Source organism: Schistocerca cancellata, chromosome 1 (genome assembly GCF_023864275.1).
Source record: "Schistocerca cancellata isolate TAMUIC-IGC-003103 chromosome 1, iqSchCanc2.1, whole genome shotgun sequence".
Taxonomy (NCBI): Eukaryota; Metazoa; Arthropoda; class Insecta; order Orthoptera; family Acrididae; genus Schistocerca; species Schistocerca cancellata.
This window is the reverse complement of record NC_064626.1, coordinates 1202983649-1203055737: the sequence shown is the minus strand read 5'-3', so window position 1 is coordinate 1203055737 and position 72089 is coordinate 1202983649.

The window sequence follows — 72089 nt, the reverse complement described above, 5'->3', positions numbered from 1 at the left end:
AATATGTCAGTGGTACTAACCTAGCAATATGGAGCCATAAAATGTAACTTTCAAAACTCAGCCATTCCAGCCGTCCTAGCACTGACAGAAATGTGAAGGCAAAGGGATCTGACAATAGTTCAGAAACAGTGGTGGAGACACGTTCGCTTGAACCTCTGGGTAATGAGGAAAATAGCCGTACGGTCTAGGGCGCCTTGCCACGGTTCGCGCGGCTCCCCCCCGTCGGAGGTTCGAGTCCTCCCTTGGGCATGGGTGTGTGTGTGTCGTCCTTAGCTAGGTTACTTTAAGTTAGATTAAGTAGTGTGTAAGCCTAGGGACGTATGACCTCAGCAGTTTGATCCCATAGGAACTAACCACAATGTAAATGAAAATAACCGCATTGCCGCCAGTAATGATGGTATCTGTGGTGTCACCGCCAGACACCACACTTGCTAGGTGGTAGCTTTAAATCGGCCGCTGTCCATTAGTACATGTCGGACCCGCGTGTCGCCACTGTCAGTAATTGCAGACCGAGCGCCACCACACGGCAGGTCTAGAGAGACGTACTAGCACTCGCCCAGTTGTACGACGACGTTGCTAGCGACTACACTGACGAAACCTTTCTCTCATTTGCCGAGAGATGGTTAGAATAGCCTTCAGCTAAGTCCATGGCTACGAACTAGCAAGGCGCCATTAACCATATCTAGAGAGAGTCTCACTTGTATCATCAACAATGCTGTATACAAATGGTGGATTAAAGTTAAGTATTAAAGAAGCTACGTACTTTTCTTTATAGCATTCATTACGTATCCTGCTTCAGACCTCACGCCAGCCGGCGTGTGTAACGCGTGCATTTCGGCTACTTCCGAGTGGCGTGGCTGTCTTGCTACGCCACAACAGTATCCACAGCTTGAATATCCCGACCTCATAAGCCTCAGTCTTAGGGCGTGGTCATCCCATTTATCTCCCAGATTCTGACGGAATGACAGTCTGACCAGTCACAGGATTACTTTACTGGCGAATCGTGACGTGCTGCCTGCTGCCAAGAGGAGCCGTCGCCACTTAGCCTGCAGCCAGCTGACTGTAGCGGACTTAGCCACTGCGAGCTGACACTGCTATTTGGTCACCTGAGTGACAGAAGCCTTCCTGGTGACATGCCACACCTAGTGACTGCCTGTGGGGCACGACACATGAGTATTGCCTCCCTGGCAATACATAGTGCCACATTCTCAGCCGTATGCCGTTTTACTGGATTGGATCCTGTGCGTCCCCTTTCACGACACTCGCCATTCATGTTCTGCTGTTGGCAACTGCATCAGTGCAGATCTGTCTTCTAGAGCACTGGGGCAGCTCACACGAGTTACTGGTAAGACACAGAATGCTCGCGCCTACAGGCCTGTTCAGGCTACCTCACGACTTCACGGTTGGGTCCTGAACCGCGTTAAGGGCCACAGGCAACGGAGCACTGCAACCACATTCCTCCGAGCATTCGATTGTGCATCTGCATCCCTTCTGCTGCGCCAGAGAACACAGTCCATACTGTAAAATAAGTCTCTCTTGTCTCTATGACCGAGTCAGCATGGAACTCCTTGTCTTTACTGCAGGTGTTTCTACCGAAAACGCCTTAGGAGCCAATTTTACTCAACGAATTTGAGTTGTCTCCTAGTCTTTAAAATATATAATGTCTTTGCTTTAGTTTCTGGTGTTGGAAAAGTTATTTCAACTTCTTCCAGAGCATTTATATCTTCATCAAAATGCTTGTAAACATCTACGACCGCCTCTACTTTTGCAGATCACTATTCCTGCTCTGAGATTTTAAAGTTATAGGTACCGTAATAAATTAACCTCTCTCAAAATCAGAGATACAATTGTACCCTGTACTATTAATTGTGTATATTACCGCCCAGTTAATTTCGTTCCCTTCTTTTTTTTAATAACTAAGGCTCTAAACGCCTCGTGCTCTTCACCCTTTTTCATCATGGAAGCACACCAATTACCTTTCTGGCTGTAATTCTAGTCATTATCATATCCTTCTTTGCTTGAAGCATCACTGTGTGTCCCAGTTTCAAGCGTAATATACCTGATCTTTCCATTTCTCCTTAGGACGCCCAATTCCTTTTCCGTTGAAGTGTATATTTCTATGTTATTTTAGGTATTCGTTTTTCTGAGATCCTTTGAATGTGTACATGCCTGTTTTTATGTACTTCTCTATTTTCCGAAATGTGCTTGTGACACGCAGTTATTTCCTTATATCACTATTCCTTCTCCCTTCTAATTTTGGTATAATAGTAACAACAGTGGATCTAAATTATATTTTATTTCTCAGAAAAGATACCATGCATCATATCAATACCACTGGGAAGCAATTAGTTCGGCCACATGTCCAATACACGCCTTCCTCACGCTATTATATACACATTTATATTCTTTATAAATCGAATTTTGCTATCTACGTTTCTTGTCGCGAAGTCAGATTACTGCGTTTGTGTAATGCAAAACATTCTGTTGCATTATACAATATATTACCATGGTGTGACGTCACCAAGCTTTCCCGCTCCTCAGTGAAAATTCTGCACCTGACCAAGGAAACATCACAATAAAAGCAAACGATAGTATTTTGGCCAACTAGGAGGTCTGATGTTAATGAATACCGATATGGTAATGACAACATATATATCTTCGTTATATCCCTGTTGTGGTCACTGCGAAGTATCCCGACCACAAGAAATCAGTTCTCAGCAGACTGAATTTCAGTAATTTTCTTTCAGAACAATCATTAATTTCAAGGGACACGCTATAGTATATTTTTTGTAAGATTTCCCATCTTCAAGTTGAAGCCGTAAAGAATGCGTATGAACGATGGATATTTTCAGAATAGTTTGAGCTTCGGCAGATGTGATTTGAAGAGTGAGCAACAACATAATACAAGATAGGCCAGTTAAGTATTTTCATATATTGTTCACTGGGCCCTTTTGCATTTCCCTGCTGTTTTTGCCCCATTGTCATAAAACTGTCCTCGGCAATATTTTATGCTTAACCCATTTTCTTCTATTTTTCGCTGTATCTGTTGACTAAGACACTCTCCTTTTCGTCCCTCTGAAGTATTCAACAAAATGTTCCACAGTCTCTGAGTCATTTAACTTGACACAGTAAACTACTTTATTAATCTCCTCATTGTGCCTGCTATTTGGAGTGCAGTCAAATATCAATGAAGAGTGTATTACATCAGAAATATCTTTAATTATAGCTTGTCGTATTTTGTTGGCAAGTGCGTCAAAGAATTCATATTTCATATAATTGCAAAAATAGCTTGTGCGCCCTTTCTTGTGGCGTTCAGTATCCTGACAGAAGGGGGCACTATACTGAGATATGAAATCAATGGTTTCTTAGATATCTGCCACTCTCTAGATCGCCGAATTCACCAAATTCTTTTGTTCCTTTAAGAGGACTCCCTTGTTCTGCTAGGAAGGTAAGAACATCAGTAATACAGTGGAACACTGCTTTTTCATCTGGCCTTGTAGCTCTCTGTCAATGACCCCATTTCCGAGAGAAGGCTATAAAGCTACCCACGAGTAAAAATGAGAAGGCAATTTTTTCCAGTTCTAGTTAGTCATCCCTTCGTCTTTAGCTAAGAATGATTATGACTCAAAATCTAAACCAAGTGACAAAATAATCTGCAGGGTATACTACATAAAGCATTTGTGCTCTCACTATAGCCTAGCTACGATCTTTTGACTTTCGTCCCAATTTTTAGCACCTTCTGAACTAATTTTTACTTAAATTGCTGATTTCTCTGTATTTTTTACAAATAACATGCCCATGTCCGTTTTCTCCTTTCATTTTTGTAACACAATATTTTTCAATGTCCGAAAATCTCTTTCGCAATGTATCAGGATTGTTAAATCAAATTTAAACTCGTAAATGTCACCCTTTTTTATGAAAACTAACTGATATTCCAGAAGCTTGTGCCTCATTGCCTTCTCAGTCGACTGATAATGGTGGTTAACTTCAATTTCACCTGAAACCAAAATATACAAAATCAGTACTAAATTTGTGAGATTTATTGCCCTGGAGTATTTTGCTTACGTTTTTTCTCTTTTAGGGTAGTATTACAGTAATGGTGATGGGTTAATACTTGTCAACGATGACACATATATCGGATACAAAATAAAGCAATCAGTACATGGTAGGTTATTGTAACTTACGTGTACAAACATAGCGGTAGTACAAAATCTACACGATCGCACGGGATAATGCGACAAAAAAGAATGTACCATTGCTCGCTTCGATCTTAGATAGATAAATTTTAAGTTTATTTTCATATTTTTACCAAACTTAATCTTCAGTTTGAAAGCTGTAGCCATTTTTTAGGACATTCATTATTCAAATCCACTCTTATGTGCTCTGTATTTAGATTTGAATAGACACATTTACGTATGTATCTTAAAACGTAAACTATTTGATACTTTGTGTTGTTCAAATGTTTCACTTATAGAAAAAGAATGCAGAAACGCGACAAAAACTGACTTTAGCATGGAAAAATAAAAATAAAACAAAGACTCGTGGCCTAATATTTTGACTACGTTTTGTCTGTCGCTTTTTTTTAAATTGTTGAAAAGAAACTAATGTCAAACGATAAAACCACATAAAACGCAAATATATTAATTCTTCTTCACTTACATTGACGATAGCAATGTTACCAGCGAATCTTATCATTGATACCCTTTCACTTTGAATTTTAATTCTACTCCAGAAACTTTCTTTTATTTCCAGCTCTGCTTTTTCGATGTATAGATTGAACAGTAGGGGAGAGAGACTACATCCTTATTAAGCCCAGCACATCTTCCTCGATCTTCCACTCTTGTTATTCCCTCTTAGCTCTTGTACATGTTGTATATTTCCCGTCTCTCCCTGTAGGTTACCCTAATTTTCCTAATAACTTCGTACAAGTTGCAACATTTGACATTATCGATCACTTTTGCCAGGTCGACAAATGAACGTGTATTGAAATTTCTTTAGTCTTGCTTCCAATTACCCTTTATAAAGGGTGAAATACTCTTTACATTTCTTACAAATGTGAATTCCCCACAAATGTAACGGAAATTTTCTGCAGTACTTCGACAGCAGCGCATTTCCTAGAAAAATTCAAAATACAGACTATCAATACAGATACTCTCAACGTACCAGTACACATACTCTTTAACTCATACTGTATACAGACATACGTATTCCTGCAAAGTAACTCACTTATCTATTTCATAATTCTTGTATTCCAAGAAAATCAAAACCAAATATTTCAAACGCAGTAAAACTTGAGCTTCCAGACTGTGGATAGAGGTTGGCTTTGATGAAATCCGTGTTCAGGTTGTACGCAATGAAGACAGAGTGTCAAAAGCAGACTACTAAGACGCATCCCATAAATTCAAAAGTTAGTATTGCCAAATACACTCCTAGAAATGGAAAAAAGAACACATTGACACCGGTGTGTCAGACCCACCATACTTGCTCCGGACACTGCGAGAGGGCTGTACAAGCAATGATCACACGCACGGCACAGCGGACACACCAGGAACCGCGGTGTTGGCCGTCGAATGGCGCTAGCTGCGCAGCATTTGTGCACCGCCGCCGTCAGTGTCAGCCAGTTTGCCGTGGCATACGGAGCTCCATCGCAGTCTTTAACACTGGTAGCATGCCGCGACAGCGTGGACGTGAACCGTATGTGCAGTTGACGGACTTTGAGCGAGGGCGTATAGTGGGCATGCGGGAGGCCGGGTGGACGTACCGCCGAATTGCTCAACACGTGGGGCGTGAGGTCTCCACAGTACATCGATGTTGTCGCCAGTGGTCGGCGGAAGGTGCACGTGCCCGTCGACCTGGGACCGGACCGCAGCGACGCACGGATGCACGTGAAGACCGTAGGATCCTACGCAGTGCCGTAGGGGACCGCACCGCCACTTCCCAGCAAATTAGGGACACCGTTGCTCCTGGGGTATCGGCGAGGACCATTCGCAACCGTCTCCATGAAGCTGGGCTACGGTCCCGCACACCGTTAGGCCGTCTTCCGCTCACGCCCCAACATCGTGCAGCCCGCCTCCAGTGGTGTCGCGACAGGCGTGAATGGAGGGACGAATGGAGACGTGTCGTCTTCAGCGATGAGAGTCGCTTCTGCCTTGGTGCCATTGATGGTCGTATGCGTGTTTTGCGCCGTGCAGGTGAGCGCCACAATCAGGACTGCATACGACCGAGGCACACAGGGCCAACACCCGGCATCATGGTGTGGGGAGCGATCTCCTACACTGGCCGTACACCACTGGTGATCGTCGAGGGGACAGTGAATAGTGCACGGTACATCCAAACCGTCATCGAACCCATCGTTCTACCATTCCTAGACCGGCAAGGGAACTTGCTGTTCCAACAGGACAATGCACGTCCGCATGTATCCCGTGCCACCCAACGTGCTCTAGAAGGTGTAAGTCAACTACCCTGGCCAGCAAGATCTCCGGATCTGTCCCCCATTGAGCATGTTTGGGACTGGATGAAGCGTCGTCTCACGCGGTCTGCACGTCCAGCACGAACGCTGGTCCAACTGAGGCGCCAGGTGGAAATGGCATGGCAAGCCGTTCCACAGGACTACATCCAGCATCTCTACGATCGTCTCCATGGGAGAATAGCAGCCTGCATTGCTGCGAAAGGTGGATATACACTGTACTAGTGCCGACATTGTGCATGCTCTGTTGCCTGTGTCTATGTGCCTGTGGTTCTGTCAGTGTGATCATGTGATGTATCTGACCCCAGGAATGTGTCAATAAAGTTTCCCCTTCCTGGGACAATGAATTCACGGTGTTCTTATTTCAATTTCCAGGAGTGTATTATTCCAAAAACTTTTCACTAATTAACACAAATGATAGTTTTCCTATTACATAGGTTTTATAACAACTTGAAACTATTCCTGATAGGGAAATTTTGATTCCAGACGTAAATTTCTGCTTACAAATCCATTTAGATTTACGCACTTTGATCCCAGAATCTAAACACTTGTAGAACTGTAACATTAATAACAAATAAATTTCTAGGTAGCACGGAATTTCAACATTAACCACATTAGACCGTTATAAACGTTAAGCGATACAGTGTAAAACGAGCTGGTTTCCTGGGCGGTAAATATTGGAAAGCATCATATTTAATACGTCCGTAACAGTTCTAAAAGTTAATTAAAGAAACGATTAAAGTTATTAGACATCCTCAGGTGCGTGCCGTCATAACGCTACTCGTGCACGGACGCCGAAATTACGAGGCTGAAATGAAATCCTGCGTATGAATCGCTGCAGAGGTTGGGCGCTGACCCTGTCTCTTGCGTCCGAACTACGGCGAACGCCGCAGGGGCCGATCGTAATGGAATTGGAATAAATATGCCCTGCCGCCCGTAACACATAGCAAATGTCGAATAAAATTGTAAAAAAGGAAACCCTATTTCTGCGTTTGCCATTTCAGTCAAGCGTGTGCATCGCATCGGCTTCCTGATTTAACTTAAATTATGCATAAACTTTTAATTACGGAGAGAGACGGAGAGACAACATACGTACTTCGTGGCTGGTTCGACCTTTTTTACGCTTGTTTTATGCATACCTTGGAACGCTGGCGCACTTCTGAAAGGCGGCCCGGTGCAGTTGAATTTACACGCGTATGCTTTGCTCTGCCCACGCGAGCAGGGGGGAAAACCGATGGCGGTGAGTGCCATTCAGAAATTAATTGCCTCCTATGCTATGCGATGCAATGCAATGGAACAGACGCTCCCATCAACTTGAAGGTACGGCACTGAATATAATTCTCACTTATCAGTCGGGGAACATGGCGTACCATTATTTGCTCAGTATTTGAATCGAATACTCAATTTCTGAACATTGTAAAGCAAGTATAACATAACGATATTAAGAGAGGCTACCAAAATATTAACAGTTTTTTCCGTGAAACATTGTTTGCAACCACTAAGTGACCGCAGTTCATGTTACAGTCAAAATATCCTCAGTTTCTGAACATTTTGAAGCACGTATAACATAACGATTTTAACAGAGGTTAACAAAGCATTAACTTTTTTTCGTGAAGTATTATTTAGAATCATCAGGAGATCGTAGTTCATGTTGCAGACAGAACTTCCGGTATTCTTCCTCCTTAACTGATTTTATTTTGTAACCTTGTTTGCCCGTATTTGTTAAAGTACAAGCAATTTTGTATTTCAAATAATCTGTACTCATATTCACCATAGTTTAGTTTTAACTTCTTTTGTTTTTATTCCTTCGGCGACAGCTTGGCGTAATGTGAAACGTGTCAACAGGTCTTAGAATAAGTTACATTTCCTCAGTGAAAACAAAGCTACATGCTAGCCATTTGCATTACATTTTCATTGTTTCAGTGCTAATTTACAACATATTGCATAAAATATTCTGCGTTTAATTTGTGATGCAAGGAATGCTGAGTGAGGAATGTGGCTGAGGACTGTGAGAGCCTAGGTCCTTAACAAACTTTAAATACAATTATTAACAGCAGAACTCAACAGATCATAGCAGATGAATAAGACGAAACACAAGTAAACAGCCAGCGCTCAATTCACAGGTTGCAAATCTTAATACCTGGTGGAACACAAGGAGCAGTAAATTCCTTGCCTTTACAAAACCATATACTAACGTTCCATGAATAATTACGCAAACTATAAACGAAGGAAATGAAATAATCAACTATTAGCCAAAGACACAATACGCAAAATAAGTACTCCATCAAAAGAGGATAAACCGAAAGCCGAAAGTGATACTAAAACGATCAGTTAACAAGGGAACAGTGAATATATACTTCTATACAAGTCGTTGTTTAAAGTTGTAACCAAAATTCTTGAAAAGTTATTGACCGGCTTACTTCGTATGTTCACACGACACTCTAATAAAAGTTCGAAGGACAACATAGGCAAAGCACATACGCATAACACTGTTATAAAAGAAATCTCGAAAAGTTCTTGACCGGTTTTCTTCAAACTTTGACACGATACTCTAATAAAAATGTGCCTCCCCCTTCAGTGGATCATGGACCTTTGCCATTGGTTGGGACGCTTGCGTGCCTAAGCTTTGCAGACAGCCGCACCGTAGGAGGAACTACAACGGAGGGTTGTACATACACTATACGATCAAAAGTATCCGGACACCTGGACTCGCATTCAGTACGTCGACGGTTCAATATCGGGCCCGGCCATCCTGATTTAGGTTTTCCGTGATTTCCCTAAATCGCTCCAGGCAAATGCCGGGTTAGTTCCTTTAAAAGGGCACGGCCGACTTCTTTTCCCGTCCTTCCCTAATCCGCTGACACCGATGACCTCGCTGTTTGGTCTCTTCCCCCAAACAACCCAACCCCAACCTGGCTAAAAATGACTTAGAAGTTTGTGGCGCACTCCATCCGTAATGCTGGAATTCAGTATGGTGTTGGCCCACCCTTAGCCTTGATGACAGCTTCCACTCTCGCAGGCATACATTCAGTCACATGCTGGAAGGTTTCCACGAAAATGGCAGCCAATTCTTCACGGAGTGCTGCACTGAAGACAGGTATCGATGTCGGTCGGTGAGGCCTGACACGAATTCGGCATTCCTAAACATCGCAAAGGTGTTCTATAGGATTCAGGTCAGGTCTCTGTGCAGGCCAGTCCATTACAGGGATATTATTCACGTGTAACCACACGGCCACAGATCGTGCATTATGAACAGGTGCTCGATCGTCTTGAAAGATGAAATCACTATCTCGGAATTGCTCTTCAACAGTGGGAAGCAAGAAGGTGCTTAAAACATCAATGTAGGCCTGTGTTGTGATAGTGCGAAGCGAAACAACAAGGGGTGCAAGACTCCTCCATGAAAAACACGACCACACCATAACACCATCGCCTCCGACTTTTACTGTTGGAACTACACACGCTGCCATCGCATCGCCATATTATGTACCCTCATTCGTCACTCCACACAACGTTTTTCCACTGTTCAATAGTCCAGTGCTTAAGCTCGTTACACCAAGCGAGACGTCGGTTGGCATTTACCGGCATGATGTGTGGCTTATGAGCAAGCCGGCCGTGGTTGCCAAGCGGTTAAAGGCGCTACAGTCTGGAACCGCGTGGCCGCTACGGCCGCAGGTTCGAATCCTGCCTCGGGCATGGATGTGTGTGATGTCCTTAGGTTAGTTAGGTTTAAGTAGTTCTAAGTTCTAGGGGACTGATGACCTTAGAAGTTAAGTCCCATAGTGCTCAGAGCCATTTGAACCATTTTTTGCTGATGAGCAACCGCTCAACCATGAAATCCAAGTTTTCTCACCTGCCGCCTAACTGTCATACTACTTATAGTGGATCCTGATGCAGTTTGGAATTCCTGTGTGATGGTCTGGATAGATGTCTACCTATTGCACATTATGGGCCCTCTTCAATTGTCGGCGATCTCTGTCAGTCAACAGACGAGATCGGCGTGTCCGCTTTTGTGCTGTACGTGTCCGTTCACTATTCCACTTCACTATCACATCGGAAACAGTGGACCTAGGGATATTTAGGAGTGTGGAAATCTCGCGTACAGACGCATGTCACAAGTGACACCGAATCGCCTGACCACGTTCGAAGTCCGTGAGTTCCGCGGAGCGCCCCATTCTGCTCCCTCACTATGTCTAATGACTACTGAGTTCGCTGATACGGAGTACCTGGTAGTAGGTGGCAGCACAATTGCACATAATATGAGAAACGTATGTTTTCTAGGCGTCCGGATACTTTAGACCACTTAGTGTGTGTTGAAAGGCCAGATACAAGTGTTTTTGTGTATCCATTCTTGTGTCACATGATCAGTGGGATATCGGTTTTTCACTTACTTAATGAACTGAAACACCTGCAGCCGTCTTTTGATTTTATCTTACAGTATGGCAACCAGTTGGCAACTGCCCAGATAATGGTTGTAGACGCAACATCACTATCACCGTATCGCACGGAAGGCAGTTCATAGGAGGCGAGATACTGGCAGAAGTAAAGCTGTGAGTACCGAGCGTGAGTCGTGCTTCGGTAGCTTAGATGGTAGAGCACTTGCCCGCGAAAGGCAAAGGTCCCGAGTTCGAGTCTCGGTCGGGCACGCAGGTTTAATCTGCCAGGAAGTTTCAGTTCATAGACGTTGGCCACTGACGGGATCGCATGTACCGTCGGGGTTCGGCGCCTCAGCATCGTCTAAGGCACGAAGATGGGTGCTGAGTCACCGAAACTGGTTGCCATATAATGAAACATCAAAACGACGGGTGCAGGGGTTTCATTTATTACGTATTATACATGTACTGTTTCTGAAGAGGGGTAGCAACATTTTCAGTAGTTGCAGGGACAACAGTCTGGATGATCGACTGATCTGGAGTTATAATATCAACGAAAACGGCATTGCTGTGCTGGCACTGCGAACGGCTGTAAGTAAGGAGAAACTACAGCTGTAATTTTTCAGAGGACATGCAACTCTAGTATATGGTTAAATGATGATGGCATTCTCTTGGGTAAAATATTCCGGAGATAAAGTAGTCCCTCATTCGAATCTCCGGACAGGGACTAGTCAAGAGGATGTCGTCATCAGGAGAAACAAAGCTGGTGTTCTACGGACCGGAGCGTGGAATATTAGATCACTTAACCGGGCAGGTACGATAGAATATTTAAAAATGGAAATTAATAGGTTTAAGTTAGATATAGTGGGAATTAGTGAATTTTGGTCGCAGAAGGAATAGAACTTCTCATCAGGTGATTCCAGGGTTATAAATACAGAATCAGATAGCCTAATATAAGAGTAGGACCTAGGTTTAATAATAAATTAGAAAATAGGAATGTCCGTAAGCTACTATTATCAATACAAAATCAAACAGATTTAATATAGTAGTTGATTTAATAATGAAAAAGAAAACAGGAATGTGACTAAGCTACTACGAAAATTATAGCGAATACATTATTGCAGACAAGGTAGAAACGAAGCCGACACCACCACAGTAGTGCAAGTTGATATGCCAACGACCTCCGCAGATGACGAAGAGTTAGAAGAAAGGTATGATAAGATAACAGAAACTATTGAGAGAAGACAAAAATTTAGTAGCGATGGGGGACCAGAATTCGACAGTAGCAAAAGAAAGAGAAGGAAAGATGATACGTGAATAGGGATTGGGGAAAAGAAACCAAAGAGGAAGGCACTTGGTAGAATTTTGCACAGAACGCAATTCAATCATTGCCCATATGCACTTGGCGTAAGAACCACAAAAGAAGATATTACACATGGAAGAGACATGGAGACACCAGAAGAATTCAGACTGATATTATAATGGTAAGACATAGATTTCGGAACCAGAATTTAAATTATGAGACATTTTCGTGAGTAGATGTTACTCAGTTAAGAACTGTAAATTAAAACTGAAGAAATTGGAAATAGATAAAGAGTTAAGGGGATAGGAACTGTATATGTTGAAAGAACCAGAGGTTGTTGAGAATTTCAGAGGGTTCATTAGGAAACGGTTGTTTAGAACAGATGAAAGGACTACAGTAGAAGACGAACGCGTAGCTTTGAGAAGTGAAATGGGGAGGACAGCAGAGCACCATTTAAATAAAAAGACAAGGCCTAGAAGAAATCCTTGAATGTAATAAGAGATACTGAATTTAAGTAATAAAAGGAGAAAACATGAAAATGTACTACATGAAATGAAATACAAAAATCTAAGGGCAAAATCTGTAACCAGGGATCGCCAGAAGACAGTTATAAGAATTTAGGATATATCACAAAGGAAAAAAAAATACCACGCACAGGAAAATTAAAGAGGCCTTTGGAGAAAAGAGAGGCATGAATGTCAAGAGCTCAGATGGAAAACCAGTCCTAAGCAATGAAGGAAAATCTGAAAGGTGGAAGGAGTATATAGAGATACCATACTCACATGATACTCATGATCTCACAGACGAAGGTGGGATATGATACTGCAAGAAGAATTTCACAGGGTACAGAGAGATCTATGACGAAACAAGGCCCCAGGAGTAGATAGCATTCACTCAGAACTAAAGATTGTCCTGGAAGAGCCAGCCATGACAAAACTCTTCCGCATGGTGTACAAAATGCAGGAGATAGGCGAAATACCCTCAGACTCCAAGAGGAATTAATAATTTCAATTCCAAAGAAGAAAGCAGTTACTGAAAGGTGCGAATATTACCTATCATTTTAATAAATCATAATTGCAATATTATGCGAGACAATACTGACCCTATTACCTATCTTAAACCCACGTTTATGTCATTTATAGACTCAGAGGAGGCTTTTAACAGTGTTGACTGGAATACTCTATTTGAAATTCTGAAGGTTGCAAGGGTAAAATAAGGGGAGCGAAAGGCTATTTACAATTTGTATAGAAGCCAGACGGCAGTTGCAAGACTCGAGGGGCATGAAAGGGGTGCAGTGGTTGAGAGGGGACTGAGACTGAATTGTAGATTATCCCCTGTGTTCTTCAGCCTACACATTGAGTAAGTAATAAAGGAAACCAAAGAAAAATTTAGAGTAGGAATTAAAAGCCAGGGAGAAGAAATAAAAAGTTTAAGTATATTCTTGGAATATTCCATCGGCTCAGAAGGGAAATAGACATATTAATAACTTGATTACAACGTATTAATGTCCCACAATAATATTTATTACTTCATTATGAACCGGATTTTGGCTTCTGAGGCCATCGTTCGATAACGTAACGTTGAACAGATAGTCCACACAACTTCAGCGAGAATTCATAGCTGTACAAAGATATGTGACTTTTATGACTATATTGATAGAAAGCACAAGCATTATGTAATGCCTAAAGAGACATTGAACAAATCAGTCTTACATTACAGTATATTCAAATATTAGCAGTACTTTAGTGTATAGAACAGAAATGTTCAACAAGTGAGAAACGGCACAGGCTGCTATGCCATATGGACAGACTGACGAATGTGATGAACAGTCAGAATAAAGAAGGGAGGGGAAGAGAGACGTCTATGGAACGTGGGTGTGGAACAGTTACAACAAGCTTGTTAGCTAAAGGTTAGTGAATAATAACTGGCTGCTACCTTAATAAGGGTGAGTAATGGAGCTGTGTTTGGTCATTAAGGTCCAAATGGCTCTGAGCACTATGGGACATAACATCTGAGTTCATCAGTCCCCTAGACTTAGAGCTATTTAAACCTAAGGACGTCACACACAGCCATGTCCGAGGCAGGATGCGAACCTGCGACTGTAGCAGTCACGCGGCTCCGGACTGAAGCGCCTAAAACCGCTTGGCCACCGCGGCTGGTGGTCATTAAGGACCGGGTAAGAATCCTTTGATCAGTATTTAATAATGGCCATAAATTCAAGTAATGATAGTTGTCTCCCTGTTTTTACCGTTATGTGAAATGTGATATAAGTTTAACATTAACAAAAGCAAAACAAGGGTAATGGTTATAATTGTTCAAATGGCTCTGAGCACTATGGGACTTAACATAAGAGGTCATCAGTCCCCTAGAATTTAGAACTACTTAAACAGAACTATCCTAAGGACGCCACACTCATCCATGCCCGAGGCAGGATTCGAACCTGCGACCGAAGCGGTCGCGCGGTTCCAGACTGCAGTGCCTAGAACCGCTCGGCCACCCAGCCGCAAACACTTGCACGAGGACCTGAACGATACCCAACAGTAACTTAGCACGCACGAAAACAAAACGGGAGTCCATGCGCACACACACACACACACACACACACACACACACAGCTGACTCATGAACGATTGGCGAGCCAAAACGCGTCGTCCGACGTTCCATCAAGACCGTGGCCCGGCTCGAGTGATGCGTGGCGGCAATGGTCGGGCGAGCCATGTCGACGCAGACCTCACTGCTCCAACCCGACTGCACTAGTGCCGCATTGCAACTCCCCGTCTGGCAATTCCGGACTGCGCTCCAGACGCGTTCCAACTGACTGTGAGCCCGAACTCGCGATCCGAAATGGCTTACGACAGACAACGACCCGAAAGTAATAGCAGTCCAGCAGACATACTACAAGACGGGATATATCGATATGCGCTGCTAACGCTGTTCACAGTCAGGCAAAGTAGCAACTCAGTGACAGTAGTAATTTAAATTAACGTAGTGAGGTGGAGGTACGTTAAAAACAGGGTGAAAAATACATAATGGCGGGAACATGAGTCACACACGGCTCACCTGTCAGGCATTTCTAACATCTGAATACACATACATTCGAAATTGTCATTTCGCTACCATATTACACTGTAGTGCGAAGTAGGTAATCAGATGCTACCGACATGTCCATGAACGGGAGTACGACGCTCAAATATCGTAATTCTGTCCATTTTATATAGGACACAAGCAGCAACTTTTGGGCAGTGAAGAGGTACAGTAGCAGCGAACGGTCAGAAGGCTTTGAGGGAGGGGGGGGGGGGGGGTTGCGGACATCCGGCGACGGGGAATTGCGGACAGAGTTACGACCTGTGGAAAACATTGCAGTCGTTGTGTCGTACCACCGTAGTTAAAACACAGCGTGAATGGCAAAACGGCGCAGAGACAACTATTGTGTACCAAGGGCCATAGATGACAGCGTTGAATGACGGCTGCGGAGATGTATGCAGCCGTGCAACTGTTGAACACCTAACACCCCAGATGAGCAAAGGGGCTACGTAGTGTCTCCTCAACGACCATTCAGCGAACGTTGGAGTGAGTGGGCCTCCGCAGCAGGTGCCTCTTTTGAGCAGCCATGCTGAGTAACGTTCATCGGCGGCGAAGGCTGGAATTTGCACGCCAATACCAGAACTGAACGTCCACCGAGTGTCGACCGGTGGCCCTTTCAGATGAAACATGGCAAAGATGGCCGAGTACGGCAAGAACCGTCTGAAAGCAAACACCCTGTATTCATCGTCTGAAGGGTCCACACCGGAGAGGGGAGCGTTATGGTCTGGAGAATGTTTTCGTGACATACCGTGGCTGACCGCGTCATTGTGGAAGACACAGTGCATTTGAATGTATCCAACAGATGATTGTTGATGTTGAACGTAAATTCTACTCTGCAGTGGAGCGTTGCCACAGAATCGTAGACGGCTGCACGGCACAAACATTTTTGGCACAGTGAACCGAACATCAAAGTAGGGCACTGTGATTTATATAATAGTGCAGGACCCGGATTCTATAGGAAATTTCTTTGGCAGAACATGCGGAACACAGAGGATGTCGTGACAAGTATATTTTACAGTGCACTGAGAAACATGGATTTCTTGTTCCTGTAGTTTCGATCTAAAGGATCGCCAACTGACATAAATATGTTACCGTAATAAACGAGAAATGATTATCCTGCCTCTAGGTTAAAATACGTAAGTTCGAATGTTTTACAAACTGATGATGGTCTTATTGGCCGAAACTCTTAGCATAATAAAAAAAGGCCCTCAGTGGCTACCGGTGAGTTTAAAATTTGAGTTTCATAAAAATACACTTGTGTGCAAAATGTAAGACTAAAGTCTTTCGCATGATGTGTCATAGCAAGGTAAAGTTGTTGTTCGATGGGACTTGGGGCATATGTAGAAAGAATTGATACGGCGTAGTAATGCTACAGCGCAGAACAGTTCACTAGGAAAGATAAATGAAAGAAACACGTAATGAAACAAACAGAAATGAAACTTTTGTTCGAAGACAGTAATTACACTAAAGTCACCGCTATTTCTGATGGTCCCCTGTACGTTGCAAAGAAGGCTGGATATGGCTGAGAGTAGGAAGTGTATCACCACGGTCAGCAGTGCGTGACCTGCAGAAAGGTTGGTAAAAAGGTCTTGCGGTAGGGCGTTCCATTCGTACACCAGCGTAGTTGACAACTCCTCGATGGCTACTGGTGCGTCTGGGCGTCCTGAAACACATCTACCGCTTGACAGGATTTACGTCGGGGAATAAGCAGACCACTCTGTTCACCGAATATCGTCTTGTTCAAAGAGCGCCTTCACTTGGATTCCATGTCGTGGCGAATTCCCATCCATAAAAATGAATTCAGGGCCGAATACAACCTCGACACGTATGGAGAAGAAGTAATGTGTCACAACAGCGTTGATCATTGGGTGTACCGCTTGAAAAGATTTTGACGTCCGTAGGTCCATTTATAACCTGCCTCCCGCACCACAACACCTGTAGCCCCAAAACGATCATGCCCGACATTATTCCTGTGGGCATTACGTGTCCCCCACCTCTCGCCATATGAAAATATGTCCAGAAGCAGTACTCATACTGAATCTGCTCTCATCCGAGGAGAGCACACGATCCCGTTTCTGCTTGGTGCAGTCCCAGCACAGCATACTTGTCGCTGGATGAAGAGACCACCTTTATGCAGTTGTTATGCCACTTTTGAGAGTGTGATTGCCACTTGTGCTTGGTGCAGTCCCAGCACAACATACTTGTCGTTGGGTGAAGAAACCACCTTCATTCAGTTGTTATGCCACTCTTGAGCGTGAGATTATGTGCATTGCAGTCCTTTTATATGTGGTTGCAATTGCATACGCTGTTTCACGTCGATCACTTCTTGCCTGTTGCACAATGTAGCGGTCATCTGCTGCTGTAGTTGACCACGGTCGACCACTTTCTCTCCTTCGGTCAGCAGTTCTTGTGGTTCGGGCAGTTCTCTATTCAGCTGAAACAGTAGCATGACCAGTACCAAACTCCTGGGCTACACTCGTCACACATCGTCCAGTTTCCCGATGATTCTTCCCTGTGTGAAGTCATCCAGATGTTATCCCGGGCTATCCGGGCTACACTGTAATAAAAAAAAACACCACAGCGCACATTAAGTGCTCCCTGATTGACATAGAAACTTTTTCCGTTCCCATAATGGCCTCGCGTAGCGGGACCAGCCACATTTAGTGCTATAGTCACGCTGACGTCAAGAACGTACAGCTTTCTGTACATGACTGGGAGACCTATCTGGCAGGATGCTCCCGCACTTTGATTGGTTTCCACCGAGTAGTTGATACACTGATTTCCACCGAGTAGTTAATAGATTTTTTGCAGAAGAGTGCACGCTTCAGCTGTGGAGCGTGGCATATCAAAAACATTCCTCCATATCAAAGACTTACACGTGGAACATCGTGCAGTACTTGTGCTGGGAACGTTCGTGACCACTCGTGGTGATTGAAATCTGGACTCCGGCGTGGCGGGCGCTTCACTCTGGAAAGCGCGCGAAATATCGCTCCCGCAGCGCGGAATGACACACTCCGGCGATCACGGCTGCGTGCCCGCTAATGCAATTTCACTTTGAATGGGCGGCCTGGCCCGCCGGCTGGCCGCGACCGGAATATGAATTTTGTGACAAAATTTGGAGTGGCGCTCCCGCCCAGGCGGTGCACCGGTCGGCGCTAACACTATTGCACAACGTTATTACTCCGTGATGCGCTCCGGATAGTCCATCATAGAAATATTATTCGATTACTGTCGCCCGTCTCATTGACTGGAATTTCTCAATAATGCTCAGAAACAGGAGGTGAAAGAGCTCTACATCTACATCTACATCTACATCTACATCTATACTCCACAAGCCACCCAACGGTGTGTGGCGGAGGGCACTTTACGCGCCACTGTCATTACCTCTCCTTCCTGTTCCAGTCGTGTATGGTTCGCGGGAAGAACGACTGCCGGAGAGCCTCCGTAAGCTCTCGAATCTCTCTAATTTTACATTCGTGACCTCCTCGGAACGTATAAGTATTGGGAAGCAATATATTCGATACCTCATCCAGAAACGCACCCTTTCGAAACCTGGACAGCAAGCTACACCGCGATGCAGAGCGCCTCTCTTGCAGAGTCTGCCGCTTGAGTTTGCTAAACATCTCCGTATCGCTGTCACGCTTACCAAATAACCCTGTGACGAAACGCGCCGCTCGTCTTTGGATCTTCTCTATCTCCTCCGTCAACCCGACCTGGTACGGATCCCACACTGATGAACAATACTCAAGTATAGGTCGAACGAGTGTTTTGTAAGCCACCTCCTTTGTTGATGGACTACATTTTCTAAGGACTCTCCCAATGGATCTCAACCTGGTACCAGCCTTACCAACAATTAATTTTATATGATCATTCCACTCCAAATCGTTCCGCACGCACACTCCCAGAACTTTTACAGAAGTAACTGCTACCAGTGTTTGTTCCGCTATCATATAATCATACAATAAAGGAACCTTCTTTCTATGTATTCGCAATAGATTACATTTGTCTATGTTAAGGGTCAGTTGCCACTCCCTGCACCAAGTGCCTATTCGCTGCAGATCTTCCTGCATTTCGCTGCAATTTTCTAACGCTGCAACTTCTCTGTATACTACAGCATCATCCGCGAAAAGCCGCATGGAACTTCCGACGCTATCTACTAGGTCATTTATGTACATTGTGAAAAGCCATGGTCCCATAACACTCTCCTGTGGCACGCCAGAGGTTACTTTAACGTCTGTAGACGTCTCTCCATTGATAACAACATGCTGTGTTCTGTTTGCTAAAAACTCTTCAATCCAGCCACACAGCTGGTGTGATATTCCGTAGGCTCTTACTCAGTTTATCAGGCGACAGTGCGGAACTGTATCGAACGCCTTCCGGCAGTCAAGGACAATGGCATCTACCTGGGAGCCTGTATCTAGTATTTTCTGGGTCTCATGAACAAATAAAGCGAGTTGGGTCTCACACGATCGCTGTTTGATCTATAGGTGACATTTAAGAATGACTTGTGAATTCTCAAAACTATATATGTCCTACCCACATGATGTAATGATGATTCTTTGTAGATATTAATTGAATAAAAAAATCGTTTCAGTTGAAATAAATGAGCAATTACTGGCTATTGAAACATATATTTTCATTCTATTAACATGTACCACAGTTGAGGATGTTCGCCTGATCAAATCACTTGTTTTCACATAACTTATATGAGGTTTTCACATTTTCTGATCTCTCTGCTACTCGCCCTCCACCATAACACGGATAAAAGATCCTGCTGCGTCTGAGCAATAAATGAAATAACTGCTGCACATAATACTTTTTCCACAAATTTGTGAAAATACTCATATCAGAGACTGCTCCACAACTCCAACGGAGCTTGGGTTTCGTGTTGCTGATCCATCCCAGAGGCGCGCCTTCGTGTAGGAGGGAGGTGGCGAGGAACTGCACAGCCGAGATTGGCTCATAGCTCACACGGGCCGGGCATTCAATCACTACACGACTCCGTTTTAATGAAAAAGAGATTAAGATTCTAAGCGAGCAGAATGTGGAATGAGCACGGCCCAGCTCATCCTTCAGGGTAGCGCGCCAGCTGTGAACGTGGCGAAAGATAAACCAGCCGGTGGAGTTCCCGTACGTCATAACACTAACGTACCGCGGCGGCTGCTGTGTTCCATAGTAGGAAGGTCGCTCAGTATTCAAGGCACAACGTAAGAAGGCAGAAGCCGCCTCTAGGAGAGATAGCCACAACTGTTTTATTATTACTTCGAAAAAATAATGTTACCTAATAGTGTTTCGGCCACAGATACACACCAGCTGTTGCGCAAGGCCTTGAAACTCACTCGACAAAGTATTGTAACTCACAAGAACCTAAATAAAATGGCTCGATCTTTCTAAAACATTTTCCTGGCTCAATTTTTCTCTTGTGACAAACATCTTCATCTGACAACACCCTTTTGTACTAGGTACTCAATAATTTGTGGGATGTATTCCAGTCCCCGCCAACCCCAACGATTACTACCCCCTAAAGCTTGTTCCAGTACAAAGAAAATTTTTCCCTGAGTTCTTATACAGGCCCTACGTCCTGTCCCTTCTGTCTTGTCAGTGGTTCCTTTCTTCACCAATTCTGTATAGGACCACCTCATTCCTTATCAGTCAATCTAATTTTCAACATTCTTCTGTAGTTCCACAGCTCAAAAGCCTCATTTCCCTTCTATTCCTGTTTACACTAGCGTACAGTTTCAGAAATTTTCTTCCTCAAATTGAAGCCTATTTTTGACACTAGTAGACTCTCTTGGCCGGAAATGCGCTCTTTGCGTGGGCTAGTCTATTTTCTCCGCTTCGTATGTTACGTTATGTCGATACTATGGTAACGGAATTTCCTATATTTTTCTGTTTTGTTACCAATCTTTGCTTCCATGATAGTGTAATTCCCTACCTACCTCTATTTTGTCGTCACTAATTCCGAATTGTATCGCTAATCTCATTTCTGAGTCTCCTCATTACTTTCGGTTTTACTCTCAATCTGTACTTAGTATTCATCCATGGCTGTTCATTCCACTCAAAAGATCATGTAATTCTCCTTACCATCAATGAGCGTAGTGAAGTCATCAGCGAATCTTATCATTGTTGTCCTTTCACACCGAATTTTAATTACATTTTGGAACCTTTCTTTTCTTTCCGTCAATTCTTTTTCCATTTACAGAATAAGCAGTAGGGGCTAAGGACGTATCTCTTTCCTACACCATTTTTAATGCGAGCACTCCGTTCTTGCTCTTCCATTCTTATTGTTCTCTCTTGTTTCTTGTGGATACTTCACTTGCCTTTCCCTAAGGCTTATTTCTACTTTTATCAGAATTTTACACGTGACGCAAGATTTTACACCAGCGAACTCTTCTTCTAGGTCCACAAAATCCTAAGAATTTGTCTTGATTTTTCTTAAGTCTGGCTGCCATTATCAACTGCAATGTCAAAACTGTCTTTGGCGTTCTCTTACATTTCCGAACGCCGAAATGATCATCAGGTTCTAGACCCTCAATTTCCTTTACCATTCTTCTTCTTATTATTCTTGTCAGAAACTTGCGTGCATGAGCTGTTTAAGTTGACCGTGCAGTGGGGGCTCGCATTTTCCGTCCCTTGCTGTGTTCTGTATTGTGTTGACGATATTTTTCCGAAAGGTTGATGCGCACAGCGAGTCTCATAGAATCCAGCTTGAATAGTTGTTTGGTTCCCACATACTGCAGTGACTGAAGAAATCCCGAAGTAATATTGCCTGTCCGTTCAGCTTTATTTGATAGCAGGTCTTCTGATGAACTACGACCCCAATACCGGATCCCTTCTGCCTTTCACGATGATTCTCATTTCTTCCTCTATCACGCCACTAAAGGAGTCGCCCCCCCCCCCCCCCCCCCTCGCTGCGTTCCAGGGAGGAACTCTTATCAAGCTTTTAATACTGGCACTGTTGCTTTTGTTTTCGCAGAACTCTGTCTTGCCTTTTCTAATCTTTGAATTAGTCATTCTTAAGACCGTTTCGTTTTCGGATTCTTCACACTTTTGCTGTAGCCATACCGACATGCCTTTCCCGAACTTTCAATTTATTTTGTTTCTAAGTGACCTACAGCTCTGAATTCCAGTATTTTCCCCGAATATTTCGGTACTTGCTTCTTTGGTCGATCAGCTGAGGTATTTCTTCAGTTGTCCAAGGCTTTTTTGCACTTACCTTCGTTGTACCTATATTTATCTGTCCACTTTCTCTGTGTGGCCAAGCGGTTCTAGCCGTTTCAGTCTGGACCCGTGCGACCGCTACGGTCGCAGTTTCGAATCCTGCCTCGGGCATGCACGTGTGAGATGTCCTTGGGTTAGTTAGGTTTAAGTAGTTCTAGGGGACTGATGACCTCAGATGTTGAGTCCCTTAGTGCTCAGAGCAATATGAACAATTTTCCGCTTTCTTCGATTGCCCTTTTTTGAGATATTTATTGCTCTTCAACTGAACTGCCTATTTTGACCATTATTGCACATTCTACTACTAACGTACTTCAACATTCCTCAGTAACTCAGTATCCCGCTAATTCCATCTGACGATTATCCTAAACTCCACTCTACTCTTTATCGTTACTAAATTGTTATCCGAGTCCATATCTGCAACCGATATGCTCTAAAATCCTTTACATGAGTTCTGAATCTCTGTTTGACCATAAGGTAATCAAGCTGAAATCATCCCGTATCTCGAGGCATTTTCCAATATACATACCACTCTTCTGATATTAGAACTATGTGCTCGCTATTACTGTGTGCAGTTTGTAGCAGAACTCAACTAGCCTGACTCGTTTCTCATCTCTACCGTAACAGCTTCTCCAATTCCATCCCTCTACATTCCCGTTTCACTCCTCCATAACTGCCAGATTATCGCTCGCCTTTGTAGCTGACTGGTCAACGCAGGCAGCTGTCTAGTGGAAGACCATGGTCCGAGTTCCGGTACTGCTAAGTGTTTCTGCTTGGTGAGAGGACCGGTACGGAATGCGGCCAGCCTCATGGTGCCAGTTGAGAAGCTACTTGAATGAGAAGTAGGCTCCATGGTCTGGAAGATCGGCAAAAAGACAAGGAGGGCTGTGTGCTGGTACATGTTATAACGATATGTTTACGTAATGTGTATACATAAACATACAGTTATAATTGTCCCCGTTCGTAGTCTCTAATTATAACAATATGTTACTTTTGTGCTGTAACATATAGCTATAATCAGCGGTGGAAACATATTTGCGAACGCCGACCGTGTGCGGCTATTTATTGTTGGGTCGTCTGATCAGTCGGAAGTTGCATTGCAGAGGAGAGTAAATGCCTATTCAAAATATAATTATTTGGGATAGCTCAACATGAATTTCCTAAGGGACCGTAGTTTATCATGCATTTATCAGTAGAGTATGGCGCGGAGATAATATTTCGCCGCATGCAACTTCCGTCCGAACTCGACGAAAGAATTCGTGACTGTGAACTCTCTATTTGGCAGAAACATATAGAAAATTAAATAACTTCATGAAGGAGTGAGACATAGATTCTATATTAAATAAATAGTCCATACACCAATTCCATTTAACTCTGAATTTATGGCAATTAATAGACGAACTTACACTGCAATGAAGGATTTAACATGGATGCCGTTTTGACTGGCACTTCTCTTAATGAAAACAATTCCTTTGACGTTTTCACATACACGTTGCACAATAAATCTACTGCTAGGCACTTTTAGTATTACACGTTTACTTTACACTAAAACAATATTATTTTTAACGATGATAATACGGCGACAAGACATGCGCGTCCGACACAAGTTACAAGAGACAAGAGAAGAATGAGTAACTGTTCATCGAGAATATCTCTTACCTCAAAAAAAAAAATGTGTAAAAGTGTTCTTCTTCTGTCCGTTTTTCGCGCCGCGGTTTTCAAAGTCAATAACTCACTGCATCTCTGACGGCGCTTCGACAATAAACAAGTTACGTCACAGGTCGTTCACCTTTTACATTCTCGCAACATTATTTGCTAACTGTAGCTGTTGCCGAGCGACTGCTCGATTAGTGAATGATTTAAAATGATAAGACAATCACATAATGTTACAATGTCCCTCCATACTGCACCCGCATGACGGCGAAACACAGAAGTCGAAACGGAGACCGATCCACATCCCACGGATCTTCAAGCCCTGGACGAGGAGTTCGAGCTACCTATTCAGTATCCTCAGCCACTGTCTCTCTCATCATATTGTGTTTGTGATGTCAGCAAGTTAACGTAAACTGTTGTTAAGATGAAAACCTCTCTACAATATCTGGTTGGTCGCAAAATAATAGTCGCGGAATGTTTCTGAACACTTTTACAATTTATTACGCGTTTCGGGCTCTTCCCATCTTCACATGGTCTTGTGACAAATGGGTAGCAAAAATGTTTTTACGATCCTTGCTAATCTACATACGTGTTTTGAAAGGAAATTTATGCTGAAACATTACTGAATAACAAAGTAATTTAAAAAATAAATGCCATTTACACAGAAGGAATATGCAACTATGACAGGAACATCAACTAACGTTGAAAGAAACGTGAAGTTCACTATTTCCCTCAGCAAACAACTTTGTGACAAAAATGTGCTGCTTACGGCCTAGTGATGTAGCTGGTAAACATTCCCACCTAAGAGAGTTTGTAGACATTGTGACGCTGTCGTAAATGGCCGAGATACAGGGTGGTCCACATAAGACGAAACAACCTATTTATTTCGTGAACGTTTACACATATCGAAATGCGGATTTCGACAAATGTTAGATCATCGAGGGGCCCGTAGAATCAAGAAAGTAATATCGCGGAGTTGAATCTATGCCCGTCGGCAGCTGTCTCTTGCCCACATTCTTCTTCAAAGAAGCATTCTCAGAGATTGATTGGCGACTCCATGTTGTCTTGTGCACTACGACCAGATAACAGGTATACTTTAAAAAAGAGACAGCATTGGTCGTATATTTTTTACTATCGCAAAATCGATTTTCTGTCACTGAGTGACCATCTTCAGTGCTATATTGTATAACTTAAATTAGGATGCACTGTTGTCACTAAGCTTACGGCAATCACATAGCGGTGGGGCTAATTTAAGTTATACAATATAGCACTGAAGATGGTCACTCAGTGACAGAAAATCGATTTTGCGATAGTAAAAAATATACGACCAATGCTGTCTCTTTTTTCAAGAGATGTTCCTGGTATCTCCCTCAATTCAACTGTTAAGGTTATCATCTAAAAAATTTCCTGTACCTAAATGATCAGTACGTATTCTTCGTTATGAATATCCTTCGCCACACACTTCAAATCGCAAGCTGTAATGCTGAGTTTTACGTTCCAGATAAGGGCTTTCCGTACTGAGATGTTGAATAACCAGGACGTTCTGCGTTAAGGCAGTCATTTCATATCTGAAAACTGCCTATCAGAAGTACGCTCTCAGTATTTCTTTCAGTCTACTATTATTAACCATGACTTGTACTTTTCCTTCCTTGTCTTATAGTATCTGAATTCTTTGGGTTGTCCGGAGGCGGTCTACAAGGAAGTCTCTACCATTTTTAAAGCTGTTATCAGTTTGAAAGTTTGAACACAGTAAACTGATCTGCTCCATTCACAAAATTATTGATGGCATCTTCAACGCCAACTTCTCTAATTCAGCTTCTGCTACTGCCAGTTAAATTTGATTTATTTCCTTCAAAGCACGTTACTTCACAGTTCACAGTACTGACCTGTTTCGTTTTCACACTAGTACAATAGGTTTAGAAATTTTTTTAAATATTAACTGTGCAATAAAAACACAACTAAACAGGTTTTAAGGTGTTTTATTTCAAGCCAAACAAGACAGGCTTCAAACAATCACATCACAGCGCTGTTTCAAGTAGCTGTGGTGTTAATGGAATAATCGGCGGGTAAGTAAGGTCAGGGTGTTCACAATGAAGAAAGTAATCACGCAGAGTTGAATCTATGCCCGCCGGCAGTTGTCTCTTGTCCACATTCTTCTTCAGATGAAGAACTCTTCTCACTGCCTCACGAACAGGTGCGAATCTTCCCTTCATTCGAATGACGAACCCTGGTCTCTCTGCCAACCCACGGTTCCGGCGATAATCTCTCTTGTTTCGATACAGGTCGACTAGAGCCTCCACTAGAAGCCCAATCCATGTTGCAGGATCATGACGATCTTTTCTCGTTTCCACATATTCTCAAACAATATATCGCGTTTGGTTTCAAGATGCCTTGTCAACCCTCATCATCAATTGAAAGTAGTCTACAGAGCTTGGATGTCTGTGTAGATTAAAATGAGTCCTACATTTACATTTACTTCGAGCGTTAATAAGAATCCTACGTTTGTGTTTCTAACGTAATACAGTGCTTTTAACAGCTAAATGCTTGACATACCATTGCTTGTATCTCAGCTCTTAGATGTGCCATGGCAGTCTGCACTTCCTGCGATGGTGGCTCTCGGATCATCTTCCTTCGGCGCGGTCTGTTGGCAAAGGATTTCAGCCGACTGGGTGGAACAGGAACTCCAGGAGGATAGTAAGAGCCAGAGACTTCCTCCTCTTCATCTTCAGCGTCAGACAAGTCAAAATGCACAATTTTCGGTCTCGGACCAAACTGTGGAAAGAGAAAGTTACGTCAGTGAATGTGTCTGCAGAACAGTATTGGAATTCATTTCTGCTTTTTTTCTTGGAACACTCTGACAGTTATTATTGTTGAATGACGTGCAAAGGAGGATCTGCTGCTTACGTGAATTGCCTGAAGCTGCGGTTTATCAGCAGCGGCCTCTTCGCACTCAGCGACGATGGACTCCACCCTCATCTCATTCGGCTTTGGTCGAGGTGGCCGAAGGCGGCGTAGAGGCGCAGGTGTTGGCGGCTCGTCGACCAGCCTGGCATCCCCCTGGCTGGCAGCCGGCGAGCCGAACAGCGACTTCACTCGCGAAAACATCTGGAAACGTAAAACGAGCAGTCTTTAGTAGTTACATCGTTTCCTCAGACGAAAATAGTCAAATGAAATCTTGCTTATTGACAAGAAGGTTTGGTCTAAATAAACAATTCAGTCTCAGACCGTACGTGGCACCGTATGTGACACACACCAGCTCTTATCACAATCATAAAAAAGTTAATATTAAGTGAAGCTGTATTTTAGATTGAACCACCAAGTAAACTGAACAAAAACCAGGTGGATTGTATCACGTCAACAATTATGGAGAGTCTGGAGATGCTAAATATGTTAATAATACACTACATGATATACAGTAGGCATTGTACATTTAATCATTTGTCGTAAAGACTTTATACCGTGCCAAATCAAATTAATCAGCAAAGAGTTTAAAGGATGTTGGAGAACTGATAAGTATAGTAATAGTGGTGATCACCATTCCGGTTAACTGAAATACTTGAGCGACGCTATTTCCTTTGTATCAGCAAACTAATTACGTCACCTGCTGTCGTTGTGAGAACAAGTCGTTTTCCACGTGCTCAGTGAGTTGTGCTCCTCGTTCCAGTTTAATTTTCTGGACTGTGAGCAACGCAGTGCAGCGGCACAGGAAATACAGAAGTTACTCAGAAATGTAGAGTGTAGTGTACAAGATGGTAATTGAGGAATAATCTGACCTACTGATACGTAGGCAAAAGATAAAATATTTGTCTTCCAAACCCTCATCCAGTCCCTGTGACTGCAGAATAATTTAAAAGTCAGTGTTCACCTACCTCCTCACTGCTTCTCAACGTCTTCTCACAGCCCGAAGGATGCGGAACAGACTTCCTAGAAAGCGCACTTCGAAATCGACTCTTTCTTCGGAAGGTTTGTCAATGAGACTGATGCTACGCAACGGTTCGGTTGGTTTGGTGTCGGAACTCATTGTTGACAGTGACGTCATGAAGACACGATCTGTTCCATTTGCTGACAATCGGAGTCTGTGTATAATGAAAAGAAGAAGGCGATGATGATCATGAGTCTCTCTGTGACCGAGGGAGGTGGCGCAGTTTGGTTAGCACACTGGACTCGCATTCTGGAGGACGACGGTTCAGACCCGTGTATAGCCATCATGATTTAGGTTTTCCGTGATTTCCCTAAATCGCTCCAACCAAATTCAGGGATAGTTCCTTTGAAAGGACACGGCGGACTTCCTTTCCCATCCTACCCTAATTTGATGAGACCGATGACCTCTCTTCCCCCAAACAACGCAACCCCCGCAGTCTGAAGCAAACACTGGGACGCAATCTGCAGGGAGGGAATACCAGGGGTTCAGAATGTCTCGCTACAGTCGCGTATAATCGACTAGTTCGAGACCTACAGGAGCAAGTCATTTTGGAATTGTGAAACAATGATTCAATCCAACCATGTCTGTCCTTATTTCAAAAATCAATTCTCCTTGTTTCCTTTGCAGAAAGGTGTGCGGTCTACAAATATATCCTTGCTACGAGTTTATAACTAACACATACCCACACAAGAAGCAGATCGAAACTGGAGTGAAATTTTTGAAAAATGCACGTGAGCTATACATCTCCTTTTACATATGTATTTATACCCTACAAAGCACTGTGAACTGCATGAAAGAGGGTCTTCTCAAAGTATCAAGTTTTCGTAATTTTTCCTGTTTTATTCTCGTATGGGACGCCGGAAGACTGATTAAACGCATCTGTGCGCGATGACATTAAATTAACTGTGTCTTAGCGAGCCCTACGGAGCGAATCTCATGTGTTGTACCGATTCAAATGCCTTTCGGAAGTTACGAAATACTTCATATGGTCGAATGCATGCTTCCATGACTTTCAGTGCTTCGTATAAGGACGATTTTGGTTTCACGTGATCGCTGGTTACCTAATCAGTTCTGGTTGGCATGAAGAAGGCCAATCTGTTCGAGATACCCCTTAAAATTTCCTCTCAGAATATTTTTTAAGACAGCAAAGGAATGGGAGGCGTTGAAGGATATTGGACAGTGGCTTTGTGGGTCTCTTTTTGCTATCCTCCTTGTGGATGACTCTGACCTGTGCTTTCATCCTATCATGTGGCACCGTTTGTTTGTTTTTTATTTTTTATATATATATTTTTTTCTTTTTAGAAATCATCGGTGTATTATGGTTAGTAAAAATGTTAACTCAGCCGGATCATCGGAACTGAATCAGATAGCTTTTCCGTCACGAGCTGGAGCTTTGTCTGACTTTAACGATCTCAACTGTTTCTCAACGCCATTGACTCATATTTGCGATCGTACAAGAATTAAACTGGATCAGAATGGCCCAGGGCAGTTTGGAAAAGGTGTTAACCATTTCCGCTTTTAGTCTGCTAAAATTATTATTGGTCGCTGCCTCGTCCCTCAGAGCCTATCAATAACTTCCGTGCCACTAACTGCCTTTACATACGACCGGAATTTTATCAGGTCTTTTGAGTGATTTTTCGATACTATTCTTGTAAGGTACTCATTGAAGGTCTCCTGTGCTCTAGACGGCCAAACTCATTCTATTCGTCGTCTGTGTGCAGTCCTATACTGTGGTTTACATTTGTTATTGAGTAGTGTCCGTTTCTTTAGATATTTCTGTGTAGTGACCGTATACTATGTAATGTCCATCCTGTCACGAATTTCTCTAGTGGGTCATATCTAACGAGTGCATGGTCAGTTTTTCTTTTAAAATAGAACCCTAGTTGTCCTATCACTATATGATCCTATCTTAAGCTGAAATTTCAAGTTCCTCATTCTACATCTACATCTACATGGTCTACATGGATACTCCGCAAATCACATTTAAGTGCCTGGCAGAGGGTTCATAGAACCACCTTCACAATTCTCTATTATATCAATCTCGTATAGTGACGGTATGAATGAACACCTATATCTTTTCGTACGAGCTCTGATTTCCGTTACTTTATCTTTGCGATCGCTCCTCCCAAATGTAGGTCCGTGTCAACAAAATATTTTCGCATTCGGAGTAGAAAGTTGGTGATTGGAATTTCGTGAGAAGATCCCGTCGCAAGAAAAACTCCTTTCTTTTTAATGATGTCTATCCCAAATACTGTAACATTTATGTCACACTCTCTCCAATATTTCGCGATAATACAAAACGTGCTGCCTTTGTTTGCACTTTTTTGATCTACTCAGTTAGTCCTATCTAGTATGGATCCCACACCGCTCAACAGTATTCTGAAAAAGGACAGACTAGCATAGTGTAGGCAGTCTCCTTAGTAGGTCTCTTACATTTTCTCAGTGTCCTGCCAATGAAACGCAGTCTTTGGTTAACCTTCCCCACAACATTTTCTATGTGTTCCTTCCAATTTAAATCGTTCGCAATTGTAATATCTAGGTATTTAGTTGAATTTACGGCTTTTAGATTAGACTGAATTATCGTGTAACCGAAGTTTAACGCTTTCCTTTTAACACTCACGTGGATGACCTCACATTTTTCGTTATTTAAGGTCAACTGCCACTTTTCGCACCTTTCCGATATTTCTTCTAAATCGTTTTGCAGTTTGTTTTGAGCTTCTGATGACTTTATTGCTCGACAAATGAAGCGGAATCCGCAAACAACAGAAGATGGCTGCTCAGGTTGTCTCCCAAATCGTTTATATAGATAAGGAACAGCAAAGGGCCTATAACACTACCCTGGGGGACGCCAGAAATCACTTCTGTTTTACTCGATGACTTTCCGTGAATTACAACGAACTGTGACCTCGCTGACAGGAAATCACAGATCCAGTCACATAATTGAGACGAAATTCCATAAGCACGCAATTTCACTACGAACCGCTTGTGTGGTACAGTGTCAAAAACCTTCCGGAAATCCAGAAACACGGAATCGATCTGAAATCCCTTGTCAATAGCACTCAGCACTTCATGTGAATAATGAGCTAATTGTGTTTCACAGGAACGATGTTTTCTAAACCCATGTTGACTGTGTGACAATAGACCGTTTTCTTCGAGGTCATTTAATACGTTCGAAAACAAAATCCTGCTGCATATCGACGTTAATGATATTGGCCTGTTAATTTGTGGATTACTCCTACTACCTTTCTTGAATATTGGTGTGGCCTGTGCAACTTTCCAGTCTTTGGGTACGGATCTTTCTTCGAGAGATCCGTTGTATATGAATGTTAAGTAACGCATCAGCATGCTCTGAGAGGAATCTAATTGGTATACAGTCTGGAGTAGAAGACTTGCTTTTATTAAGTGATTTAAGTTGCTTCACTACTCCGAGGATATTTACTTCCATGTTACTCATGTTGGCAGCTATTCTCGATTCGAATTCTGGAACAGTCTTCGATACTATATCCATTGCTATCGCGCAGAGAAGGCATTGATTGTTTCTTGCCGCTAACATACTTCACCAGAAGCACTTTCGATTTTCTGCCAGGTTTCGAGACAAAGTTTCGTTGTGGAAACTGTTATAAGCATCTCGCATTGAACTCAACACTAAATTTTGAGGTTCTGAAAAGTTCGCCAATCTTGGGGATTTTGAGTCTGTTTGAATTTGGCATGTTTGTTTCGTTGTTTCTACAACGGTGTTCTGACACGTTTTGTGTGCCAAGGAGGATCAGCTCCGTCGTTTGTTACTTTATTTGGTGTAAATCTCTCAATTGCTGCTGATACTATTTCTTCGAATTAAAACCACATCTAGTCTACAATTATATTATTAGTTTGGAATGAGTGGAGATTGTCTCTCAGGAGGGGCCTATAGAATTTTTATCTACTTTTTTGAATAGGTACATTTTTCGCTTATTTTTCGAATGGTTCAAAATGGATCTGAGCACTATGGGATTTAACATCTGAGGTCGTCAGTCCCCTAGAACTTAGAACTACTTAAACCCAACTAACCTAAGGACATCACACACAACCATGCCCGAGGCAGGATTCGAACCTGCGACCGTAGTGGTCGCGCGGTTCCAGAATGAAACACCTAAAACCGCTTGGCCACACCGGCCGGCTTATTTTTCGAGGATTTGGGGATTACAATATGTAATCTTGCTACGACAGCGCTGAGTTCACTAATCTCTGAACAGGTTTTGATGCTCGTTATTAACTCGTGATTATTTGTTGCTAAGAGATCAAGTGTGTTTTCACAACCATTTACTATTGCTCGTTTAGTATTGCTCGAAATAATTTTCAGAGAATGCGTTTAGCACAATTTCGGATGATATTTTATTCGAACTTTCGGGTTTAAACATGTATTTTCACCAACATGTCGAGGGTAAACGAAAGTCACCACCAACTATAATCGTATGATTCCGTTACGTGTTTGAAATCAAACTCAAATTTTCTTTGAATCTTTCAGCAACTATATCATCTGAATTGTGAGGTCGATAGAAGTATCCAATAATTATTTTATTCCTTTTGCCAACAATAACGTCTGTACATACTAACTCACAGGAAGTATCTACTTCATTTGGTATACAATGCTACTGACTCTTTATCTAGATTACTAAGCGTATAAAAACTTCTGTTTGTTCTAGCTGAGTTTCGTGCATTGATGATCATTGTAACTACAACTGGTTCATATTCACTGGTACCAGTTTAAGTGTGGACACCCTCAAAGATGCGAGATCAATTCCTTGCCATTAAATCCAGTTCAGTCCGATCGTGACTGGGGTTTCGAACTATTTTTTCTAGGTACTTCCCAGAGAGGTATTCAGTAACGATTCTGAGGATGTTTCCTGGCCCTGATCAGCAATGTAACAATCAGCAGATTCTGCTTCATGTGAATACTGTTTTGGTAAAGGACGCCCCCACAGTTTGGGTGGTCGCCATATGAATGTCACTTTTGCACGAACATTGTCACTCGTGAGAGTAGTCGAAATCGGGGTGAGTGCATCCTGTTCAGTGGTAGCTGCTACAGTAGTGTTTTCTGATACAGTAGCTATTGGAGCATTCGCCACAGGTTCTGTGAGTTGGGGTGAACACAGGGATACTATCGGTATCTATGGTCTCATTCAGAAAGACTCTTTCAGTAACATTGTCATTAAGGATCGTTGTCGTAATTGTGTTGGGTGGCTTCTATCCTGTAGCAGCTGTCGAGTAAGTTAACTGTATAGTGGTCGTAGTCGAGTGTTCCTGCATTCCCGGCCACCCGTTTCTGTACACATTAGACTCGCACGTGACCCGTTCCACAGCACCCAGAGGAAGTTTTGGGTTGGCCATCGTAGATAACTATGTCTCTATATCCGCACACATTAATGCGGGGCGAAATATGTCGTCAAAAACAACTTTTACTTGTCTCAAGCCGATGAGTACAGAGACACTATGGGTCTTGCACCACTTCCACTTCTCAGAATTTTGTTTGATACTTTGCCGGCAAACCTCAGGTACGACATAATCTTTTCCTGCTCGTCGTTTCCTGTCTGATGAACTTGTACTTTCTGTCCGAAGTTACGTCGTATTTGACTCTCGTCGTTGCAGTTTGTGTAGAAAATATGCTTAATGTTGTGACGCTTCCTTGGTAGGCTTACTTGTTCCGATAGTGAACCAGTCCTGAATACCAGTGTACGTAGAACTCCCTCACGCAATGAAAGATGATAGCAGCTGGCAGGGTGGAAAAAGAAATCAATGTGGGTGGCTCTATTGTAAGCACTGTGTACTGCAATAAAGTTTGCACTGTGCTTAGCTAAGACGTCCGAAAAGGGCATTTCGCCATTCTCTTCCACCTCCATGGTGAATTTGACACAGGGGAGATGAAAGCTCAGATGTTTGGGAATATCCTGAAGTCTTTCGTTCCAAAATGGTAACACGACAAACGTCTTCGTCCGCCGCTCGTGGTCTCGCGGTAGCGTTCTCGCTTCCCGAGCACGGGGTCCCGGGTTCGATTCCCGGCGGGGTCAGGGATTTTCACCTGCCTCGAGATGACTGGGTGTTTGTGTTGTCCTCATCATTTCATCATCATCCCGGAAAGTGGCGAAATTGGACTGAGCAAAGATTGGGTAATTGTACGGGCGCTGATAACCACGCAGTTGAGCGCCCCACAAACCAAACATCATCATCTCACGACAAACGTCTATCAACATATCTGTAAAGACACGTAGACTTCAGTGCAGCTGTGTCCTCCATAAACAAGTTTGTGACAACTGATGACAGAAGAACGCCATGGCAAAGCCATCATTTTTTTCGTAATAGTCACCACTGAAGAGAGAGAATATTTATGCGAGGACAAATTCAAAGGGATTGGGCATTTTCGCGTTGTATTTCTCCCTGATGAACTTAAGGGAATCGCCAAGCGGCAGTCTGGTGAAGAAAAGTACCATTTCAAAACTTAACATAACGTCCTGGTCACGGAGGCGCAGTTTTTACATATGTTGAATGAAATGCACAGAGTTCCTGATGTTGTGCTGACATTTACCGACGTAGGACCGTAATGCAGCCTTAGATGTTGGGCCAGCTGGTACGATGATGTGCCTATTTCGCTTACAATAGGACGGAGAAGAACGTCCTGTCTCTAAACTTTTGGTAGGTCATAGGTCCTTGGTGGTGTAGCAGCGCGTGGTTGAATCTCGTGGATGATTTCCTTCGGCAGAGACTGACAGAATAGCTCAAGTCTTCTTCTTCATTCTATTGGTCTGGTCGGCCTTCAATTTTCTGTGTGCCAAATCCTCGAATAGTATTGCATAATTCGAATGTACTCTGACAGCGGTTGTGGTACAGTGGCATTTACTTTGCCCGCAAGTAGAAAGACTACTTCAGGATCGTTCCATAGTTCTCTTCCCGCTTTCTTGGTGTTTGGCTCTAGTGAGCGTGGGGTACATTTCCACAAAAAGTCTCTTCAGCACTGTCGTCAGGAAGTGCGGAATTACTTGTTCTACACCACTGATGAAGTCTGCCATGTAAGCAGGAGATGCCGGGTTAGAGTCCCGGTCGGCACACACATTTTCAGCTGTCCCCATTGATGTATATCAACAACACCTGTCGGCAACTACGGGTTTCGATTTCATTATCATTTCATTCCAGAGAAGCTGCACAGTCATCAATGGTATCTGTTCTTTCGGGAACAGATAACATATTCATATAGTTAAAGGCTACCCAGCCATTGACCTTCTTCTGTGCAAATGCGCACACATTGCCCGAACTCTTACGGGACTCATCAACTTAGTCTTTCGTGAGTAATGAGTAAATGGGCAAATATCTATTAGGAACAGTGTGAGTGTAGGTTGTGGACAGTTGGCAATGTGGGTCTCATGGAAAGTGTGCAAGAGGTAAGTCCCTGCTGTCGCACAATCCCCTGTACCTTCAGTCCAAAAAAAAATTGTTCATATGGCACTGAACACTATGGGACATAACTTCTGAGGTCATCAGTCCCCTAGAACTTAGAACTACTCCAACCTAACTAACCTAAGGACATCACACACATCCATGCCCAAGGCAGGATTCGAATCTGCGACTTTAGCGCCTAGAACCGCTCGGCCACTTCAACCGGCTCATGCCTTCGATGGCAGAGATGGATAGAGCCTCTGCCGTGTAAGCAGGAGATCCCTGGTTCGAGTCCTGGTCGTGGCACACATTTTCATTTGTCCCCATTGAGGTATGTCAACAACACCTGACGGCACCTAGGGGTTTCGATTTCAATATCATTTCATTCTAGAAAGCTGCACGGTTATCAATGGTATACGTTCTTTATGTAACCATGTTCATATGGTAAATTTCTCTTTGTTTATCACTACTAAGACAGCATTTTTGATAGCAAAAGTTCCTTCTGTTGTTGAGAAGGCCAACTTCTTAAAAGAGGTCACTTGGTTTTATCCACTTCTGCAAATAAGTGTTATTCCTATATATATCAGTCATCCAGGAAGTAAACGTCATTGACTAATTACAGACTGTGCTATGATGAATTGAGTACATAATTTTAGTCCTTTATTTGAAATACAATTATAATCAGAAGACATACTGGATGAGTAACAAAATATTTTTGTTTGTTAGTATAATAACTTCTGTCTAAGTAAAATGATGGATCTGCTTCCGTAAATGCTACTACGGTTTCTAGGAACTTTCAGGAAGTCTTAGATTTTAGGGTAAATAATTTGAATTTAAAATAACCTGATTCAATATTGCTGTCTTTTTAGAGCTGAATGTCAACTGCCTCAACAAGTTTATTCATTCGGTGCCTAATAACTCTCGTATGTCCTTTGCTTTCTATCTGAAACTTTGCACTTCTTGTGTGCAGTGTGTGATTTTTACCCTCCAGGTGATGTTGAGGAATGTTGTGAAGGATTATTTGTAGTGTAGTTCCAGCCTTGGTTGTGCTAGCCACGTGTTTTATTTGTGGCACTTTGTAGCACAAGATTCTCTTGAATTCCAGTATAGTTATCTATGGGATCTAGTAAACCAAAACTGTATTGGAAGTTGTCTTTATTAAATAAATCTGACTGATGTGAAAACTTTTTAGCTGGCATTTACCATTAATGGGTAGATCAACCACCCTTCTTCCATGAAAGGCTGTGGGTTTTAGAAACTAATTACAGCTAATGTGTGCTTCTGATATTGGTAGGACCGTTTTGGTTGAGAACGCACTGAAATTGGCCGTCAGTAATTCTAGGTGCCCTCCAGCTCTAATGTCCTACTGTAACAATACGAGTTGAAGATAGATGTAACGGAACTTGAATAGCGTATTTGCCTCTATTGGTTACGGTAGAGAGATCGATCTTTTGGTCCTGTCTGTATATTTATGTATAATATTGCATGAATAAAGGCTGGGCGACTGTAAAGCTATCGTTAAAAACGCACGTCGCGCCATTTGTTACGATTTGGTCGGTCATAATAATGATAACATGCTTTTGAATACAATTAAATATAACGGCGATACCTGTTTAGTGTTATTGGAAATAATATGTAGTAAATTAATGAGTAAGGTAGTCGATCCTATAAGAGGAGGTAAAATTGGGCATATGAAGGAGTTTTGCTTTATATCGACGAAGCCGATGATACGGCGTCATTTTTTTTTCGTTTACTCTTAGAAATAAATAAGTAAAGAAGTGCTAATTCTGAGTAGTGAAAAAATATAGGGTCCAGTTTTAAATAACTACGGTATACAATCAGAGTAACAAAAGGACATTTAGTTACACGAAATCGCGGATAGTGAAGTGTGGTCATTGAATTGAGTACACCTACAGGGTGGTCAATTCCGGGATAAATCTATACGCATTTCACGAGTGACGCGGTACTGAGATCGTTTTCTTTATTATATCGCGGAGAGCGGGCTCCAATGTATGAAAAGGAGAAAAACTGTATCATTATCATTGACTGTTGGTGTCGAGCAACCAAAACTGTTCATTAAAGGGTTTCGATGGAACTTAGGAGTTAGGGTTCAGGCACTCACATATACTCCACAGCAGAGTGTGAATGAGCGGTGAACACGAAATAAAACTGTGAACAAAGTTACGTTAAATAAAACAGAAGAAACAAGACAGTTGGTCGTATTTGTTATTATTCCACAAACTGTAAGATTTCTTATCGTTGTACGAAGCCTTTATAGACGATCGTTAAGACAATTTGCTTCGAAGGGATCTCTTTACGAGTTAAGTTTTGGGGACCTGGTCAAGAGGGAGGTAGTTCGTAGATCCTAACTACTGCAGCTGTTCTTCAATCAGGTGCTACCGTGACCGTTGTGTGTTGTCAATGACTTAAGGTTACCATATCTCATGCTCTAAGATCGACGCGACTTTCCACTTAGTATAACGGTGCCTCACGGCAACAACGACAACGCCGACGACGAAATAAGATACGGTAGAAGTGGGGTCACAACGTGCGGCTCGATCGAGGAGTATTGCTGCATCGAGTCGAGTGTCATCCGGATTCACAAACCCTAGAGTTGGAAAATATTGTAGCAGCCAGTGAATCTGCCCAATGAGAGAGGTATTCTTCAATAATCGCTAAAAGTGAGAGATACTACCAGGTATGATTAAAATAACAGTATAATTATAAATAAAGGAAGTTAAGACTTGTGATTTTGGTAGATAATATATATAAATACATAGTGAAAATAAGTGTATGTCTTGTTAGTGAATAATCATGTCAAAACGAACGAAAAGAATACATGATAATGTGCAGTTGAGTAGAGTAATGAGTAGAGAGGGAGAGGAAAGTGAGGAGGATATGGATGATGCATCACATGAGCTCAATGTTGGACAGGAGACATGTACAGATAATAATACAGTTATTGATTTAGAGCCGTTTGGAGAATCAAATTCAATGATACATAAAGTAAGCAGCGTGGGAGAACATAAAGATCTTGAGATTTCGGAAGTAGATCAGCAAGTTGATCCTCAAAATGTAAATATTAATCAAAAAATGTTCGATATGCTGGTATCAATAAATACTCAAATGGGTGTAATGAATGGAAGACTTGGTACACTAGAAAAGGGTAATAAGCAATGAAAAGAGGACAATCAAAAGTTAAATGAAAATTTTGAGGCTAAATTTGGTTCATTAGAAGGTAAAATGGATTCTTTGGAAAGAAAACTGAACACCTTTGATCATAAACTGGAAAATACTAAGAAAGAATTAAAGGCGGACTGGGAGACTAAATTAAATGCCAAATTTGGAGAACTAGATGTAGAGTTGTCTTACACCTTAGAAAGGCAACATAATAATTTATTGGGAAAACTTCGTGACGTATAAAAGAAATATGAGGTAGTTTCGAAGAGTTACGATGCCTGTCCAATAGGATGGTTAAGTGTGAAAGTAGCTGTTTCAATACTAGCGCACAGATAGAAGAGCTTTCGAAACAAATAGTCGAGTTTGAGTCCGATGCTCGTAAGGGGATTGACAAGTATTTGGTAAATCAAACTAAAAGAGTTGACGAACATCTATCTGAATTGATAGAAATAAAAGGAAATGAAATTGAGAGACAAGGTTAAGACTACTATTGGATCCCAGCAAAACGAAAATATCAATGAGCACCTAAGTAGAAATGATGAATTAATTAAGCTCTTCACTAGCGAAATTCAGAAAATAAAAGATGAGTTCTCTAAATGGCAAAAGGAAACCAATCATAAACTGGCGGAGTTAGAACGAAAGTCATCACAAAATTTGTTGACTGAGAACAAACGTTCGGAGAATAGGACGAAAAACAACCGAACATGTGATAATACGAAGTACAAATGTAGTGAAAATTTGCTTTGGGAAGTTGATGATTCGGTTGGTACAGAGGATGATTCTTTTGGCCAGCGAGGGTATTTGTCTTCTTTAAAGGTGGAGAATAGCATTTTCAAAAGTAGACAATTCCCAACATTCTCCACTGAAAAGAACAACCAGCATCCGAAAATCTTTATCAATAATTTCAAAAGAATATTTCCACGTACCTGGTCTGAACACGACCGACTTCAATTTATAGTATCCAAAGTTACCGGAGAAGCCACATTATGGGCCGCCGAAGTAAGTGAAAGTTGCCATACTTGCGCTGAGTTTGAACAACTGAATACTGGTCGTCGAGTAAACAAGAGAAATCAAGAAAAGAGATTTATCAACCTGAGTATTTTAACAGTAAAAGGAGTACTTTACGACAATATTTTGAGAAGTACATAAATAAGACACGTTATTGGAGTGATCCGATTTCACACAAGGAAGTGATCAGAATTTTCAAGGGAAGGTTGTCCATAAATAAACGTGAAAAGTTAATAAATGTTCCTGACCACGATGTAGAACAATTCTTGTCGGTGATTGACTCTATAGATATGATGAGGGAAGACGCAAGACGAATGAGTAGTCATCAAATGTCGACTCACACTCATAGAAATAAGAATAATTATAATAATAATTTAACGTATGATAATACTTCACTATTTCCCTCAGCAAACAACTTTGTGACAAAAATGTGCTGCTTACGGCCTAGTGATGTAGGTGGCAAACAGCCCCACCTAAGAGAGTTTGTAGACATTGTGACGCTGTCGTAAATGGCCGAGATACAGGGTGGTCCACATAAGACGAAACAACCTATTTATTTCGTGAACGTTTACACATATCTAAATGCGGATTTCGACAAATGTTAGATCATCGAGGGGCCCGTAGAATCAAGAAAGTAATATCGCGGAGTTGAATCTATGTCCGTCGGGAGCTGTCTCTTTTCCACCTTCTTCTTCAGAGAAGCATTCTCAGAGATGTTCCTGGTATCTCCCTCAATTCAACTGTTAAGGTTATCATCTAAGAAATTTCCTGTACCCAAATGATCAGTACGTATTCTTCGTTATGAATATCCTTCGCCACACACTTCAAATCGCAAGCTGTAATGCTGAGTTCTACGTTCCAGATAAGGGCTTTCCGTACTGAGATGTTGAATAACCAGGACGTTCTGCGTTAAGGCAGTCGTTTCATAAGTGCCTATAAGAAGTACGCTCTCTGTATTTCTTTCAGTCTACTATTATTAACCATGACTTGTACTTTTCCTTCCTTGTCTTATAGTATCTGAATTCTTCGGGTTGTCCGGAGGCGGTCTACAAGGAAGTCTGTACCATTTTTAAAGCTGTTATCAGTTTGAAAGTTTGAACACAGTAAACTGATCTGCTCCATTCACAAAATTATTGATGGCATCTTCAACGCCAACTTCTCTAATTCAGCTTCTGCTACTGCCAGTTAAATTTGATTTATTTCCTTCAAAGCACGTTACTTCACAGTTCACAGTACTGACCTGTTTCGTTTTCACACTAGTACAATAGGTTTAGAAATTTTTTTAAAAATTAACTGTGCAATAAAAACACAACTAAACAGGTTTTAAGGTGTTTTATTTCAAGCCAAACAAGACAGGCTTCAAACAATCACATCACAGCGCTGTTTCAAGTAGCTGTGGTGTTAATGGAATAATCGGCGGGTAAGTAGGGTCAGGGTGTTCACAATGAAGAAAGTAATCACGCAGAGTTGAATCTATGCCCGCCGGCAGTTGTCTCTTGTCCACATTCTTCTTCAGATGAAGAACTCTTCTCACTGCCTCACGAACAGGTGCGAATCTTCCCTTCATTCGAATGACGAACCCTGGTCTCTCTGCCAACCCACGGTTCCGGCGATAATCTCTCTTGTTTCGATACAGGTCGACTAGAGTCTCTACTAGAAGCCCAATCCATGTTGCAGGAGGCGGGTTCTCCTGAAAATAACAAAAAGAATTATTTTTATTTGGCTGCTTCTTTGAGCAAAACTATATCTAGCACTTGAAATATTACAGGCTACAAAAAAAAATCTATTACGTGACATGACCACGACTTTTGCATGTAACAAAAGATATAGAGGTATAATGTGTAATGCGAGTTAACTGAATCTTCGTATTAATAGTATCAGCACTCCATAAAAATTTCTTCCAAATGAATTAATGTAAGTTTTGTAAAATATCGTAATATTTTTTGGACCAATCTCATGACGATCTTTTCTCGTTTCCACATATTCTCAAACAATATATCGCGTTTGGTTTCAAGATGCCTTGTCAACCCTCATCATCAATTGAAAGTAGTCTACAGAGCTTGGATGTCTGTGTAGATTAAAATGAGTCCTACATTTACATTTACTTCGAGCGTTAATAAGAATCCTACGTTTGTGTTTCTAACGTAATACAGTGCTTTTATCAGCTAAATGCTTGACATACCATTGCTTGTATCTCAGCTCTTAGATGTGCCTTCGCAGTCTGCACTTCCTGCGATGGTGGCTCTCGGATCATCTTCCTTCGGCGCGGTCTGTTGGCAAAGGATTTCAGCCGACTGGGTGGAACAGGAACTCCAGGAGGATAGTAAGAGCCAGAGACTTCCTCCTCTTCATCTTCAGCGTCAGACAAGTCGAAATGCACAATTTTCGGTCTCGGACCAAACTGTGGAAAGAGAAAGTTACGTCAGTGAATGTGTCTGCAGAACAGTATTGGAATACATTTCTGCTTTTTTTCTTGGAACACTCTGACAGTTATTATTGTTGAATGACGTGCAAAGGAGGATCTGCTGCTTACGTGAATTGCCTGAAGCTGCGGTTTATCAGCAGCGGCCTCTTCGCACTCAGCGACGATGGACTCCACCCTCATCTCATTCGGCTTTGGTCGAGGTGGCCGAAGGCGGCGTAGAGGCGCAGGTGTTGGTGGCTCGTCGACCAGCCTGGCATCCCCCTGGCTGGCAGCCGGCGAGCCGAACAGCGACTTCACTCGCGAAAACATCTGGAAACGTAAAACGAGCAGTCTTTAGTAGTTACATCGTTTCCTCAGACGAAAATAGTCAAATGAAATCTTGCTTATTGACAAGAAGGTTTGGTCTAAATAAACAATTCAGTCTCAGACCGTACGTGGCACCGTATGTGACACACACCAGCTCTTATCACAATCATAAAAAAGTTAATATTAAGTGATGCTGTATTTTAGATTGAAACACCAAGTAAACTGAACAAAAACCAGGTGGATCGTTAAGAGAAAACAAATACTTGTATCACGTCAACAATTATGGAGAGTCTGGAGATGCTAAATATGTTAATAATACACTACATGATATACAGTAGGCATTGTACATTTAATCATTTGTCGTAAAGACTTTATACCGTGCCAAATCAAATTAATCAGCAAAGCGTTTAAAGGATGTTGGAGAACTGATAAATATAGTAATAGTGGTGATCACCATTCCGGTTAACTGAAATACTTGAGCGACGCTATTTCCTTTATATCAGCAAACTAATTACGTCACCTGCTGCCGTTGTGAGAACAAGTCGTTTTCCACATGCTCAGTGAGTTGTGCTTCTCGTTCCAGTTTAATTTTCTGGACTGTGAGCAACGCAATGCAGCGGCACAGGAAATACAGAAGTTACTCAAAAATGTAGAGTGTAGTGTACAAGATGGGAATTGAGGAATAATCTGACCTACTGATACGTAGACAAAAGATAAAATATTTGTCTTCCAAACCCTCATCCCGTCCCTGCGACTGCACTGGAGGACTCGCATTCTGGAGGACGACGGTTCAGACCCGTGTATAGCCATCATGATTTAGGTTTTCCGTTATTTCCCTAAATCGCTCCAACCAAATTCAGGGATAGTTCCTTTGAAAGGACACGGCGGACTTCCTTTCCCGTCCTACCCTAATCTGATGAGACCGATGACCTCTCTTCCCCCAAACAACGCAACCCCGCAGTCTGAAGCAAACACTGGGACGCAATCTGCAGGGAGGGAATACCAGAGGTTCAGAATGTCTCCCTACAGTCGCGTATAATCGACTAGTTCGAGACCTACAGGAGTAAGTCATTTTGGAATTGTGGAATTGTGGATTGAATCCAACCATGTCTGTCCTTATTTCAAAAATCAATTCTCCTTGTTTCCTTTGCAGAAAGGTGTGCGATCTACAAATATATCCTTGCTACGAGTTTATTGAACGAAGAAGGAATATAACTAACACATAACCATACAAGAAGCAGATCGAAACTGGAGTGAAATTTTTGAAAAATGCACGTGAGCTATACATCTCCTTTTACATACGTATTTATACTCTACAAAGCACTGTGAACTGCATGGAAGAGGGTCTTCTCAAAGTATTAAGTTTTCGTAATTATTCCTGTTTTATTCTCGTATGGAACGCCGGAAGATTGATTAAACGCATCTGTGCGCAATGAGATTAAATTAACTGTGTCTTTGCGATCCCTACGGAGCGAATCGCATGTGTTGTACCGATTCAAATGCCTTTCGGAAGTTACGAAATACTTCATATGGTCGAATGCATGCTTCCATGACTTTCAGTGCTTCGTATAAGGACGATTTTGGTTTCACGCGATCGCTGTTACCTAATGAGTGTTGGTTGGCATGAACAAGGCCAATCTGTTCGAGATACGCCTTAAAATTTCCTCTCAGAATATTTTATAAGACAGCAAAGGAATGGGAGGCCTTGAAGGATATTGGACAGTGGCTTTGTGGTTCACTTTTGCTATCCTCCTTGTGGATGACTCTGACCTGTGCTTTCATCCTATCATGTGGCACCGTTTGCTTGTTTTTTATTTTTTATATATATTTTTTTTTTCTTTTTAGAAATCATCGGTGTATTATGGTTGGTAAAAATGTTAACTCAGCCGGATCATCGGAACAGAATCAGATAGCTTTTCCGTCAAGAGCTGGAGCTTTGTCTGACTTTAACGATCTCAACTGTTTCTCAACGCCATTGACTCATATTTGCGATCGTACAAGAATTAAACTGGATCAGAATGGCCCAGAGCAGTTTAGAAAAGGTGTTAATCATTTCCGCTTTTAGTCAGCTCAACTTATTATTGGTCGCTGCCTCGTCCCTCAGAGCCTATCAATAACTTTCGTGCCACTAACTGCCTTTACATACGACCGGAATATTATAAGGTCTTCTGAGTGATTTTTCGATAATATTCTTCTAAGGTACTCATTGAAGGTCTCCTGTGCTCTAGACAGCCAAACTCATTCTATTCGTCGTCTGTGTGCAGTCCTATACTGTGGTTTACATTTGTTATTGAATAGAGTCCGATTCATTAGATATTTCTGTGTAGTGACCGTATACCATGTAATGTCCATCCTGTCACGAATTTCTCTAGTGGGTCATGTCTAACGAGTGCATGGTCAGTTTTTGTTTTAAAATCGAGACCTAGTTGGCCTATCACTACATGATCCTATCTTATGCTGAAATTTCAAGTTCCTTATTGTACATCTACGTCTACATGGATACTCTTCAAATCTCATTTAAGTGCCTGGCAGAGGGTTCATAGAACCACCTTCACAATTCTCTATTATATCAATCCCGTATAGTGGCGGTATAAATGAACACCTATATCTTTCCGTACGAGCTCTGATTTCCGTTATTTTATCTTTGTGATCGTTCCTCCCAAATGTAAGTGCGTGTCAACAAAATATTTTCGCATTCGGAGGAGAAAGTTGGTGATTGGAATTTCGTGAGAAGATCCCGTCGCAAGAAAAACGCCTTTCTTTTAATGATGTCTATCCAAAATCCTGTATCATTTCTGTCACACTCTGTCCCATATTTCGCGATAATACAAAACGTGCTGCCTTTATTCGCACTTTTTTGATGTACTCAGTCAGTCCTATCTAGTATGGATCCCAAACCGCTCAACAGTATTCTGAAAGAGGACAGACTAGCGTAGTGTAGGCAGTCTTCTTAGTAGGTCTCTTACAATGAAACGCAGTCTTTGGTTAACCTTCCCCACAACATTTTCTATGTGTTCCTTCCAATTTAAATCGTTCGCAATTGTAATACCTAAGTATTTAGTTGAATTTACGGCTTTTAGATTAGACTGATTTATCGTTTAACCGAAGTTTAGCGCGTTCCTTTTAGCACTCATGTGGATGACCTCACATTTTTCGTTATTTAAAGTCAACTGCCACTTTTCGCACCTTTCCGAAATTTCTTCTGAATCGTTTTGCAGTTTGTTTTGATCTTATGATGACTTTATTGGTCGACAAATGAAGCGGAATCCGCAAAAAACAGAAGATGGCTGCTCAGGCTGTCTCCAAAATCGTTTATATAGATATGGAACAGCAAAGGGCCTATAACACTACCTTGGGGAACGCCAGAAATCACTTCTGTTTTACTCGATGACTTTCCGTGAATTACAACGAACTGTGACCTCTCTGACAGGAAATCACAGATCCAGTCACATAATTGAGACGAAATTCCATAAGCACGCAATTTCACTACGAGCCGCTTGTGTGGTACAGTGTCAAAAACGTTCCGGAAATTCAGAAACAAGGAATCGATCTGAAATCCATTGTCAATAGCACTCAGCACTTCATGTGAATAATGAGCTAGTTGTGTTTCACAGGAACGATGTTGTCTAAACCCATGTTGACTGTGTGACAATAGACCGTTTTCTTCGAGGTCATTTAATACGTTCGAAAACAAAATCCTGCTGCATGTCGACGTTAACGATATGGGCCTGTAATTTAGTGAATTACTCCTACTACCTTTCTTGAATATTGGTGTGACCTGTGCAACTTTCCAGTCTTTGGGTACGGATCTTTCATCGAGAGATCCGTTGTATATGAATGTTAAGTAACGCATCAGCATGCTCCGAGAGGAATCTAATTGGTATACAGTCTGGACTAGAAGACTTGCTTTTATTAAGTGATTTAAGTTGCTTCACTACTCCGAGTATATTTACTTCTATGTTACTCATGTTGGCAGCTGTTCTCGATTCGAATTCTGGAACAGTCTTCGATACTATATCCACTGCTATCGCGCAGAGAAGGCATTGATTGTTTCTTGCCGCTAACATACTTCACATACGACCAGAAGCACTTTCGATTTTCTGCCAGGTTTCGAGACAAAGTTTCGTTGTGGAAACTGTTATAAGCATCTCGCATTGAACTCCACACTAAATTTTGAGGTTCTGAAAAGTTCACCAATCTTGGGGATTTTGTGTCTGTTTGAATTTGGCATGTTTGTTTCGTTGTTTCTGCAACGGTGTTCTGACACGTTTTGTGAGCCAGCTCCGTCGTTTGTTATTTTATTTGGTATAAATCTCTCAATTGCTGCCGATACTATTTCTTTGAATTAAAACCACATCTAGTCTACAATTATATTATTAGTTTGGAATGAGTGGAGATTGTCTCTCAGGAAGGTGTCAAGTGAATTTTTATCTACTTTATTGAATAAGTACATTTTTCGCTTATTTATCGAATGTTTCAAAATGGATCTGAGCACAATGGGACTTAACATCTGAGGTCGTCAGTCCCCTAGAACTTAGAACTACTTAAACCTAACTAACCTAAGGACATCACACACAACCATGCCCGAGACAGGATTCGAACCTGCGACCGTAGTGGTCACGCGGTTCCAGACTGAAACACCTAGAACCGCTTGGCCACACAGGCCGGCTTATTTGTCGAGGATTTGGGGATTACAATATTCAATCTTGCTACGACAGCGCTGAGTTCACTAATCCATGTAATCGTTTTGATGCTCGGTATTAACTCATGATTATTTGTTGCTAAGATGTCAAGTGTGTTTTCACAACCATTTACTATTGCTCGTTTACTATTGCTCGAAATAATTTTCAGAGAATGCGTTTAGCACAATTTCGGATGATATTTTATTCGTACTTCCGGATTTAAACATGTATTTTCACCAACATGTCGAGGGTAAACGAAAGTCACCACCAACTATAATCGTATGATTCCGTTACGTGTTTGAAATCAAACTCAAATTTTCTTTGAATCTTTCAGCAACTATTTTCATCTGAATTGTGAGGTCGATAGAAGAATCCAATAATTATTATATTCCTTTTGCCAACAATAACGTCTGTCCATACTAACTCACAGGAAGTATCTACTTCATTTGGTATACAATGCTACTGACTCTTTATCTAGATTACTAAGCGTATAACAACTTCTGTTTGTTCTAGCTGAGCTTCGCGCATTGATGATCATTGTAACTACAACTGCTTCATATTCACTGGTACCAGTTTAGGTGTGGACACCCTCAAAGATGCGAGATCAATTCCTTGCCATTTAATCCAGTTCAATCCGATCGTGATTGGGGTTTCGAACTATTTTTTCTACATACTTCCCAGAGAGGTATTCAGTGACGATTCTGAGGATGTTTCCTGGCCCTAAACAGCAATGTAACCATCAGCAGATTCTGCTTCATGTGAATACTGTTTTGGTAAAGGACGCCCCCACAGTTTGGGTGGTCGCCATATGAATGTCACTTGCACGAACATTGTCACTCGTGAGAGTAGTCGAAATCGGGGTGGGTGCATCCTGTTCAGTGGTAGCTGCTACAGTAGTGTTTTCTGATACAGTAGCTATTGGAGCATTCGCCACAGATTCTGTCGGTTGGGGTGAACACAGGGATACTATCGATAGCTATGGTCTCATTCAGAAAGACTCTTTCAGTAACATTGTCATTAAGGATCGTTGTCGTAATTGTGTTGGGTGGCTTCTGTCCTGTAGCAGCTGTCGTGTAAGTTAACTGTATAGTGGTCGTAGTCGAGTGTTCCTGCATCCCCGGCCACCCGTTTCTGTACACATTAGACTCGCACGTGACCCGTTCCACAGCATCCAGAGGAAGTTTTGGGTTGGCCATCGTAGATAACTATGTCTCTATATCCGCACACATTAATGCTGGGCGAAATATGTCGTCAAAAACAACTTTTACTTGTCTCACGCCGATCAGTGCAGAGACACTATGGGTCTTGCACCACTCCCACTTCTCGGATTTTTGTTCGATACTTTGCCGGCAAACCTCAGGTACGATATAATCTTTTCCTGCTCGTCGTTTCCTGTCTGATGAACGTGTACTTTCTGTCCGAAGTTACGTCGTATTTGACTCTCTTCGTTGCAGTTCGTGTAGAAAATATGCTTAATGTTGTGACGCTCCCTTGGTAGGCTTACTTGTTCCGATAGTGAACCACTCCTGTGTACCAGTGTACGTAGAACTCCCTCACGCAATGAAGGATGATAGCAGCTGGCAGGGGGGGAAATAGAAATCAATGTGGGTGGCTCTATTGTAAGCACTGTGTACTGCAATGGCGTTTGCACTGTGCTTCGCTAATACGTCCGAAAAGGGCATTTCGCCATTCTCTTCCACCTCCATGGTGAATTTGACACAGGGGAGTTGAAAGCTCAGATGTTTGGGAATATCCTGAAGTCTTTCGCTCCCAAATGGTAACACGACAAACGTCTATCAACATATCTGTAAAGACATGTAGACTTCAGTGCACCTGTGTCCTCCATAAACAAGTTTGTCACAACTGATGACAGAAGAACCCCATGGCAACGCCGTCATTTTTTTCGTAATAGTCACCTCTGAATGATTCAAAAAGAATACCACAACTTTAAAAATGTGTATTTAATGAAAGAAACATAATATAACCTTCTGTTATACATAATTAGAAAGAGTATTTAAAAAGGTTTTTTTTCACTCAAAAACAAGTTCAGAGATGTCCCCGCTAGTGTGGAAAGTTGCTTCATCACTAAACACAATCTTTGAAACGAAAGATTCATCTGTTTCCATTTGAGCAAGGATAAAATCACAGAAATCGATTCTTTTAATCTTACCAGCTGCAGACAGTGCTTGAACCAATTTCAGACGATAAGGTTTCATAACTAACCTTTTTCGTAGGACTCTCCATACAGTTGATTGTGGAATTTGCAGCTCTCTGCTAGCTCTGCGAGTAGATTTTCCTGGGCTGCGAACAAATGCTTGCTGGATGCGTGCTACATTTTCATCACTCGTTCTCGGCCGTCCAGAACTTTTCCCTTTGCACAAACACCCATTCTCTGTAAACTGTATATACCATGGCACTGGTGAACGATGGAGTGTGACGGTGAACACTGAACACTAAGCATGACGTCACACACGAGACACGGATGGCGGTGATCTCCGGCGCGCGAATGTCCACGTAGCGTGTGCGAGTCCGGGGACCTGCCAAGAGGTGAACAGGGGTGAGGTGGGGGAGAGGGGAGAACAAGGATGCCAATGGCTGAGGATACGGGGGCAGGAGGAGAGGGACAGGAGAGGGGAAGCCCGGGGGAGGAGCGGTGAGAAATAGAGGAGGGAGGGAGAAGGGAGAGAAGGGACGGAGGGTGCCCAGAGGAGCAATCACAGGAGGAGGGTGGGAGGATCAAAGTTGGTAGGAGGGGTAGATGGAGGGTAGGAGGGCATCATCAGGGAGAGGGAGCTGGCGGAAGCAACCTTGGGAGAGGGTAAGGAGGGTGGATAGATGGAGACCGGGTGGGACGTGGGAATACAGGCGCAGCAGCAGGCGGGGGTGGGAGAGGATCGGGGTGACAAGCGGGTGAGGAGGATCGAGTTCCCCCACCTCCTCCTTTTCAAGGAAAAGGAGTAGGTGGGGGAAGGGGATGAGATCGTACAGGAAACGCGTAGGGGAGGGGAGACGGATGTGATAGGCGAGGCGGAGAGCATGGCGTTCAAGGATTTGGAGGGATTTGTAAAAAGTAAGGGGGGCGGAGATCCAAGCCGGATGGGCATAACAAAGGATAGGGCGGATGAGGGATTTATAGGTGTGGAGAATGGTGGAGGGGTCCAGACCCCACGTACAGCCAGAGAGGAGCTTGAGAAGACATGAGTCGGGAGCGTGCCTTGGCTTGGAATGTCCGGAGGTGGGGAGTCCAGGAGAGGCGACGGTCGAGGGTGAGGCCAAGGTACTTAAGGGTGGGAGTGAGGGCGATAGGACGGTCATAGATGGTGATATAGAAATCAAGGAGGCGGAAGGAAGGGGTGGTTTTGCCTACAATGATCGCCTGGGTTATGGAGGGACTGACCTTGAGCAGCCACTGGTTGCACCAAGCGGTGAACCGGTCAAGATGGGATTGGAGAAGGTGTTGGGAGCGCTGTAGGTGGGGGCAAGGGCAAGGAAGGCGGTGTCATCGGCAAACTGGAGAAGGTGGACGGGGGCTGACGGCGGCGGCATGTCCACCGTGTACAAAAGGTTCAGAAGGGGGGAGAGGACGGAGCCTTGGGGCACACCGTCGGAGGGGAAAAAGGTGTAGGAATCTGTGTTATGGATGGTGACATAGGAAGGACTGCGGGAGAGACGAAGACGCCCTCCGTTCCGTAATATATAGCGTGCAGCGAGTATTCCGCGCATGCGTCAAAATCATATGGAGAGACGAACCACACCGCCCGCCAGCAGCGCCCTCGCTGGTGGAACTGCAGAACTCAGCTGTCTTCGGCGTTGTCAATTGCCGCGGCCACCGGAGTACTCTGACGTCTTCGTCTGGAGCAGATCTTAGAGATGGCGGGGTTCCACGCATTATCTAGCTGGTAGCAATTGTTGCGGTTGATAAGATTGTCTGTCATGCGAATTTCCACTGATTCTTTTATGACGGAGTCCCAAAAGGATGTTGCTGTGGCCAAAATTGTTGTCTTGTCATACTCCATTGAGTGTCCAATGGAAATGCAGTGCTCAGCAATTACAGACTTGCTAGGTTGCAAATGCGAGCACAGCTCCGATGTTCAGTGCAACGTTCTTCTACTGTTCGCAAGGTTTGTCCTATATATGACATGCCAGGCTGACAGGGTATCTTATAAATTCCCGCTGTCCGCAATACCAGACAGTCTTTCACTGATCCCAGCAGGTCGGAAATCTTCGATGGTGGGCGGAAAATTACTTTCACTTCGAAACCATGAAGGATTCTTGCAATTTTGAAGGAAATGTTGCCAACAAAGGGAAGAAAAGCTAAAGATTTAGTAGACGTGCTCTCTTCTTCTCCACTCCCCGTTTCTTTGGCTTAATTGCAAGTGCCTTGCTAATTTGCCGGGTAGAATATCCATTCTCTTTGAAATCCCTCTTCAGATGGGCAAGCTCTTCAGGCAAACTATTTTCATCTGACACTACATGTGCTCGGTGTACGAGTGTTTTAAGTACACTTATTATTTGCGATGGGTGATGGCAGCTGGACGAATTTAAATAGAAATCAGTATGTGTGGGCTTACCATAAACCGAATGCCCCAGAGAGCCATTACTCTTCTGTCTAACTAGCACATCCAAGAAAGGGAGGAAACCATTTTTCTCTAATTCCATGGTAAACCGAATGTTCTCATGAATGGAGTTGTGGTGATCTAAAAACTCCCTTAATTTTTCTTCTCCATGAGGCCACACTACGAGAGTGTCATCCACGTACCTCAAAAACACAGTTGGAACGCTTTTAAAAGCGTAGATTTCTTAATAACTCTTGACAAAATTGTGCCTAAGGAAGTTAGTAGTCGATGAAGACAGTACTAAAAATACCACATTGCTGGACAATGCAAAATACCACCAGTTTAAAAGAAAGCCTTTTGAGTTCTGAAAGTAATCGGTAGATTTATCGCGAGTGCTAGTCAAAGTTGTGGGAAATAACTTATGTAGTGGGATACTGTCTATGTGGACGACAAATTGACGACTGTAGGAACGTGAGAAAATCATTATGACTCATACTATGAACGCATTTTAAAAAACTTAATTTTGTTATTAAACTTAGTAATTTGAATATTAACTCTGCAAGAGAGGCGCTCTGCATCGCGGTGTAGCTTGCTCGCCAGGTTTCGAGAGGGTGCGTTTCTGGATGAGGTATCGAATATATTGCTTCCCCCTACTTATACCTCCCGAGGAGATCACGAATGTAAAATTAGAGAGATTAGAGCGCGCACGGACGTTTTCAGACAGTCGTTCTTCCCGCGAACCATACGCGACTGGAACAGGAAACCGTTGGGAGGCTTGTGGAGTATAAATGTAGATGTAGATAGATTAACATACACCATTCAACCCCCTGAGGAGGCCGATTAGGGGTCCGTAGCCAGCCAGCCAGTGTCGGGACACTCCAAGGCTCGCTACCATGGGCAGTCGTCCTGGCTTCCAAGACACGCCGGAGGCATCCCAAAACGATTGCCGCAGACTCGGACGCCGGATCACTGGCGCTTGTCGTCGCCGCGATCTAAGCGACGCCGGCGAGGGAACACGGCGCGGATCATCTAAGAGTTGTCAGCGGGCCACTCGGTGGCTCCTCGGAGCAGAGTGGAGGCAAAGAGGACGCGGACAGCTGAGTCGGCAGGGACGCAGATCTATGGGGCTGCTTCAGTGTACAAGGGATAAGTCACTGCAGTCGCACTATCTATCCTCTGTGCCCTCGGTGGCTCAGAGTGAGAGAGCGTCTGCCATGTAAGCAGGAGATGCCAGGTTTAGAGTCCCGGTCGGCACACACATTTTCAGCTGTCCTCATTGATGTATATCAACAACACCTGTCGGCAACTACGGGTTTCGATTTCATTATCATTTCATTCCAGAGAAGCTGCACAGTCATCAATGGTATCTGTTCTTTCGGGAACAGATAACATCTTCGTATAGTTAAAGGCTACCCAGCCATTGACCTTCTTCTGTGCAAATGCGCACACATTGCCCGAACTCTTACGGGACTCATCAACTTTGTCTTTCGTGAGTAATGAGCAAATGGGCAAATATCTATTAGGAACAGTGTGAGTGTAGGTTGTGGACAGTTGGCAATGTGGGTCTCATGGAAAGTGTGCAAGAGCTAAGTCCCTGCTGTCGCACAATCCCCTGTACCTTCAGTCCAAAAAAAATTGTTCATATGGCACTGAACACTATGGGACATAACTTCTGAGGTCATCAGTCCCCTAGAACTTAGAACTACTCCAACCTAACTAACCTGAGGACATCACACACATCCATGCCCAAGGCAGGATACGAATCTGCGACTTTAGCGCCTAGAACCGCTCGGCCACTTCAACCGGCTTATGCCTTCGATGGCTCAGATGGATAGAGCCTCTGCCGTGTAAGCAGGAGATCCCTGGTTCGAGTCCTGGTCGGGGCACACATTTTCATTTGTCCGCATTGAGGTATGTCAACAACACCTGACGGCACCTAGGGGTTTCGATTTCAACATCATTTCATTCTAGAGAAGCTGCACGGTTATCAGTGGTATATGTTCTTTCTGTAACCATGTTCATATGGTAAATTTCTCTTTGTTTATCACTACTAAGACAGTATTTTTGATAGCAAAAGTTCCTTCTGTTGTTGAGAAGGCCAACTTCTTAAAAGAGGTCACTTGGTTTTATCCACTTCTGCAAATAAGTGTTATTCCTATATATATCAGTCATCCAGGAAGTAAACGTCATTGACTAATTACGGACTGTGCTATGATGAAGTGAGTACATAATTTTAGTCCTTTATTTGAAATACAATTATAATCAGAAGACGTACTGGATGAGTAACAAAATATTTTTGTTTGTTAGTATAATAACTTCTGTCTAAGTAAAATGATGGATCTGCTTCCGTAAATGCTACTACGGTTTCTAGGAACTTTCAGGAAGTCTTAGGTTTTAGGGTAAATAATTTGAATTTAAAATAACCTGATTCAATATTGCAGTCATTTTAGAGCTGAATGTCAACTGCCTTAACAAGTTTATTCATTCGGTGCCTAATAACTCTCGTATGTCCTTTGCTTTCTATCTGAAACTTTGCACTTCTTGTGTGCAGTGTGTTATTTTTACCTTCCAGGTGATGTTGAGGAATGTTGTGAAGGATTATTTGTAGTTTCGTTCCAGTCTTGGTTGTGCTAGCCATGTGTTTTATTTGTGGCACTTTGTAGCACAAGATTCTCTTGAATTCCAGTATAGTTATCTATGGGCTCTAGTAAACCAAAACTGTATTGGAAGTTGTCTTTATTAAATAAATCTGACTGATGTGAAAACTTTTTAGCTGGCATTTACCATTAATGGGTAGATCAACCACCCTTCTTCCATGACAGGCTGTGGGTTTTAGAAATTAATTACAGCTAATGTGTGCTTCTGATATTGCTAGGACCGTTTTGGTTGAGAACGCACCGAAATTGGCCGTCAGTAATTCTAGGTGCCCTCCAGCTTTAATGTCCTACTGTAACAATACGAGTTGAAGATAGATGTAACGGAACTTCAATAGCGTATTTGCCTCTATTGGTTACGGTAGAGAGATCGATCTTTTGGTCCTGTCTGTATATTTATGTATAATATTGCATGAATAAAGGCTGGGCGAGTGTAAAGCTATCGTTAAAAACGCACGTCGAGCCATTTGTTACGATTTGGTCGGTCATAATAATAATAACATGCTTTCGAATACAATTAAATATAACGGCGATACCTGTTTAGTGTTATTGGAAATAATATGTAGTAAATTAAAAAGTAAGGTAGGCGATCCTATAAGAGGAGGTAAAATTGCAGTTGTTATGCCACTTTTGAGAGTGTGATTGCCACTTGTGCTTGGTGCAGTCCCAGCACAACATACTTGTCGTTGGGTGAAGAAACCACCTTCATGCAGTTGTTATGCCACTCTTGAGCGTGAGATTATGTGCATTGCAGTCCTTTTATATGTGGTTGCAATTGCATACGCTGTTTCAAGTCGATCACTTCTTGCCTGTTGCACAATGTAGCGGTCATCTGCTGCTGTAGTTGACCACGGTCTACCACTTTCTCTCCTTCGGTCAGCAGTTCTTGTGGTTCGGGCAGTTCTCTATTCAGCTGAAACAGTAGCATGACTAGCACCAATCTCCTGGACTACACTCGTCACACTTCGTCCAGTTTCCCGATGATTCTTCCCTGTGTGAAGTCATCCAGATGTTGTCCCGGGCTATCCGGGCTACACTGTAATAAAAAAAAAAATACCACAGCGCACATTAAGTGCTCCCTGATTGACATAGAAACTTTTTCCGTTCCCATAATGACCTCTCGTAGCGGGACCAGCCACATTTAGTGCTATAGTCTCGCTGACGTCAAGACATAGGACGTACAGCTTTCTGTACATGACTGGGAGACCTATCTGGCAGGTTGCTCCCGCACTTTGATTGGTTTCCACTGAGTAGTTGATAGACTGGTTTCCACCGAGTAGTTAATAGATTTTTTGCAGAAGAGTGCACGTTTCAGCTGTGGAGCGTGGCATATCAAAAACATTCCTCCATATCGAAGACTTACACGTGGAACATCGTGCAGTACTTGTGCTGGGAACGTTCGTGACCACTCGTGGTGATTGAAATCTGGACTCCGGCGTGGCGGGCGCTTCACTCTGGAAAGCGCGCGAAATATCGCTCCCGCAGCGCGGAATGACACACTCCGGCGATCACGGCTGCGTGCCCGCTAATGCAATTTCACTTTGAATGGGCGGCCTGGCCCGCCGGCTGGCCGCGACCGGAATATGAATTTTGTGACAAAATTTGGAGTGGCGCTCCCGCCCAGGCGGTGCACCGGTCGGCGCTAACACTATTGCACAACGTTATTACTCCGTGATGCGCTCCGGATAGTCCATCATAGAAATATTATTCGATTACTGTCGCCCGTCTCATTGACTGGAATTTCTCAATAATGCTCAGAAACAGGAGGTGAAAGAGCTCTACATCTACATCTACATCTACATCTACACTCCTGGAAATTGAAATAAGAACACCGTGAATTCATTGTCCCAGGAAGGGGAAACTTTATTGACACATTCCTGGGGTCAGATACATCACATGATCACACTGACAGAACCACAGGCACATAGACACAGGCAACAGAGCATGCACAATGTCGGCACTAGTACAGTGTATATCCACCTTTCGCAGCAATGCAGGCTGCTATTCTCCCATGGATACGATCGTAGAGATGCTGGATGTAGTCCTGTGGAACGGCTTGCCATGCCATTTCCACCTGGCGCCTCAGTTGGACCAGCGTTCCTGCTGGACGTGCAGACCGCGTGAGACGACGCTTCATCCAGTCCCAAACATGCTCAATGGGGGACAGATCCGGAGATCTTGCTGGCCAGGGTAGTTGACTTACACCTTCTAGAGCACGTTGGGTGGCACGGGATACATGCGGACGTGCATTGTCCTGTTGGAACAGCAAGTTCCCTTGCCGGTCTAGGAATGGTAGAACGATGGGTTCGATGACGGTTTGGATGTACCGTGCACTACTCAGTGTCCCCTCGACGATCACCAGTGGTGTACGGCCAGTGTAGGAGATCGCTCCCCACACCATGATGCCGGGTGTTGGCCCTGTGTGCCTCGGTCGTATGCAGTCCTGATTGTGGCGCTCACCTGCACGGCGCCAAACACGCATACGACCATCATTTGCACCAAGGCAGAAGCGACTCTCATCGCTGAAGACGACACGTCTCCATTCGTCCCTCCATTCACGCCTGTCGCGACACCACTGAAGGCGGGCTGCACGATGTTCGGGCGTGAGCGGAAGACGGCCTAACGGTGTGTGGGACCGTAGCCCAGCTTCATGGAGACAGTTGCGAATGGTCCTCGTCGATACCCCAGCAGCAATAGTATCCCTAATTTGCTGGGAAGTGGCGGTGCGGTCCCCTACGGCACTGCGTAGGATCCTACGGTCTTGGCGTGCATCCGTGCGTCGCTGCGGTCCGGTCACAGGTCGACGGGCACGTGCACCTTCCGCCGACCACTGGCGACAACATCGATGTACTGAGGAGACCTCACGCCCCACGTGTTGAGCAATTCGGCGGTACGTCCACCCGGCCTCCCGCATGCCCACTATACGCCCTCGCTCAAAGTCCGTCAACTGCACATGCGGTTCACGTCCACGCTGTCGCGGCATGCTACCAGTGTTAAAGGCTGCGATGGAGCTCTGTATGCCACGGCAAACTGGCTGACACTGACGGCGGCGGTGCACAAATGCTGCGCAGCTAGCGCCATTCGACGGCCAACACCGCGGTTCCTGGTGTGTCCGCTGTGCCGTGCGTGTGATCATTGCTTGTACAGCCCTCTCGCAGTGTCCGGAGCAAGTATGGTGGGTCTGACACACCGGTGTCAATGTGTTCTTTTTTCCATTTCCAGGAGTGTACATCTACATCTACATCTATACTCCACAAGCCACGCAACGTTGTGTGGCGGAGGGCACTTTACGTGCCACTGTCATTACCTCTCCATCCTGTTCCAGTCGTGTATGGTTCGCGGGAAGAACGACTGCCGGAAAGCCTCCGTAAGCTCTCGAATCTCTCTAATTTTACATTCGTGACCTCCTCGGGAGGTATAAGTATTGGGAAGCAATATATTCGATACCTCATCCAGAAACGCACCGTCTCGAAACCTGGACAGCAAGCTACACCGCGATGCAGAGCGCCTCTCTTGCAGAGTCTGCTGCTTGAGTTTGCTAAACACCTCCGTATCGCTGTCACGCTTACCAAATAACCCTGTGACGAAACGCGCCGCTCGTCTTTGGATCTTCTCTATCTCCTCCGTCAACCCGACCTGGTACGGATCCCACACATGAACAATACTCAAGTATAGGTCGAACGAGTGTTTTGTAAGCCACCTCCTTTGTTGATGGACTACATTTTGCTAAAGACTCTCACAATGGATCTCAACCTCGTACCAGCCTTACCAACAATTAATTTTATATGATCATTCCACTCCAAATCGTTCCATACGCACACTACCAGAAATTTTACAGCAGTAACTGCTACCAGTGTTTGTTCCGCTATCATATAATCATACAATAAAGGATCCTTCTTTCTATGTATTCGCAATAGATTACATTTGTCTATGTTAAGGGTCAGTTGCCACTCCCTGCACCAAGTGCCTATTCGCTGCAGATCTTCCTGCATTTCGCTGCAATTTTCTAATGCTGCAACTTCTCTGTATACTACAGCATCATCCGCGAAAATCCGCATGGAACTTCCGACGCTATCTACTAGGTCATTTATGTATATTGTGAAAAGCCATGGTCCCATAACACTCCCCTGTGGCACGCCAGAGGTTACTTTAACGTCTGTAGACGTTGCTCCATTGAGAACAACATGCTGTGTTCTGTTTGCTAAAAACTCTTCAATCCAGCCACACAGCTGGTCTGATATTCCGTAGGCTCTTACTCTGTTTATCAGGCGACAGTGCGGAACTGTATCGAACGCCTTCCGGAAGTCAAGGACAATGGCATCTACCTGCGAGCCTGTATCTAATATTTTCTGGGTCTCATGAACAAATAAAGCGAGTTGGGTCTCACACGATCGCTGTTTGATCTATAGGTGACATTTAAGAATAACTTGTGAATTATCAAAACTATATATGTCCTACCCACATGATGTAATGATGATTCTTTGTAGATATTAATTGAATAAAAAATTCGTTTCAGTTGAAATAAATGAGCAGTTACTGGTTACTGAAACATGTTTTTTCATTCTATTAACATGTACCACAGTTAAGGATGTTCGCCTGATCAAATCTCTTGTTTTTACATAATTTATATGAAGTTTTCACATTTTCTGATCTCTCTGCTACTCACCCTCCACCATAACACGAATAATAAATCCTGCTGCATCTGAGCAATAAATGAAATAACTGCTGCACATAATACTTTTTCCACAAAATTGTGAAAATACTCATATCAGAGACTGCTCCACAACTCCAACGAAACTTGGGTTTCGTGTTCCTCATCCATCCCAGAGGCGCGCCTTCGTGTAGGAGGGAGGTGGCGACGAACTGCACTGCCGAGATTGGCTCATAGCTCACACGGGCCGGGCATTCAATCACTACACGATTCCGTTTTAATGAAAAAGAGATTAAGATTCCAAGCGAGCAGAATGTGGAATGAGCACGGCCCAGCTCATCCTTCCGGGTAGCGCGCCAGTTGTGAACGTGGCGGAAGATAAACCAGCCGGTGGAGTTCCCGTACGTCATAACACTAACGTCCCGCGGCGGCTGCTGTGTTCCATAGTAGGAAGGTCGCTCAGTATTCAAGGCACAACGTAAGAAGGCAGAAGCCGCCTCTAGGAGAGATAGCCACAACTGTTTTATTATCACTTCGAAAAAATAATGTTACCTATTAGTGTTTCCGCCACAGATACACACCAGCTGTTGCGCAAGGCCTTGAAATTCACTCGACAAAGTATTGTAACTCACAACCCTAAGAACCTAAATAAAATGGCTCGATCTTTTTAAAACATTTTCCTGACTCAATTTTTCTCTTGTGACAAACATCTTCATCTGACAACACCCTTTTGTGCTAGGTACTCAATAATTTGTGGGATGTATTCCAGTCCCCGCCAACCCCAACGATTACTACCCCCTAAAGCCTGCTCCAGTACAAAGAAAATTTTTCCCTGAGTTCTTATACATGCCCTACGTCCTGTCCCTTCTGTCTTGTCAGTGGTTCCTTTCTTCACCAATTCTGTATAGGACCACCTCATTCCTTATCAGTCAATCTAATTTTCAACATTCTTCTGTAGTACCACAGCTCAAAAGCCTCATTTCCCTTCTATTCCTGTTTACACTAGCGTACAGTTACAGAAATTTTCTTCCTCAAACTGAAGCCTGTTTTTGACACTAGTAGACTCTCTTGGCCGGAAATGCGCTCTTTGCGTGGGCTAGTCTATTTTCTCCGCTTCGTATGTTACGTTATGTCGATACTATGGTAACGGAATTTCCTATATTTTTCTGTTTTGTTACCAATCTTTGCTTCCATGATAGTGTAATTCCCTACCTTCCTCTATTTTGTCGTCACCAATTCCGAATTGTATCGCTAATCTCATTTCTGAGTCTCCTCATTACTTTCGGCTTTACTCTCAATCTGTACTTAGTATTCATCCATGGCTGTTCATTCCACTCAAAAGATCATGTAATTCTCCTTACCATCAATGAGCCTAGTGAAGTCATCAGCGAATCTTATCATTGGTGTCCTTTCACACTGAATTTTAATTCCATTTTGGAACCTTTCTTTTCTTTCCGTCAATTCTTTTTCCATTTACAGAATAAGCAGTAGGGGCTAAGGACCTATCTCTTTCCTACACCATTTTTAATCCGAGCACCCCGTTCTTGCTCTTCCATTCTTATTGTTCTCTCTTGTTTCTTGTGGATACTTCACTTGCCTTTCCCTAAGGCTTATTTCTACTTTTCTCAGAATTTTACACGTGACGCAAGATTTTACACTAGCGAACTCTTCTTCTAGGTCCACAAAATCCTAAGAACTTGTCTTAATTTTTCTTAAGTCTGGCTGCCATTATCAACTGCAATGCCAAAACTGTCTTTGGCGTGCTCTTACATTTCCGAACGCCGAAATGATCATCAGCTTCTAGGCCCTCAACTTCCTTTACCATTCTTCTTCTTATCATTCTTGTCAGAAAATTGTGTGCATGAGCTGTTAAGCTGACCGTGCAGTGGGGGCTCGCATTTTCCGTCCCTTGCTGTGTTCTGTATTGTGTTGACGATATTTTTCCGAAAGGTTGATGCGCACAGCGAGTCTCACAGAATCCAGCTTGAATAGTTGTTTGGTTCCCACATACTGCAGTGATTGACGAAATCCCGAAGTAATATTGCCTGTCCGTTCAGCTTTATTTGATAGCAGGTCTTCTGATCAGCTACGACCCCAATACCGGATCCCTTCTGCCTTTCACGATGATTCTCATTTCTTCCTCTATCACGCCACTAAAGAAGTCGACCCCCCCCCCCCCTCGCTGCGTTCCAGGGAGGAACTCTTATCAAGCTTTTAATATTGGCACTGTTGCTTTTGTTTTCGCAGAACTCTGTCTTGCCTTTTCTAATCCTTGAAGTAATCATTCTTAAGACCGTTTCGTTTTCGGATTTTTCACACTTTTGCTGTAGCCATACCGACATGCCTTTCCCGAACTTTCAATTTATTTTGTTCCTAAGTGACCTAGAGCTCTGAATTCCAGTATTTTCCCTGAATATTTCGGTACTTGCTTCTTTGGTCGATCAGCTTGTAAAAACAACACTAACGTTATCCTACTGTATATGTAACAAATTTTTTTCTTCTGAATTTCAATAAATTAGTATAATCGATATTCTGATTTCATTTCTTTTTTTCTTTTTTGTTTCATGCCATTATGTTGAAGAAGCTATAAACTATTTTCAATGTAAAATTTAATATTTATGTCAAATTTCATGCAATGTTGTAATCAAAGTGAAGTGTAACTAATGTTGGAAATATTGTAAGATGTGAAAGTTGTAATTGTATGCCTGGTCCATACATAGGCAATGTATTAGGATAAGTAGAATGTAAAACCTTTGGTGAATACCCTGTCTGTAGGGGAGCGGTAAAAGGTGGAGGCAGGCGAGCGCGGGAAAATGCACACGGGCACGGTACGGCACAACGGGCTCAGCAGTAGTAGTCGGAGTTGGGCATCGGTCTGAGAAACACGTGCTGGATCGAGGAGGCTCTCCTGGAAAAAGTGGTTTCGTTGAGCCTCGGATGCGCCGTTTCCGACGTCTATACAGCATGGCAATATTCCATAGGCACTGAATGGAAAAGCATTGCGACGCCATTAAGAAGTAAAGTGCCGATATTTCATGAGCCATTGCTGTAATTGCATGTGTGCTTTGTGCCTCGCCATCTCGCCGCCTGTCGACCGCCTCATCGATACGAACAGGTTGAAACTTTCAGTACTGTATTCGTGTGGACCAGTGTCACTTTTGCTACATAATGTTCAATAATAACTTAAATTTTACCAGAACTGTCCTATCAATTAATTATCCTCACAACTAACCTAGACAGGGTCCTTTCCACATGTTGTGCAATCCGAGTATCCCAAGATGAAGATTTAAAGTTTATGTAAATAATAATTACCTGCAGACCTATCTATGTTAGAATGATGTTTAAAGAACTTTGTTGTTAATGAAATACTGGACGAATAATATAGGTCTGACCAAGTTGGAAGATAATATTGAAATTGGTTTAGTTATGAAGTTTATTTAAATTGAGACAAAAATAACGGTAGTTAAATGAGCAGGAAATAAGACAAAAAGAGTGGTAAATCATATACTGGAAATCTAGAATGCTTAAGGCTCTCAATGATCAAACTTTCACTACAGTGATCATAACAGTTTCAGGGTCTCCCCCCCCCCTTTCTCCTTTCTTTCTTTTCTATTCATTTGAATCCTGAAGTGTGCTGAACTGCTTTGACCAGCAAAGTTAAAGTCAATATAAAACCTAAATTTATCAGTGTTTTACCCTTCTTCAAATTGACATTGTATGTGTGTTTCAAAAGTGCTGTTCCTAGGGTAACCTATGCCCGATTTCAGTCGGATCAATAGACAAAACGCAGTTTGTAGTAATCATTGTAGTGTAATGCTGTGTATTTATAGCTTGTCCAAATTAGTACAGAAAGTGAAAATATTAGTTCAGTAGATTTTTCTGGTTCTAAAGTTTACCATATAATGCAGTATTACTACGTGTTGTTATGCTTGTACGTACATCCACTTGTACAAGGAAAAAACTCACTTAATGCCTAATTAGGCTGGCGACCGTATTGTTATTAATTGGTAGCATCTACTGTGTATGTTTCTTGCCGGTCCTAACGTGTAGTTGCACTTTAGACTTGCTTGACGTATCATTGTTGTTACTGAATGGGTGTAAGTCTGATTTTGCCTCCATTCAGGTACACGCGGTCAACATATTTACTAAAATCCTTTCTTATAAGGATAAGCCCGTCAACTTACCATAGTACAGGCATTAAAGAGTTAACGTACGCCCGAGCGAAGACGTTACAAGCTGAGGTATTTCTTCAGTTGTCCAAGGCTTTTTTGCACTTACCTTCGTTGTACCTATATTTATCTGTCCACTTTCTCTGTGTGGCCAAGCGGTTCTAGCCGTTTCAGTCTGGAACCGTGCGACCGCTACGGTCGCAGTTTCGAATCCTGCCTCGGGCATGCATGTGTGTGATGTCCTTGGGTTAGTTAGGTTTAAGTAGTTCTAGGGGACTGATGACCTCAGATGTTGAGTCCCTTAGTGCTCAGAGCAATATGAACAATTTTCCGCTTTCTTCGATTGCCCTTTTTTGAGATATTTATTGCTCTTCAACTGAACTGCCTATTTTGACCATTGTTGCACATTCTACTTCTAACGTACTTCAACATTCCTCAGTAACTCAGTATCCCGCTAATTCCTTCTGACGATTATCATAAAGTCCACTCCACTCTTGTTGTTGTTGTGGTCTTCAGTCCTGAGACTGGTTTGATGCAGCTCTTCATGCTACTCTATCCTGTGCAAGCTTCTTCATCTCCCAGTACCTACTGCAACCTACATCCTTCTGAATCTGCTTAGTGTATTCATCTCTTGATCTCCCCCTATGATTTTTACCCTCCACACTGCCCTCCAATACTAAACTGGTGATGCCTCAGAACATGTCCTACCAACCGATCCCTTCTTCTGGTCAAGTTGTGCCACAAATTTCTCTTCTCCCCAATCCTATTCAATACTTCCTCATTAGTTATGTGATCTACCCATCTAATCTTCAGCATTCTTCTGTAGCACCACATTTCAAAAGCTTCTATTCTCTTCTTGTCCAAACTATTTACCTTCCATGTTTCACTTCCATACATGGCTACACTCCATACAAATACATTCAGAAACGACTTCCTCACACTTAAATCTATACTCGATGTTAACAAATTCCTCTTCTTGAGAAACGCTTTCCTTGCCATTGCCAGTCTACATTTTATATCCTCTCTACTTCGACCATCATCGGTTATTTTACTCCCTAAATAGCAAAACTCCTTTACTACTTTAAGTGTCTCATTTCCTAATCTAATTCCCTCAGCATCACCCGACTTAATTTGACTACATTCCATTATCCTCGTTTTGCTTTTGTTGATGTTCATCTTATATCCTCCTTTCAAGACACTGTCCATTCCGTTCAACTGCTCTTCCAAGTCCTTTGCTGTCTCTGACAGAATTACAATGTCATCGGCGAACCTCAAAGTTTTTACTTCTTCTCCATGAACTTTAATACCTACTCCGAATTTTTCTTTTGTTTCCTTTACTGCTTGCTCAATATACAGATTGAATAACATCGGGGAGAGGCTACAACCCTGTCTTACTCCTTTCCCAACCACTGCTTCCCTTTCAGGCCCCTCGACTCTTATAACTGCCATCTGGTTTCTGTACAAACTGTAAATAGTCTTTCGCTCCCTGTATTTTACCCCTGCCACCTTTAGAATTTGAAAGAGAGTATTCCAGTTAACATTGTCAAAAGCTTTCACCAAGTCTACAAATGCTAGAAATGTAGGTTTGCCTTTTCTTAATCTTTCTTCTAAGATAAGTCGTAAGGTCAGTATTGCCTCACGTGTTCCAACATTTCTACGGAATCCAAACTGATCTTCCCCGAGGTCGGATTCTACCAGTTTTTCCATTCGTCTGTAAACAATTCGCGTTAGTATTTTGTAGCTGCGACTTATTAAACTGATAGTTCGGTAATTTTCACATCTGTCAACACCTGCTTTCTTTGGGATTGGAATTATTATATTCTTCTTGAAGTCTGAGGGTATTTCGCCTGTCTCATACATCGTGCTCACCAGATGGTAGGGTTTTTTCATGACTGGCTCTCCCGAGGCCATCAGTAGTTCAAATGGAATGTTGTCTACTCCCGGGGCCTTGTTTCGACTCAGGTCTTTCAGTGCTCTGTCAAACTCTTCACGCAGTATCTTATCTCCCATTTCGTCTTCATCTACATCCTCTTCCATTTCCATAATATTGTCCTCAAGTACTTCGCCTTTGTATAAACCCTCTATATACTCCTTCCACCTTTCTGCCTTCCCTTCTTTGCTTATAACTGGGTTGCCATCTGAGCTCTTGATATTCATGCAAGTGGTTCTCTTCTCTCCAAAGGTCCCTTTAATTTTCCTGTAGGCAGTATCTATCTTACCCCTAGTGAGACAAGCCTCTACATCCTTACATTTGTCCTCTAGCCATCCCTGCTTAGCCATTTTGCACTTCCTGTCGATATCATTTTTGAGACGTTTGTATTCCTTTTTGCCTGCTTCATTTACTGCGTTTTTATATTTTCTCCTTTCATCAATTAAATTCAATATTTCTTCTGTTACCCAAGGATTTCTATTATCCCTCGTCTTTTTACCTACTTCATCCTCTGCTGCCTTCACTACTTCATCCCTCAGAGCTACCCGTTCTTCTTCTACTGTATTTCTTTCCCCCATTCCTGTCAATTGTTCCCTTATGCTCTCCCTGAAACTCTCTACAACCTCTGGTTCTTTCAGTTTATCCAGGTCCCATCTCCTTAAATTCCCACCTTTTTGCAGTTTCTTCAGTTTCAATCTGCAGTTCATAAGCAATAGATTGTGGTCAGAGTCGACATCTGCCCCTGGAAATGTCTTACAATTTAAAACCTGGTTCCTAAATCTCTGTCTTACCATTATATAACCTATCTGATACCTTTTAGTATCTCCAGGATTCTACCAGGTATACAAACTTCTTTTATGATTCTTGAACCAAGTGTTGGCTATGATTAAGTTATGCTCTGTGCAAAATTTTACAAGGCGCCTTCCTCTTTCATTCCTTCCCCCCAATCCATATTCACCTACTATGTTTCCTTCTCTCCCTTTTCCTACTGACGAATTCCAGTCACCCATGACTATTAAATTTTCGTCTCCCTTCACTACCTGAATAATTTCTTTTATCTCGTCATACATTTCATCTATTTCTTCATCATCTGCAGAGGTAGTTGGCATATAAACTTGTACTACTGTAGGAGGCATGGGCTTTGTGTCTATTTTGGCCACAATAATGCGTTCACTATGCTGTTTGTAGTAGCTAACCCGCACTCCTATTTTTTTATTCATTATTAAATCTACTCCTGCACTACCCCTATTTGATTTTGTATTTATAACCCTGTAATCACCTGACCAAAAGTCTTGTTCCTCCTGCCACCGAACTTCACTAATTCCCACTATATCTAACTTTAACCTATCCATTTCCCTTTTTAAATTTTCTAACTTACCTGCCCGATTAAGGGATCTGACATTCCACGCTCCGATCCGTAGAACGCCAATTTTCTTTCTCCTGATAACGACGTCCTCCTGAGTAGTCCCCGCCCGGAGTTCCGAATGGGGGACTATTTTACCTCCGGAATATTTTACCCAAGAGGACGCCATCATCATTTAATCATACAGTAGAGCTGCATATCCTCGGGAAAAATTACGGCCGTAGTTTCCCCTTGCTTTCAGCCGTTCGCAGTACCAGCACAGAAAGGCCGTTTTGGTTAATGTTACAAGGCCAGATCAGTTAGTCATCCAGACTGCTGCCCCTGCAACTACTGAAAAGGCTGCTGCCCCTCTTCAGGAACCACATGTTTGTCTGGCCTCTCAACAGATACCCCTCCGTTGTGGTTGCACCTACGGTACGGCCATCTGTATCGCTGAGGCACGCAAGCCTCCCCACCAACGGCAAGGTCCATAGTTCATGGGGGGACTCTACTCTTCATCGTTACTAAATTGTTATCCGAGTCTATATCTGCAACCGATATGCTCTAAAATCCTTTATATGATTTCTGAATCTCTGTTTGACCATAAGGTAATCAAGCTGAAATCATCCCGCATCTCGAGGCATTTTCCAATATACATACCACTCTTCTGATATTAGAACTATGTGCTCGCTATTACTGTGTGCAGTTTGTAGCAGAACTCAACTAGCCTGACTCGTTTCTCATCTCTACCGTAACAGCTTCTCCAATTCCATCCCTCTACATCCCCGTTTCACTCCTCCGTAACTACCAGATTATCGCTCGCCTTTGTAGCTGACTGGTCAACGCAGGCAGCTGTCTAGTGGAAGACCATGGTCCGATTTCCGGTACTGCTAAGTATTTTTGCCTGGTGAGAGGACCGGTACGGAATGCGGCCAGCCTCATGGTGCCAGTTGAGAAGCTACTTGAATGATAAGTAGGCTCCATGGTCTGGAAGATCGGCAAAAAGACAAGGAGGGCTGTGTGCTGGTACATGTCCCTCCATACTGCACCCGCATGACGGCGAAACACAGAAGTCGAAACGGAGACCGATCCACATTCCACGGATCTTCAAGCCCTGGACGAGGAGTTCGAGCTACCTATTCAGTATCCTCAACCACTGTCTCTCTCATCATATTGTGTTTGTATTGTCAGCAAGTTAACGTAAACTGTTGTTAAAATGAAAACCTCTCTACAATATCTGGTTGGTGGCAAAATAATAGTCGCGGAATGTTTCTGAACACATTTATAATTTATTACGCGTTTCGGGCTCTTCCCATCTTGACATGGTCTTGTGACAAATGGGTAGCAAAAATGTTTTTACAGTCCTTGCTAATCTACATACGTGTTTTGAAAGGAAATTTATGCTGAAACATTACTGAATAACAAAGTAATTTAAAAAATAAATGCCATTTACACAGAAGGAATATGCAACTATGACAGGAACATCAACTAACGTTGAAAGAAACGTGAAGTTCACTATTTCCCTCGACAAACAACTTTGTGACAAAAATGTACTGCTTACGGCCTAGTGATGTAGCTGGCAAACAGCCCCAACTAAGAGAGTTTGTAGACATTGTGACGCTGTCGTAAATGGCCGAGATACAGGGTGGTCCACATAAGACGAAACAACCTATTTATTTCGATTGCCGAAATGCGGATTTCGACAAATGTTAGATCATCGAGGGGCCCGTAGAATCAAGAAAGTAATATCGCGGAGTTGAATCTATGCCCGTCGGCAGCTGTCTCTTGTCCACATTCTTCTTCAAAGAAGCATTCTCAGAGATGTTCCTGGTATCTCCCTCAATTCAACTGTTAAGGTTATCATCTAAAAAATTTCCTGTATCTAAATGATCAGTACGTATTCTTCGTTATGAATATCCTTCGCCACACACTTCAAATCGCAAGCTGTAATGCTGAGTTCTACGTTCCAGATAAGGGCTTTCCGTACTGAGATGTTGAATAACCAGGACGTTCTGCGTTAAGGCAGTTATTTCATAACTGCCTATAAGAAGTACGCTCTCTGTATTTCTTTCAGTCTACTATTATTAACCATGAATGTACTTTTCCTTCCTTGTCTTATAGTATCTGAATTCTTCGGGTTGTCCGGAGGCGGTCTACAAGGAAGTCTGTACCATTTTTAAAGCTGTTATCAGTTTGAAAGTTTGAACACAGTAAACTGATCTGCTCCATTCACAAAATTATTGACGGCATCTTCAGCGCCAACTTCTCTAATTCAGCTTCTGCTACTGCCAGTTAAATTTGATTTATTTCCTTCAAAGAAAGTTACTTCATAGTTCACAGTACTGACCTATTTCGTTTTCACACTAGTACAATAGGCTTAGAATTTTTTTAAAAATTAACTGTGCAATAAAAACACAATTAAACAGGTTTTAAGGTGTTTTATTTCAAGCCAAACCAGACAGGCTTCAAACAATCACATCACAGCGCTGTTTCAAGTAGCTGTGGTGTTAATGGAATAATCGGCGGGTAATTAGGGTCAGGGTGTTCACAATGAAGAAAGTAATCACGCAGAGTTGAATCTATGCCCGCCGGAGTTGTCTCTTGTCCACATTCTTCTTCAGATGAAGAACTCTTCTCACTGCCTCACGAACAGGTGCGAATCTTCCCTTCATTCGAATGACGAACCCTGGTCTCTCTGCCAACCCATGGTTCCAGCGATAATCTCTCTTGTTTCGATACAGGTCGACTAGAGTCTCCACTAGAAGCCCAATCCATGTTGTAGGTGGCGGGTTCTCCTGAAAATAACAGAAAGAATTATTTTTATTTGGCTGCTTCTTTGAGCAAACCTATATCTAGCACTTGAAATATTACAGGCTACAAAAAAAATTATTACGTGGCATGACTACGACTTTTGCATGTAACAAAAGATATAGCGGTATAATGTGTAATGCGAGTTAACTGAATCTTCGTATTAATAGTGTCACCACTCAATAAATATTTCTTCTAAATGAATTAATGTAAGTTTTGTAAAATATCGTAATTTTTTTGGACCAATCTCATGACGATCTTTTCTCGTTTCCACATGATCTCAAACAATATATCGCGTTTGGTTTCAAGATGCCTTGTCAACCCTCATCATCAATTGAAAGTAGTCTACAGAGCTTGGATGTCTGTGTAGATTAAAATGAGTCCTACATTTACATTTACTTCGAGCGTTAATAAGAATACTACGTTTGTGTTTCTAACGTAATACAGTGCTTTTATCAGCTAAATGCTTGACATACCATTGCTTTTATCTCAGCTCTTAGATGTGCCATCGCAGTCTGCACTTCCTGCGATGGTGGCTCTCGGACAATCTTCCTCCGGCGCGGTCTGTTGGCAAAGGTTTTCAGCCGACTGGGTGGAACAGGAACTCCAGGAGGATAGTAAGAGCCAGAGACTTCCTCCTCTTCATCTTCAGCGTCAGACAAGTCAAAATGCACAATTCTCGGTCTCGGACCAAACTGTGGAAAGAGAAAGTTATGTCAGTGAATCTGTCTGCAGAACAGTATTGGAATTCATTTCTGCTTTTTTTCTTGGAACACTCTGATAGTTATTATTGTTGAATGATGTGCAATGGAGGCTCTGCTGCTTACATGAATTGCCTGAAGCTGCGGTTTATCAGCAGCGGCCTCTTCGCCCTCAGCGATGGTGGACTCCACCCTCATCTCGTTCGGCTTTGGTCGAGGTGGCCGAAGGCGGCGTAGAGGCGCAGGTGTTGGCGGCTCGTCGACCAGCCTGGCATCCCCCTGGCTGGCAGCCGGCGAGCCGAACAGCGACTTCACTCGCGAAAACATCTGGAAACGTAAAATGAGCAGTCTTTTGTAGTTACATCGTTTCTTCAGACGAAAATAGTCAATGAAATCTGGCTTATTGACAAGATTTGGTCTAAATCTTCGACCATAGATACTAGTAGACTGGCCTTGCTGTGCAGAAGCTATACGGCTGGTGTGGCTCCAACATAAACCACGTGACTGTTGGCAAAACGTGGCGGGATGTCAAATCAGCGGTCTGCCATCCTATGTTTGTATCGGATTTTCCCCACATTTCTCAATTGACTGCCAAACGCTTCCAACAAAAACTACTTTCTTATTTGTGAAAAATTATGCCAGAACTACATTTGACCTGGATTTGTTCAAAGTACCATTTATAAAAGCTAACAAATACATCGAACGCCACTCTGGTGGGCAGTGGGACGAAATTACTATAAACTATCAATTATAGTAAAATGTCGTTAAAATTCTTTTAAACAGTAAGAGTGGGCTCGTGTCAAAACTTTAAACATTGTATTCGCCACGTTTCGAGCTTTAATCACTTATAAAAGAAAATGGGCTATGGGAATTATGTCAATTATAGGTGTCAAAATTGCTTACTTTAGGAGCAGGTCCATTTTAGAGTATCAATTTTAGGTGCACTTCAAAGGTTCAGTTCCCACTATTTTTACAAAAGTTTAAACTATTAGTTTAAAAAAAAATGATATTTTAGATGAAAGGTGAAACTTTGCAGTTTCAGAAAATAATTTTGGAGCCTAGGTTTAAAAATGACAGACACTGTAAATACAAATTATAGATATACATTGTAAATAATAACCTATCAAAACACTTCTCATCGAAGTGCTTAGAGCAAAGGCGCGTATGTGCAAACGGCTTAAAGTTTTTCCGTTTCAAGGCCTGTATCCAAAGCTGCCTTCGGTTTTCATCCTTACAGAACCTATGAGTAGGAACGAGAAACAGTTATACTTACTTCTGTAACCGAATCATCACAGATACTTTCCAAAATGTAATTTGAGTCTGAGTTTACAGGCATCACTTTCGACACTTTAATTTACGTGATACTCTATTTCAAGTGTAAAAAACATATAAAAGTCACTTCAGCAGATTTCAATAAACGCATCTGCACTATCTTAGACACACTTACACGTGAAATGTAATGCCATTTCCCCGACAAAACGCTGAGTACAGCCATAAGCGCAACACGAAACAACCATGTTTTGCCAACATTCACGTGACTTCAGCCCAGAGATGTTGGAGCCACGAAAATGACGTCAGGGCCAGTCTATTACATTTATGGTCGAAGGTCTAAATAAACAATTCAGTCTCAGACCGTACATGGCACCGTATGTGACACACACCAGCTCTTATCACAATCATAAAAAAGTTAATATTAAGTGATGCTGTATTTTAGATTGAAACACCAAGTAAACTGAACAAAAACCAGGTGGATCGTTAAGAGAAAACAAATACTTGTATCACGTCAACAATTATGGAGAGTCTGGAGATGCTAAATATGTTAATAATACACTACTTGATATACAGTAGGCATTGTACATTTAATCATTTGTCGTAAAGACTTTATACCGTGCCAAATCAAATTAATCAGAAAAGAGTTTAAAGGATGTTGGAGAACTGATAAATATAGTAATAGTGGTGATCACCATTCCGGTTAACTGAAATACTTGAGCGACGCTATTTCCTTTGTATCAGCAAACTAATTACGTCATCTGCTGTCGTTGTGAGAACAAGTCGTTTTCCACATGCTCAGTGAGTTGTGCTCCTCGTTCCAGTTTAATTTTCTGGACTGTGAGCAACGCAATGCAGCGGCACAGGAAATACAGAAGTTACTCAAAAATGTAGTGTGTAGTGTACAAGATGGGAATTGAGGAATAATGTGACCTACTGATACGTAGACAAAAGATAAAATATTTGTCTTCCAAACCCTCATCCCGTC